We start from the raw sequence: 72,089 nt of genomic DNA on the forward strand, positions 1-72,089 counted from the left end.
TGGAACCTTCTTGAGAGGGACATTAGCCTTGTCAGCATAATTCATATAATGCTAGTCCGACGGATGTTGTCGTGCAAACGCCGGCCTCTCTGGATGAGGGAGTTCAATCCAGAAGGTCCGCGGACTATTCTGCACTTCTTCGGCATGACGCTCGAAGGGATGTGTAAGTTATTCTTCGGACCGCAAGTAAAGTGTCCGGACACCACCAAGGATGCGGGTCTGAGCTGCAACCGCCCAGATACCCGAGTAAGTAATCCAGAAACCAAACACTTTGCTTATATTGATCATAACATTATTCTGAAAACCCTCCACGGCCAGGAATGGCTTAGCAACGCGGAGAGAATCAGGTGTCTGGCGCCACTTCCTGAAGGCTTAACGAGGCACAAAGTATGTGCTCTGCTTTCCTTATTTTTTTATAGGGAATATTAAGAGGAGCATAATCTTAATGTGATATGCTTGGACCGTAGGTGGAGCTGCTGTCGTGGAGGCCCTGAGGGCGGAACTTGCCTTAGCCAAGGAACAAGCCCGAGATAGCAATGCGGCTGCCCTAAAGGCGCCCAAAGAGTTGAGAGCCGAACAGGCTGCTCATCGCCGAAGCGAAGATAAAATAGTCGAGATGGCCGTGGAGCTGAAAAACGCCGCCAACCGGTATGAGCTCCTTGAAAAAGAGAATCGGGCTAATTCGGCTGACCTGAAGAAGGCCCTTGATGCAACCAAGGAGACACGTTCTGAAATTAGGGATGCGCGGGAGGAGCTTCGACGGGCCAGAGAAATTGCGGCTGGAAACCCCTATTTGTTGCGGATGAAGTTCTTAGATCCCAAGTACGCTCCTCTGGATCGACGTTGGAGCCCTGCGGATGTGTATGCGGATCTGGCGAAGAGTACGACTGATGCGGCCAAGGTTTTCGAGGATCAAAAAGATAATGAAGTGGAAAAGTTGTCCTGGTCGCAATTTAGTGCTCCAACGCGCCCGTTGCCATTGAGTGAGAGGATGGCTGCTGTGGCCGAGCTCCATAGGTTGTCCGTTCTTGCAATGAGGTCTGTAATAGACCACCTATCGCCAAAGGGACCGAAGCCGGACAGTTATTTTGGTTTAGTGCAACAATTCCTTGGTGCCGTATCGCGAATCGATGCCATGAAGAGGTTGGCGTGTGTAGAGGGTGCACAGATGGCCCTTTCCCGTGTCAAAGCATATTGGACAGATATGGAGGCCACCATCATTTCGACCCAGAATCCAGCGGGAAGCCAGGATCCAGCCGAGCACTACTTGGAGCAAGTAACAGAAGGTGCTCGTTTAATAGAGGCTCAGTGCTCAAAGAATGTCATGTTCGAGTGACAAATTGTTTATTTGTAAAAACAATTTCATTTTAATTATGGAGGCTATGTTTATACTTTTCGCCCGAAAGTGTTATTGTGCCTCCTATGCGGCCGTTTGATGTATGTATGTAATCTGAAAGTTAGCAGTCGTTGGCTTCAGCCCCCACGCATGTAATGCAGGGGTGTTCACAAGAATATGCGTAATCACACTTGATCCAATGTCTTGGTCCATTAGGAGGTTATCTCACGTCGAACTAGGCAACCGGACTATATAGCTTTAACACTTTCACTAGCCATAGGAGTTTGACGGTGGGGCTACTATGTAGCCCCTGGTACCTTTGTGTGCATCCGAATACGGTCGCTTGTGTACATGACCAGGAAACGGTCCTTCGTTAATGCGGAGGAACCCTAAAGATTCCGATGAGTCCTCGAGTGGTTGACCAGTCTCTCGCTGTATCATGACAGTCAGTTTTCGGCTATCTCTACTGAGGTGCTCGTCCGGAATAACCAGGGCACAATCGCAGTAGTTCTCCTTTGGCCGCCTTAGCTGATAAGAACGGAATGTAAGGCGGCAAACCCAGGAGCCGGGCAAACCCAACTTTTGACCAAAGACATGATTCGGAGCTGATGCATATAAGGCCAAACTCGCGACGCCGAACACTCCCGAAGGTATTCAGACTTTAGAACTTATACCGGGCTGAATAACGCCCTTTATTATGAACCCTGTATTTCCAGGTACATGCATTAGTCTGTCATGGCGAAATGCCAATGACGGCAGTATCCTCTGTGGGTGTAGTACCCACGGGATGTGTAAGCAACAAGAGACAATAAAGAAGGTTTACACAGGGGCTTAATCTAAAGAGAAACCTTTGAGCGGGGCTCTGCTGCACGTCTGCGCCTTTGTCTCCATTGTGCCATGTCCTGGGAGGGTATCACACGAATGGCGTCTGTAAAAATAAAACTCATGTAGACGTAAGCGTGCGAAGAGTTGGGTATTATCAATGGATAGTAGAAGTGTAAGACATTGGCCTGTTAATAAGGTCAAGCCAAAATGTGGGATTTATTGAATATCTGGAGCCCCTGGTGTCCTCTATGGGATTACATGTGTAGCACCCAGCTCAGGTTTATCTGGGCTGCCGGACCCGTCTAACCATGTCGGTGGTCTTAACGACCGATCATGTGTTCTGATATTAGAGGCCGCTTAGTGTCCGGCTGCTAGAGCCATCGCGTACTCTTCCGCGCGTAAGGAACGCTCTGCATTTCCGCTAACGGTGATGGCGCCACATGGACCGGGCATCTTGAGTTTAAGGTAGGCATAGTGCGGTACTGCCTTGAAGCGGGCGAAGGCCGTTCTATCGAGCAATGCATGATAACCACTTTGGAGGGGGGCGATGGTGAAGAGTAGTTCTTCACTTCTGAAGTTGTCTAGGGAACCGAATGTCACCTCTAGTATGAGGGAGCCCCTGCAGCAGGCTTCAACGCCTGGTATCACCCCTTCAAAGGTGGTGTTGCTTTGGCTGATTCTGGATGGGTCTATCCCCATCCTATGGACAGTTTCCTGGTATATTAGATTCAGACTACTACCGCCGTCCATGAGGACGCAAGTGAGATGGTATCCGTCGATTATTGGGGGCAGCTGATCCTCCGTGTCGCATACTAGTCGGGTAATCCCTGTGATCAAAGGTGATCGGGCAGGCCGACCAGTGGTTTTTTTGGGGCGACGGGATCTACAGCGTATGCGTCTCTAGGCGCACGTTTGTGCCTTCTCTTTGGTATGTGAGCCGCGTGGATCATGTTTACTGTTTTTACCTCTGGTGGGAATTTTTTCTGTCCCCCAGTGTTCGGCTGGGGTGGCTCATCCTTGTCTTCACTTGGTGTTTTCCTTCCCTTATGTTCGACATTTAACTTGCCGTCCTGCTTAAAGACCCAGCATTCTCTGTGAGTGTGGTTCGCAGGTTTTTCAGGGGTGCCATGAATTTGGCACAGTCTGTCCAGGACTTTGTTCAGGCCGGACGGTCCCTCTTTGCTGCCTTTAAATGGCTTCTTTTGTTGACTGGGTCGAGAGCCCCTGAATCCGGCGTTGACTGTTGTGTTGTCCGAACTTTCTTCCTTGTTTCGACATTTTTTTTTATTGCGTCGTGGCTTCCCGTTGCCATCCCTGATTTCGGATGTACTTGGGTCGCTAGTGCCTCTACGGGCCAACCAGATGTCTTCACCCGCACAAAAGCGGGTCATAAGGCTTGTTAAGGCTGCCATTGTCCTCGGCTTTTCTTGGCTGAGGTGTGTGGCGAGCAACTCATCCCGGATACTGTGCTTGAAGGCCGCTAGGGCTTCGGCATTGGGACAATCGACAATTTGATTCTTCTTAGTGAGTAATCTGTTCCAAAGCTTGCGGGCGGATTCTCTGGGCTGTTGAATTGTGTGACTTAAATCATCAACGTCTGGAGGTCGGACATAGGTCCCTTGAAAATTGGCCCTGAAAGCATCCTCGAGTTCCTCCCAACTTCTGATTGAATTTTTGGGGAGGCTTTTCAACCAGTGCCGAGATGGTCCCTTCAACTTGAGGGGAAGGTATTTGATGGCGTGGAGGTCGTCCCCACGAGCCATGTGGATATGCAGAATAAAATCCTCAATCCAGACCCTGGGGTCTATCGTTCCGTCATATGTCTCTATGTTGACAGGTTTAAAACCCTGTGGAAATTCGTGGTTGGTGAAGCACAGACGGTGAGCAGACCCTCTGTATCTGGACGTGTTGTGGCATGTTGTTGGCTGTTGTTGTGTCCAGTGCTGATTCTGAACTGGTACTCGATCAGTCTGATCATTTTGGTGACCATAATCCTGCACCGTAGCGTGTCCTCTAGATCCATAGATGGACCTGGTCGCGCTGTCCTTTTTATCCAGGAGCTCACGTAAATCGTGTGCGGCGTCAGCAGCTGCTCTATTGCGGTCATGAAGTTGCTAGTCCGGCCTACTGGCCATATTGTTCTTTGGCGGAATGGCCTCACCGTCGAATTCTGGCAGCAGCTTGCGCTTTGGGTAGCTCTTTGTGTGGCGGTTGTCGCCGTATTTTTCTTCAGTGTCTAGCACTTTATTCCATCTGCGGTTGAGCATTTCTTGCGCAGCCTTGATCCTTTGCTTCTACTTCTTTAAACTTCTTGCAGTGGCCATAAGCCTTTTGTGGAGGTTATCTCGTTCCAAACGTTTTTCTGGGATGATGAATGCATTGTCGTCCAGACTGTGTTCCTCTCCCTGGGCGGGTTGATGAATTCGTCCCTCGGGATCGCTGTGACCGGGTGTCTGCTCCAGGCTGTGTTCGGTGTGACCTGGCTCATCCTTCTCCATCGTTGGGTCCATATGGTCGTCGCTGCCTTTGGAGTTGACCGGGGTGTCGGTCTTTCTAGCGTTGTTATCGTTGTTTTTGCTGTGGCTGGACTTAGAGCGGCGTCTGCGCCGTCGTTTTGGCTTTTGTACGGGGGTTTTATCCTCCATTTTGTCGCCATCGTCCTCCTTAGGCGTGCCCACCATGTATATATCATATGATGAGGTGGCAGTCCGACGCCCCGTGGGTGGTGGTTCTGAATCGTCTCCTGCGCCGACGTCCATGCCGTCGGTGTCATCGGAGTCGAAGTCAAGCATGTCTGTTACGTCGTTGACAATGGCTATGAAGTGGGTGGTGGGTGGGCAATGAATTTCTTCGTCGCCTTCTTCCCCCTTGAGTCGGACATACTTCGTCCAAGAGTCTCCTAACAAAGAGAGAGACTTTAATGAGTTCAGCATGTCGCCAAAGGGCGAGTGCTGGAAGATATCCGCAATGGCAAATTCCATTACTGGAGCCCAACCAGAATCGGCGAGCTCGGGGGCGCGGTCTAGAACCTACAACCGAACACAAGTCCAGGGGTCCGGAGACACAGGCTTCCTTGGGGGTGAAGTCTGTGTTCGGCTCTACCATCGATGAGTGTGCGGCCTCCGGGGCGGGGTCCATCCACCCGTCCTTGGACAACGCAATCTGCCCCGGATTTAAGTCCGGAGCTCCTGCAGGTGCGATATCCCGAGTATTGTCCGACAGCCGGTCTAAGCCGTGCTCATCGCGACTGTTCGACGCTCCTGGCGTAGGCCCGAATCCGTCGAAGATCAAGTCTCCGTGGATATCGGCCGTGTAGTTCAAGTTTCCGAACCTGACCTGATGGTCAGGGGCATAGCTGTCGATCTGCTCCAGATGGCCAAGAGAATTGGATCGCAGTGCGAAGCCGCCGAACACGAAGATCTGTCCGGGAGAAAAGTCTCACCCTAGACCGCATTGTTGTTGATGATTGAAGGAGCCATCGAGCCTTGCAGCAACGACACAGAGGAACTCTCAATGAAAGCGCCAATGTCGGTGTCAAAACCGGCGGATCTCGGGTAGGGTGTACCGATCTGTGCGTCTAAGGCTAATGGTAACAGGAAACAAGGGACACGATGTTTTACCCAGGTTCGGGCCCTCTCGATGGAGGTAAAACCCTACTTCCTGCTTGATTGATCTTGATGATATGAGTATTACAAGAGTTGATCTACCATGAGATTGTAGAGGCTAAACCCTAGAAGCTAGCCTATGATGATTATGATTGTGTCTCTATGGACTAAACCCTCCGGTTTATATAGACACCGGAGGGGGCTAGGGTTTACATAGAGTCGGTTACAAAGAAGGAGATCTAATATCCGGATCGCCAAGCTTGTCTTCCACGCAAAGGAGAGTCCCATCCGGACACGGGACGAAGTCTTGAGTCTTGTAGCTTCATAGTCCAACATCCCGGCCAAAGTATATAGTCCGGCAGTCCGGATACCCCCTAATCTAGGACTCCCTCAATGAGCATCTGGGATTGCTATTTAGTTTGAATGCTAAAATCCATTCCGGTAAAATCCATATCGGTGTGCTTCAGGCACGCATACAACGTATCCCGAAGGGGAAGGGTGTTCAGGCATCATCTGTCTCTGCTAATAGCGAGCCTCCTCGCACTCCTTGTAGGTCGAGACCAAGTAAACCTAGTGGTTCTGAAAGCCACAACATGTCAGTTGCCGCTAATTCTGCCACTTCTCCTCTCCCTTCTGTACCTGATGTAGAAGTAGATGCATAGCCTGACGAGGAAGTGCATCGACATGATGATGAGGATGAGATTCTATTCGCTGTACTGGTAGATAGAGTCAGTCAATAGGCAGTGGAAGATGAATATCCAGAGGAGCCTAGCAGTCGTGCTACATTTGATGACACTCACGATGAAGAGAGGGAGAACAACATCGAATCCTTAGTTTTACAAGAATATGATGGTGAGGACATGCCAACAATTGAGTGGAACAGGGAGAATCCTGAGCTTACTCCAGGAACCGTATTCGAATCGATGGTTCACTGTCGTAATGAGTGACTACATATTGCATTCTCACTGAAAACTCTTATGAGGTTGATAGGAGTGAGCCAGGAAGATTCACTGTTCATTTCCCTTATGATAGGTGTAGGTGGAGGTTGCATGCATCCACTATGCTAAAGAGCAAATTGATTCAGGTATTACAACTGAATCTTTTTATTAGATTATCTATCCATTCTATATTCAGATCATGTGTACTGTTTCTTAATTGTATTTGACATCAGTTTTCATTTTGTTTCAGATAAAAAGCAACCCACACGGGCACACTTGCCTACCTGGAGGGGGAGGGGGAAAGTACAAATCAAAGCTTGCAAAGAGTAGGTGGGTGGCAAATGCAATCTTGGATTGGGTGAGGGAAACACCAACAATTGGTCCAACATCACTCCATGGGAAGCTATTTGAGAAGTACAAGATTAATATACCTTACATGAGGATTTTCTATGTTATGGAAAGGGCTCTTGATAGGATTAATGGTCCATGGAATGAGAGTTTTCAGTTGTGTTACACCTTCAAAGCTGAAGTGGAGACGGCTAGTCCAGGGAGTGTTGTAGAGGTTGACAAGCATACAGTTAAGTACAAATTAAAAGGGAAGGCACTGGAGAAGGAGTGCTTCAGGAGGGCTTTTGTTTGTTTCAAGGCTTTCTTGCAGGGGTTTCTGAATGGTTGTAGGCCCTATTTGGCTGTCGATGCAACTACTTTGAATGGAAGATGGAGAGACTAGCTAGCAGGAGCTTCTGTAGTTGATGGACACAACTGGCTATTCCCAGTTGCATTTGGTGTGTTGGAGGTAGAGTTCGAGGAGAGTTGGGTCTAGTTTCTGCAGTAGTTGTGCAACATTATATGTACACCCTCAGGTTTAGTTATACACACAGATGCTTGCAAGGGTTTAGAAACTGCAGTAGAAATTGTATTCCCTGGAGTGGAACATAGGGAATGTATGCGACACCTAGCGCAGAATTTTAAAAAGAAATTCAAAGGCAAAGTTTATGATGAGAATCTATGTCCAGCATCATACACATGCAGCTTGAGGAAGCATGAGCACCATTTTAGAGTGTTGTATGCTCATAATCCTTTGGTGAAGGAGTACATGGATGAACATCATGGAAAGTTGTGGTCAAGAAGCAAATTCAATGAAATCTGCAAAGTAGACTATGTGACCAATAACATCGCTGAGTATTTCAATGCAAAGTTCAAGTTGGTGAAAGGGATTTTGTTGTGGCAAGCATTTGATAAGATCAGTCAGATGATCATGATAAAGATGGCTCTTCGTAAAAGAATTGCAGAAACACAATATGTTGGCCATCTTATGCTCCCATCTCTGATTAAGGCATTGCGTGCCAAGGCAAGAGGACTAAGGATGAAATGCATTCGACCGTCGACATACGAGGCTGAGGTGACATACACTGATAGTAAAAATAGGGAATGAAGATATCCAGTGAACCTTGCAACTAAGGAATGCAGTTGTAGGCAATGGAAGGTCCGCGGGAAACCGTGCATACATGCCCTACATCTCATGAGTATTATTGGAGGTGAAGATGGTGAAGTTGATCAGTATTGCTCTGAATATTTCGTTGTTGCCAAATTTAGGGTTGCTTATACTGAAAATGTGTTTGCACTCTTGGGAAAAGACCAATGGAACATAGAAGACCCAGGGTTCAAACTCTACTCTCCTGTACTGACTAGACCACTAGGAAGACCAAGGAAAAACAGGAGAAGAGTTGGTGAAGAGGGTCGTGTAAAAAACAACGTAAGTGCAAAAGATGTGGTATTCTAGGGCATATTGCTAGAATTTGTACCAATCCAGTTGATGCATAATTTGGAGAAGAGGAACAATGGACAGTAGCAAATGTAGAGGAGAATGCAGCAGTAGAGGAGACTGCAGCAAGTTTAGAGAATGAAGCAACTGAAGTAGCAGCTTGGTAAGTGTGTAATCTTTCCATTTTTTGCATTTGTTCTCTTTTTTATCGATGGCTAAGCTTATTTCTGTTTGACCAAACTCTAGGATAATTAGAGGCACAAGACAGAAAAGACCTAGAGACAAAAGAAACTTTGGTTGAACCATCATCTGATGCAGAATTTGAAACCATGGCTTATGAAGGTTTTGAAGCTATAAGAGAGGAGGAAGTTATTTTGTCTGAAGTTCCTTTAAGGATTAGTGAACCCACAGATGGCCGTCAACTGGTCATCACTTGCTCGATCAATCAAAGCTCAACAAAACCGCCACCACCAGAAGTGAAGATCAGAAGCAACAAGACAAAGCTTTCAAAAGCACAAAATATCCCAGCCAGGGAAACCAGAAGCAAGACGGTTAACCCATCCCGGAACACAAGGATCAAGGCAAAGATTTGAATTTGAACTTGAATGCAAGTCATAAACTTTGAACTTTAAGGATTTGTAATAAGGATTCTGTCGTCAATTTGAACTAGTGTGAAAACTTGTAAGGTGTAAGAATTCTATTTATAATTTGATGTGAAATTTGAGGTAGAATACAAAACTAAGGCAAAATTTGAATTTTAGGCAAACATTGACTTTTAACCAACACTTGAAGTCCATTCCCCTGTGGTGTGAGTTGCAAAGTTTGCTGAACTATTATAAACGTTAGGTGATCAATCCGATCTCTTTTGCGTGGTAAAACTTGTAGTCATGAGAAATGTGCTCCAAATGAGCTCCCAAGCTAGGGTAAACAGCCCCATTTGTAATCAAGTTTTTTTGGACCTACTCCAAATGAGCCAAATATTTTTTTTATTAACACCTATTCAATCTATATAGTGTAGATTCGAAGAATCACTATTTATTGAATTAATCTTTATGTTTTTACATTTTTTTAAAGAATATATACTTTAATAGAAAACCATTAAAAACACGTTTATAATATGAAAATGGAAAAATAAGTTCAGATCCTTCTTATTCACTTTGAAATCAAGCTTTGGTGACTTTTTTTTGATTTTTTTTAATTTTCAAACACCGAAGGGAAACCCTACCTCCTCTCCTTGGTCTCTATGAAACGTTGTACGTGATAGCTCATATGTGTGAAGGTTTTTTATGAAAATGTCCATAGGCAAAGTTTATGGTTTTTGGTTGGTAACATGTCACACAAGACAACATTGTGCGCGGGTTTTATATTTTTTAATTTTTTTAATTAATGGTGATCATTTGACCTCGATCGTGCTAGCTAGATTTTTTTTGTAAATGTACGTATACCAAGTTTAGTATTTTTCCTAGTTGGTGTGTCCTATAAAACGACAAATGGCGAAGGTTTCATATTTTTTGATTTTTTTTAAACTGGTTATGCTCAGTCAAAGCCTTTGAAACCCCGTTGACCAGCTCAAAACCCCTCAAACCCCCGCAGGGTTTCGCCTAACCCTAGCTCCAAACGTCAGCCATCTGATCATACCCTAGTGCCAAGTGACAGCCCTCAGATGTGGTATTCTAGAAGGAATTCCGAGGGCAAGCTGCATGCAGGCTCCGCGCCATTGGATCACATGAACGGCTCCGCATCATTGGATCGTGGGGCGATCCGCGAGACTTGTTGGTTGTGCCTCCCCTTTCTTTTGGTGCCTCTTCTGCGGCGACAAGAGGAGCCACTCCTCCTCCGCTTCTTCTTCTCCGGCGACGAGAGGAGCCACTCCTCTGCTTCTTCTTCTCCGGCGACTTTGGGCGATATGTCGAGCTCCACTTCAGCCTCCCGCCCCTTGTGGACCCAGTATGGTCCACTTCCCATGGAGCGATGTCCTGACTGCCCACGCAGCGCACCACTGATAAAGTTGACTTCAAAGGATGTCAAGAATGGCAACTATGGGCGCGAGTTCGTGAAATGCGAGAGCAAGCTAGAGGGGCAGGTTAGATCTCATGACTTTTCTCTGATTTGTTTTTCTATTTGCTTTTATTTCTTTTTCAATCTGGGATTTAGGGTTCATGTTTTCATTTCAGATCGTGAAGAAATGCACACATTTTTAATGGCTGGATGACTATGTTAGGCGGATTCAATTCAATGGGCCCCAACCCGGGAGCTCAATCTGCCGTCAGCACCAACGAATATGGTCTCTGAAAGTGCTGCTCTAACAGTTGGGGATGCAGATCAGAAGGGGGGAATAAAGAAGATGAACAAGAACTTGAAGCAGATGATTCAATTGAACAAGCAGGCGAATCTGATAGCTTTAGGATTTTATCCCTTTTATTTTTGTGTAGTTGCTCTAGGATTTGATTACTTGCTAGTCATCACTCGTTAGAGATGTTATTAGTGTGGTGTCATGTGCTCTGGGATTTGGTTAAATTTGTGGATCATGTGCTCTATGATTTGCTAAAATTTGTGGATCATGTGCTCTATGCTCTGTGTTGCTTAATTTGTGGATCATGTGCTTTATGCTCTGTGTTGCTTAATTTGTGGATCATGTCAGTTTTGTCAGTTTTGTACACTTTCAGTTTCGTCAGACAACACCGACCGCAGAAGAAGAAAAACGTAGTTCTAGGGCCCAAATTTAAACTAAGCTCTGGTTGGGCCGTCTCATTGTGTTGAGTGTCGAAGGCCCACAAAGATAAAAGAGGCCTAGAAAATAGTGCTCGCGCTGGCTCTGTTTTTTCCTTGATTATTGCCATGGTAAATCCTTTTATTGCCATGCCAAACAAAAATAGTGCATGATGGTAAATTGATTTATTGTTGGACTTGCCCATGTCAAATTTATGTGTACATATAGTGGCAATTTCCTTCTGTATATAGCCTACGGCACAACACTTTGACTTTTTGACATGCGGGTATTATAAACATGTTTTTGTTGCAACAAAAATATTGTATACACGATTTTTTTTGTTCTTGTTATTAAGAGCATGTCAGACTTAATTACGTAGATCATGATATCCATTTGAAACCATGTCTAAAATAAAGTCCTTTGGCACCATATCCACCATATCCATCTAGAGAGCATGTCTAGGGCTCGGCTATGGCACCATATCCATCTACCGATATCTCACGTAGCAAGCATACATCCATAACATAGGAAGTAGCAACCATAGCATACTTCTTACATAAAACATAGGGTACCCTAAACCATAGCATAGGCCACAAACTATTCAAAACTTAGCTTGTTTTTGTTCATACAATATATGGAATAGGGCCACCAACAATTCAAAAAAAATAGCTTTTCTTCTTCTTCTTTTCAACATCAACATGCCTCATTTTTCTAGCTTTAGTTTCCAATTTGACACTTCAACTAGTCCATTATCCGTGCATGCGAAAACTCGACCCTACTCTAAATGGGCCATTTAAACTTGACCTACACAAGTACACACCATGAATATAACAAGACGAATGGGCTACCCTCCAACCATTTTACAAGGCTAACCCCAAAACATGCTAGTTTTCATTGAGGGATACCCTTTCATTGATTGATTTAGCAGAAGGGCTCGTGTACGGCACCATATCCATCTAGCGATATCTCACGTCAAATAAGATAGAAATAGCAAGCAAAACACAGATAACCAACGACATATAAAATAAGGGTAGCAAGCATAACATAGTTCTTAGGGGATAACACGACAGAGATAAAAAGTTCACGGTACAACCAATGACATAATTAAGATAGAAATATATAAAAGATAAAAAGCCCTAACACCCTAGGGCAAGACAAGCTCACAAGACCAGGCCTTCACCACCATCTTCACTGTTCCTCCTCTTCACTGCTCCTCCTCTCCATGTCGTCCTTGCCAATGTAGTAGGGGAGGTTGTGCATACCATCATGGGTGGGGAAGATGCAGTCGAAGTTTGTGAAGATGTTGTGGGTTGTGAATGCAATGAATTTGTATCCACACCAAAAAACCTTGTCGAGGAGATAGTACACATCAAATATGTTGGTGAACGTGATGGTGAGCCCTATCGAAGGAGACCTGGAGTTTGGACGCACTTCCTCCAGTCAAAACATCACCGACGAGCCCGCCAGGAGGTGGGCGAAGCCCGCTCCAGGAACCACCGGGCAAAATGATACGTCTCCAACGTATCTATAATTTTTGTTTGTTCCATGTTGTTTTATTATCAATCTTGGATGTTTTATAATCATTTTATATCATTTTTTGGTACTAACCTATTAACATAGTGCCAAGTGCCAGTTGCTATTTTTCCATGTTTTTTACATCACAGGAAATCAATATCAAACGGAGTCCAAATGCGACGAAACTTCACGATGATTTTTTATGGGCCAGAAGGAAGGCAATGGGCCCTAGTTGCACCTGGGGGGTGCCCCGAGGGGGGCACAACCCACCAGGGCGTGTTAGGAGGCTCAAGCGCGCCCTGGTGGGTTGTGCCCACCTCGGGTGCCCCCGGACCGCCTCTTTGCTCTATAAATACTACAATATTCCAGAAATCCTAGGGGAGTCGATGAAATATTCATCTAGCCACCGCAGAGTCCAGAACCAGCAGATCCAATCTAGACACCATCATGAAGGGGTTCACCACTTCCATTGGTGCCTCTTTGATGGTGCGTGAGTAGTTCTTTGTAGACCTTTGGGTCCATAGTTAGTAGCTATATGGCTTTCTCTCTCTCGCTGGATTCTCAATACAATGGTCTCTTGGAGATCCATATGATGTAACTCTTTTGCGGTGTGTTTGTTGGGATCTGATGAACTTCGAGTTTATGATCAGTCATCTCTTTTTATATCCATGAAAGTTATTCGAGTTTCTTTGATCTCTTATATGCATGATCTCTTATAGCCTCGTATTTCTTCTCCGATATTTGGGTTTTGTTTGGCCAACTTGATCTACTTATCTTGTAATGGGAAGAGGTGCCCAGTAGTGGGTTTGATCTTACGGTGCTCGATCCCAGTGACAGAAAGGGAAATGACACGTGATATCGTTGCTACTAAGGATAAAAGTACAAGATCTATATCTACTGCCATATAGATAAACGGATATTGTCTACATCATGTCATCGTTCTTATTGCATTACTCCGTTTTTCCATGAACTTAATACACTAGATGCATGCTGGATAGCGGTCGATGTGTGGAGTAATAGTAGTAGATGCAGGCAGGAGTTGGTCTACTAATCTTGGACGTGATGCCTATGTAATGATCATTGCTTACATATCGTCATAATTATTTGAGGTTCTATCAATTGCCCAACAGTAATTTGTTTACCCACCGTTTGCTATTTTTCTCGAGAGAAGCCACTAGTGAAACCTACGGCCCCCGGGTCTTCTTTCTCATATATTTGCCTTGCAATCTACTTTTCCTTTGCATTTTTATTCAGATCTATTAAACCAAAAAATACAAATATACCTTGCTGTGTTTTATCTTTATTTATTTTATTTGGCATTCGATCTATCAATCTACTACAATTTACCTCACGTCCGCTTGCCTATCTTGAGGCGTCGTACCCCGGAAGGGATTGACAACCCCTTTAACTCGTCGGGTTGCGAGGTGTTGTTGTTTGTGTGCAGGTGATGTTTATGTTGTGTTGCTTGGTTCTCCTACTGGTTCGATGCCTTGGTTTCATAACTGAGGGAAATACCTACCATCACTGTGCTACATCATCCCTCCCTCTCCGGGGAAACACCAACATAGTTCCAGCTGCCATCACAAATCCCCTTGCACCCCTCCAGCGTGAGAACGCCCACACGCGGAGCGTCCTCTCCATGTAGACGTCAGCGGATACCGTCTCTCCGGCATGGTCGGTGGGAGCTAGAAGGTGGGGCCATTGTACTGCATCCTCGCCTCGCTTTGAGAGTGCTCTGGGTTTGGGTGAAGAAGAGAAGGGCGGCGCAAATGGATGTGTGGAGAATAGGTGGAGGGGTGGTGGTTTAAATATGGAAGGGGGAAGGGAAGGGGAGTGGCACCGGCCACGCTTACGTTCAAATGAGCCGCGTTGATCGATCGATATGCCACTTTAATTGCCAACTGGTTTTAATTGCCACGTTGAATAGATGTGAGTGGATCGAGAAGTGTGCAATAATGATCTACATCGAGGAGACACGCGTGGGAGATGAGATGAACCAGCGGCAGCAACCGTCCCTGCGTTCGTGGCGGCTCGCGTGAAAAAGAAGCTGGTAGCGCATCGTGGCAGCGGGCAGCGGCGCATGCAGGTAGGCTAGCTACGTGCATGCATAGTAGGCTAGCTGGACATGTCGTGCATGCATAACAGGCTTCTGGCGTTGCGGCGCGTGCACGGCCCAACAGTCTAATGATACATCTCCAACGTATCTATAATTTATGAAGCATTCATGCTATTTTATTATCTATTTTGAATGATTACGGGCTTTATTATACACTTCTATATTACTTTTGGGACTAACCTATTAGCCGGAGGCCCAGCCCATATTGTTGTTTTATTGCCTGTTTCAGTATTTCGAAGAAAAGGAATATCAAACGGAGTCCAAACGGAATGAAACCTTCGGGAGCGTGATTTTTGGAACGAACATGATCCGGGAGACTTGGAGTATAAGCCAGGGAAGCTTCGAGGAGGCCAGGAGATAGGAGGGCGTGCCCCCTGTCTCATGGGCCCCTCGTGGCTCCCCCGACCGACTTCTTTCGCTTATATATTCCCATATACCCTAGAACCATCGAAGACGAAGATAGATCGGGAATTCCGCCGCTGCAAGCCTCTGTAGCCACCAAAAACCTCTTGGGAGCCCGTTCCGGCACCCTGCCGGAGGGGGAATCCCTCACTGATGGCCATCTTCATCATCCCGATGCTCTCCATGACGAGGAGGGAATATTTCACCCTCTGGGCTAAGGGTATGTACCAGTAGCTTTGTGTTTGATCTCTCTCTCTCTCTCTCTCTCTCTCGTGTTCTCTCTATGGCACGATCTTGATGTATCGCGAGCTTTGCTATTATAGTTGGATCTTATGATGTTTCTCCCCCTCTACTCTCTTGTGATGAATTGAGTTTTCCCTTTGAAGTTATCTTGTCGGATTGAGTCTTTAAGGATTTGAGAACACTTGATGTATGTCTTGTCGTGCTTATCTTTGGTGACAATGGGATATCACGTGATCCACTTGATGTATGTTTTGGTGATCAACTTGCGGGTTCCGCCCATGAACCTATGCATAAGGGTTGGCACACGTTTTCGTCTTGACTCTCCGGTAGAAACTTTGGGGCACTCTTTGAAGTACTTTGTGTTGGTTGAATAGATGAATCTGAGATTGTGTGATGCATATCGTATGATCATGCCCACGGATACTTGAGGTGACAATGGAGTATCTAGGTGACATTAGGGTTTTGGTTGATTTGTGTCTTAAGGTGTTATTCTAGTACGAACTCTTGAATAGATCGATCCGAAAGAATAACTTTGAGGTGGTTTCGTACCCTACCATAATCTCTTGGTTTGTTCTCCGCTATTAGTGGCTTTGGAGTGACTCTTTGTTGCATGTTGAGGGATAGTTATATGATCCAATTATGTTATTATTGTTGAGAGAACTTGCACTAGTGAAAGTATGAACCCTATGCCTTGTTTCCTACCGTTGCAATACCGTTTACGCTCACTTTTATCATTAGTTACCTTGCTGTTTTTATATTTTCAGATTACGAAAACCTATATCTACTATCCATATTGCACTTGTATCACCATCTCTTTGCCGAACTAGTGCACCTATACAATTTTCCATTGTATTGGGTGTGTTCGGGACACAAGAGACTCTTTGTTATTTGGTTGTAGGGTTGTTTGAGAGAGACCATCTTCATCCTACGCCTCCCACGGATTGATAAACCTTAGGTCATCAACTTGAGGGAAATTTGCTACTGTCCTACAAACCTCTGCACTTGGAGGACCAACAACGTCTACAAGGAGAAGGTTGCATAGTAGACATCATCTAACCACGACCCAACGGGTGAACAGCGGCACCATCCAACATGACCCCACTCATCCGGTCCAATGGGCGACACAGTCGGTGTGGCCCCACTCGTCGGAGTTAACGGTCAAAGCACTGACCTGATGGTATCCATCATTTGTGACCAGTTCTGAGGGTTTCGGACAAGGGAGTGGGGAAAAGTGAGCAAAAGTTAAGAGCGTGGGGATGAATGAGTATGGCTAAGGAACCAGGGGCACAAATGTAAAAATCCCCTTAAACTAAGGGTAAGATGCATACACATCACCAATGTTAGAAGTTCACACTTTTAAAAAGGGGCAGTACAACAAGACAACCGAGTGAAGATATGGGCAGACATATAAAAGAAAACCGCTATTTAAAATACAAGATGCATATACGTTAAAATACCTGAAGAAGGTTTTGAAGCCATGACAACACAACCCCCTTGATGAATGGTACTCCAAACCCTACATCAACCTACAAAAAACTGGGGAGAAATTACATATAATTAGCAATTAGAAAATCATGCAACAATACAAAAAGCAACTAAATCAAACCCTAGGATGAAACAACTAAAACACATCAACAATCATGAAAGATGTACAGTAGCACATCTAGGCAACCAGAGCAAAAACAGTATTCATAAACTAATTAGCATGTGACAGACACAATCTAGACTACGATATCAACAATATTAATGCATTTAGATACATCAGATCCAGCAGCAACCACCACACCACACCCTTCTTACATGCATCTCACTCGTGAAATTACCAAAAGGGGAAATGAAATCCACACAAGTATGACGGGTGAAATAGCACACACAAGCATCTCACGGCTAAAAATTGACCACGGGGGAATCGAATCCACCCACCACACGCACAAGAACCCTACCAAATCTCCCATCCAACCATCATAAGAAAATGTAGGAGGCGGATGCGAGAGCACACAGAAGGAACAAATAGAGCTCGTCAGATCTGGCGAAAACTAAGAGCAAGCATTGGGGGGAGGCAGCATTTGTAGCTCTCCAAACGACCCCGATGCACGAATCCGCGGTGGTTCTTCCACCCCCATGATGCCACGCGCACCTTGGAACCGATTTTCTTCAGAGGAGAGGAGGGCGGAATGGGTGAGGGAGAGCGGGGAGTGGGGCAGAAATAGGAGTGGGGCGTGCACCGGTTACTCCACACCGAAGTGCAGGAGACAGCGGCGGAGAAGTCGGGGGAGGTTGGAGGCGACGAAGGGAGCGGAACGTTAGAGAGGGAGAAGAGAGCGATCGACAGTGGGGGAGATTTCTGACACGTGGTCACAAGCGAGATAGTCAGTTAATGACTCTCTGTAGTGGGTGTTCAGCGCCGGGGTAATTACGGCTTTACCCCCCAACAACTAAGAAATTAAATGCATCTATTGAAAAATGAATGCACCATTTGAATGCAATAGTTTTAAAAAGCTAAGATCAAATAAAAAATCTGCTGATATCCCTTAAAACCAAAAAATGATGGCAAACAGAAGGTCAAGTACACTACCAAGCGAAGAAAAATACATACAGAAAATAAGCACTTACAAACAAAGAAGAAGTTCAAAAAAATGAAGAACAGAAGTTCAAGTACACTAATTAGCAAACTAAGGCATATGAATAAATAAACACTAAGAAACAAAAAGAAGAAGTTCAAATACAAAAACATATGAAGTCCATATTTAACTAAAACACACAACTTAGAGAACAATATAGAAGTTCAAAATTCACCTACACACAAAGTACACATGCGGCTCGGCCTCACGCTACCACATTGGTGCTCGCTAGGTTGACAGGCACAACGCGGTTATTCTGTTTCCACCCCCACCGCACGCAGCCTAGAGCAACACCCCTAAGATAGATAGTGGGGTCATGGATGTGACGGACTCGCCTCCGCATGCGACGATGCGCCACGCCGCATCGTCGCCTGCTCTGGCTCATTCCTGTCTCGGCCTCGTAGGGGAGGGGGTCCCGACCCCCCTCCTCCCCGGCTCGGCCTCGAGCTACCGCATTGGTGCGCGCTAGGTTGATAGGCGCAATACAGTTATTCTGTCTCCACCCCCACCGCACGCACCTGAGAGCCACACCACTAAGATAGATAGTGGGGTCACGGATGTGACGGACTCGCCTCCGCATGCGAGTCTCGGCCTCGCAGGGGGAGGGGAGGGGGTCCCTACCCCCCCCCCCCCTCCTTCCCCAGCTCGGCCTCGCGCTACCACATTGGTGCGCGCTAGGTAGTTAGGTGTAATGTAGTTATTCTGTTTCCACCCCCACCGCACGCACCCCAGATTCACACCCCTAAGATAGATAGTGGGGTCATGGATGTGACGGACTCGCCTCCGCATGTGATGACGTGGCATGCTGCATTGTTGCCTGCTCCAGCTCGTTCCTGTCTCGGCCTTGCAGTGGGAGGGGAGGGTGAGGGAGTCCTGGACTAAGGGGTCCTCGGGCGTCCGGCTTGTTAGCCATGGGCCGGACTGATGGGCTATGAAGATACGAAGACCGAAGACTGCACCCGTGTCCGGATGGGACTCTCCTTGGCGTGGAAGGCAAGCTTGGCGACCGGATACGTAGATTCCTTTCCTTGTAACTGACCTTGTGTAACCCTAAATCCTCCCAGTGCCTATATAAACCGGGGGGCTTAGTCCGGAAAGGATATATTCATTACCATAGTCATACGGGCTAGACTTCTAGGGTTCAGCCATCACGATCTCGAGGTAGATCAACTCTTGTAGTACTCGTATTCATCAAGATCAATCAAGCAGGAACTGGGGTATTACCTCCATAGCGAGGGCCCGAACCTGGGTAAACATCGTGTCCCCTGTCTCCTGTTACCATCGACCTTAGACGCATAGGTCGGGACCCTCTACCCGAGAACCGCCGGTTTGACACCGACAGAGGGGTCCTCCCCCCCCCCCCCCGCTCGGTGTCGCGCTACCGCATTGGTGCGCGCTAGGTTGATAGGCGCAATGCGGTTATTTTGTTTCCACCCCACCACACACACCCCAAAGCCACACCCTAAGAAGATAGTGGGGTCACGGATGTGACAGACTCGCCTCAGCATGTGACGACGTGGCACACCGCGTCGTCGCCTGCTCCGGCTCTTTCTTGTCTTGACCTCGCAGGGGGAGGGGGTCCCGACCCCCCTCCTCCTCGGCTCGGCCTCGCGATACCACATTGGTGTGCGCTAGGTTGACAGGTGCAATGCAGTTTTCAATGATTAAATATTTAAATCCAAAAACAAATTATCAAAAATTATTGATGAAGTTCAAATTGTAAAGACACAAAAATTCAGGGGTTTGAAAAAATATCAGATGAACATGTAAAAAAAGCAAATTATACAGGAGCAAAAATTTAGTAAGTTAAGGTTAAATACGTACTGAAGTGCTACCATTGTTCGAAGTATGTAAACATGTTACCAAAAAATAAAAAGTATGCGTGCATACTTGGGACTAATCCCATGGTTGCCCAGGGAAAAACTCATAACCAATTCAAAATTGAAAATTACAAAAAAAAAGCAAACAAAGAAATATAGAGCACAATGCTGCACTGCCATGCAATGTGGAAACCCAGAAGTTCAATCACTAGTACCACAGAAGTCCAACTTCTACTACAAACCATGGATGATCCAAAAAACTATCCCCTAAGATAGTTTAAAGATAAAGAGGATGGCGTGTGTCTATGTACCAGCTCCACATTTACACATATGAGTACTGTGAAAAAAACATACACAAAATTTTTATAACAACAGCAACCAAATAGATCGTATTGCAGCATCACCTAAAAAACATGCATAAAAATGACAGAAGTTCTAACACAAAAGATATAGAAGTCCAACTTGTAAACCAGACTGTAGAATGATTGAAAAAATACACACTATCGATTTTGGTTTCCAGATTTAATCACTTGGGTGACTACAACTTGTCAGTCCGCGACCATGAAAGATATGCTACTCCCCCTAACATCAAAATGATGCGCCACCATGCTGTCTCATCGAAGAACCAAACACGGCGGGCGAAATGAGATCCAACCACCCAATTTCAGAGTGTATGGTCCTACCCGACCAAATTGACAACGTGTGAAGGATTCAATCTCACTACTGCAAGCAAATCCGCCGCCTATCTTCACACGAAAACGAAAAAATCGACAGAAGTGGCGGAAACCACTCCCGCGGACGAAGAACACAACCCGAAATCAAATTCGTTGAAAATAACAACAAATTGTCCATGAAACTCATACTTATACCCAATTCCCATCATGTTAGAGGTTCAAGAAAATCCAGTGCATGCATTAAACTTGTAACACACACAAGTTCATCCCGTCCCGAGAGCAAATCCGCCAACGAGCAAAATTCCAAATCAAAACGAACATTTAGATGCTAGCAAGGGTATTTGGATTACACTTACATCACAAAGAACACGACTGACCAGAAAAATTCACGGGGGAAGGCACGATTGCAAAGATAGCCCGAAGGTCGGGTTCCTATAGAGGGAAGTTCACATTGTGTAACTCGGGAAATTCAGGTTGTGATCAGAATATTATTCTCATCCCGTGATCAGAATAGTGTAGGAACCCGACGTTAAACCCTAAACCCTATACATATATATAGGGAAAATCCATCCTACCACCCAGTGGTAGTTACTCCATATGTCTCATATACTACCATGTGGTAATATATATATATATATATATATATATATATATATATATATATATATCCTGCCTTCGTGGCCTAAGGGTTGTGTTCATTGTGAAAAGCCGGATATAATTCTCTTACATAGGAAAGTCGGTGTGTATTCTCTAAGGAACCCGCCTTGCAATGCCTAAGACAATCTGGATGCCGAATATATATATAAACACTATTCTGATCACGGGATCAGAATAATATTCTGATCACTACCTGAACTGCCTGAGTAATGCGCCTGGCCTTCTCTGTGAACTAGGTTGAACTTCCGCCAACATTGTCCAAATGGGGCTTGCGATATACCGTTGGAAAGCTATGGACACCAATATCATGACCCAACTTAAATTTTTGGCAAAATATAAGCGGTTTAAGAGCAGTTTTGAAAACCTTTTTTTCTTCACACAAAAAACGTGAATCGTATTTTCGATCGCATTTCTAAACCGTTTATCGGAATGAGGCATATAATATGGTGTTGGAAATCTGCTGCAAAACCGCTCCTACCACATGTTGAAAGTTTTCTCTAATTCCCTATGGTTAAAGAGTAATTTGAAAAAACATAAAATTTCGTAAACCGAACATCTGAGTTCGTTTTTTCGATGTCATTTCTAAACGGCTAATCCAATGGAGGCATATGATATGGTGTTGGAAAGCTTATGAAAATGCGCTACTTTTTAATCTAGAAAGTTTTTTTCTTATTTTGAATGGTTTAAGAGTAATTTAGAAAACGGTCCAAGTCCTACCGAGTTTGTATTTTCAAGCTAATTTTTTAACCGTGAGTCCGAATGCAGCAAATGATATGGCGTTGGAAAGCTTGAACAAATGCTAAACTTTTTGGTATGTATTATTTCTCCCAATTATTTATGATTTTAAGTCAGTTTCGAAAATGGCGAAAAAGGTATTTTTGTCGTATTTTCTACGAACTTTATCGGAATGGCGCAAATAATATACCACTAAAAAGCTACGAAAAATGCAAAAAAATTCATGTTGACATTTTTCTCTCATTCCTAGCCGTTTTCAAGTAATTTCAAAAACGGCGAGATCATTCGTTCTGCCTTTATCGCGGAACAGATTCACCAAAAAGGCATCGCGTGAAGTACCTGAACTTCTCGGTATGAAACCTTGAACTTCACTCTATTTTTCACGTGCTTTTTTCTCGTATATCTCTAACCACTGCTCCTAGCTCTCCATCCACTCACCAGACTGGAGCAAGTGATATACCGATGGAAAGCTGTTGTAAACACGCAACTTTCCCGTGTTGATCATTTTTTCATACTCGCATCGATTTTAAAAGTTTTTCATCTGAAATTCATTCAGCATAGTAGTTGAACTTCATGTTGTTTTCACATTGAACTTCTGTGAGGTATTTTTGTTTGTACACGCGCCTGAACTTCCCTCTGTACGAACCTGACCTTCGGGATATCTTTGCAACCGTGGCTTCCCCCGTGAATTATTCTGGTTAGTAGTGTTCTATATAATGTTAGTATAATCTAGAAAGGTTTTTTAGCAACTAAATACCGGTTTCAAATAGAAATCTCACTTGCTGGCGGATTTTGCACTCGGGTCGTGAAGAACTCGCGTTTTTTGCGATTTTACTGCCTGAGTTGTTCGACCTGAACTTTCCCCTGTGCTAGGTTGAACTTCCCGTAACATTGCCCAAATAAGGCTTGCTATATATCGTTGGGAAGCTATGGACACGAGTATCATGACCCAAGTTAAAATTTTCGCAAACTGTAAGCGGTTGAAGAGCAGTTTTGAAAATCGTTTTTTCTTCACACAAAAAACGTGAATCGTAATTTCGATCGCATTTCTAAACCGTTTATTGGAATGAGGCACATAATATGGTGTTGGAAAGCTGATGGCAAACCGCTCCGTCCACATGTTGAAAGTTTTCTCTAATTCTCTACGGTTAAAGAGTAATTCGGAAAATAGTAGAATTTTGGAAACGGAACACCCGAGTTCGTATTTTCGATACCATTTCTAAACGGCTAATCCAACTGAGGCAAATAATATGGCGTTGGAAAGCTTATGAAAATGCGCTACTTTTTCATGTTAAAAGTGTTTTCTAATTTTGAAGGGTTTAAAAGTAATTTAGAAAATGGTACAAGTTCCAACGAGTTCGTATTTTCGAGCTAATTTTTTAACTGTACGTCTAAATGCAGCAAATGATATGGCGTTCGAAAGCTTGAAGAAATGCGAAACTTTTTTGTATATATTGTTTCTCCTAATTCATTACTGTTTTATGTCAGTTTTGAAAATGGCTAAAGACGTATTTTTGCTGTAATTTCTACAAACTTTATCGGAATGGGGCAAATAATATACCACTGAAAAGCTACGGAAAATGCAAAACTTTTTCATGTTGATGGTTTTCTCTGATTCCTAGTTGTTTTTATATAATTTCAAAAACAGCGAGATCATGCGTTCTGCCTTTATCGTGAAACAAATTCTTCGAAAATGCACCGCTTGAAGAACCTGAACTTCTCGGTGCGTTTACCTGAACTTCACTCTATTTTTCGCGTGATTTTTTGCCCGCAGCTCTCCATCCACTTGCCGAAACACTCACCGGAATTGAGCAAGTAATATACCGGTGGAAAGCTGATGTAAACACGCAACTTTCCCGTGTTGATCGTTTTTTTCATACTCGCGACGATTTTAAAAGTTTTTCATCTCAAATTCATTCACTATAGTAGTTGAACTTCCTGCTGTTTTCATGTTAAACTTCTATGACGTATTTTCGTTTGTAATTTTCCTATTCATTTCGTCCATGTTATACAAATGATATTCCTTTTGTACAAACCTCTCTCAGAATAATTTTTTCAACTTTATCCGATGGAAGACTTGAACTTATAACAACAAAACTTTTAGCATTTCCTTTATCATTCTATTTTCTAATACAGAATGCACACCGTGTAGTACGTGAACTTCTCATACTTATCAATCTGAACTTCTCTCGGTTACGTGAATATATCTGAGGTTTTTTTAATGATTTTCTTAATCTTTTTTATGAATTTTTGAAGCGCTCTATTTTTGAAAGTTGAACTTCTTATTATTTTATTTTTGAACTTCTTGTTTCCATTCTTTAATAACGAGGAAAAGTTTTCTATAATCAAACTTCTCTATCTTTTTAATATGGACTTCCTGGTTTATTTCTTAATACTTTTAATGAAATTTTGAAGCGCTCTATTTTTAAAAGTTGAACTTCTTGTTTTTTTATTTTTGAACCTCTTGTTTCCATTTCTTTAATAATGTGGAAAATATGAGTTTTCTATAATCATCGAACGTCTCCATCTTTTTAATGTGGACTTCTTGGTTTTATTTCTTTTAATCCTTTTTATGAAATTTTGAAGCGCTCTATTTTTAAAAGTTGAACTTCTTGTTATTTTATTTTTGAACTTATTGTTTCCATTTCTTTAATAACGAGGAAATATCTGAGTTTTCTATAATCATTGAAATTCCCGTTGTTTTCACTTTGAACTTCTACCACGTATTTTTGTTCATAATTTCTCACTCGTTACTCGGAGTTCCACAAATTATAAACCATTAGAAACATGTTGAAAAGACGCAACTTTTTTTATACGATCAAACTTCTTTTTGGGATAATATACACCAATTTGTTTTTAACCATTTATGTTTGAATAAGAATATGACATACGCTTGGAAATTTGTTGAATAGAAGAACATTTCTGTGCCGAGCATTATGTTTCAAATTTATGATGGATTGAGAAAATTGTTTTAAAACACTAGAAACAATTGTTTTGTGTGTTTTTGCACAACTAAATACAAAGTGAACCTCCTTTACAAGAATTTTTGAACTTCGTGGGCCAAAACACGTGAACTTCTAGCTAAATTCTTTTTAGACTTTGTCTTTTTATTCTTTTTTTCTTATATGAAACGCACTCCATGTAGTAGTTGAACCGCTGGTTGTTTCCACTTTGAACTTCTCTTTTGCTTTTTTACCCATAATTTCTAAAACATTAATAGTTTTGTTCTCTGGAGAAAAAAATATGGTTTTAGAATCATACAATTTTATTAAAATTGAACTTCTGACTTTCCTTTTTCCTACAAACAGAAAGAATTTTAGTTTTCCATATACATCAAAGTACTCCTTTATTCCTTAGTAACAAGGAAAGCTAAGATTTTTTAAATATCGAACTTCTCTATTTTCATAATTTGGACTTCTTGGTTTATTTCTTTGTAGTAAAGGAAAAATCCTAGTTTTTTAATAAATATTGAACTGGCCCGTTATTTAAATATGAACTTCTAGGGTATTTTTGTAAGAAACGGTGAAAATCCTTTTTTATGAATTTCATACTGCTCTATTTTTTAAAGTTGAACTTCTTGTTTTCATTCTTTAATAAAGAGTAAAATCTGAATTTTGTATAACCATCGAGCTGCTCCGTTTTTTAATTTGAACTTCTTGGGTATTTTAATGGATAAAATCTTTTTTATATAAATTTGTGTTGAGATGCTTTGTTTTTTTCGTTTGACCTTCTTGGGGTTTGTAATAAGCATTGGACTTCTTTGTCTTTTAAATTTGAAACTCTAGGTTTTTCTAGAAACAGGGAAATCCATTTTTTCTTTATAATTTTTGAAATGATCAATTTTTTAAATTTGAACTTCTTGGTTATTTTAGAAATTAAGAAACTCCATTTTCCAAAGACAAGAAATCCATGAGCTTTATTTTGTACAAATTTATGTGTCTCTGTTTTGTTTTCTCATTTTTGTCGAACTCTTCAATTTTATTAAATATGGACTTCGAGAGTTAACTTTATTCTAGGTGAGCGTTTTTTCGTTCTTCCTATAAAAGTATCGTGGTGCTTTGGTTTTTTAATTTGAACTTCTTGATTATATTTCTAGAAAAAAAATCCAATTTTTTATTAAGATCGAACTACTCTATTAGTTTAATTTAAACTTCTCGGTTTAACAACAAAAATGAAATGCGTTGTTATTCTAATTTGAGCTTCTAGGTTTTTATTTATTTCTAAAAATGATTTTTTTTAATATCAATTTTTTATGAACGTTAAATTACTTTGTTTTTTTATAAAAAAGAACTTCTTTCTTTTCTTAAACTTCGAGAGTAAACAATTTCTGGGTGAGGCTTTTTTTTATTTTTCTTGTTTTTCATGTCGTGTATGTTGTGTGTTCTTTTTCTTCTTTTTTGGACTTCCTTTTCTTCTAGTATTTGAACTTACTTGGTGTTTTGTAGTTTTTGAATTGAAACTAACATATCAAAAAAAATATTTTTTTGCATCCATACATACCGTTGAACTTCAGGAAATAATACGGAACAAGAAACTGTACAACATGATGTTTTAGACCAATGTTTTTCTGTTGTGTGTGGGTCAACTAAGTCCTCTCTTTTTTGTACACCACATACTTTAAAATATAGAGAACAAAATCACCCAATGCTTTTTGCTATTGCTTACGCACGTGGGTACTAGCTTGACAAATTCTATCAACTAACCGATGTATGTTCAGACCTCGGAGTGAGCTAGCTTTTGCTAGCTACTACGTGCTCGCCCTGCCTCGATCAGAAATAACCGATCAATGAATCCATTTTGTTCAACTTGCGCGCCCTGCCTCAGACCTCGCGGTGAGCTAGCTAGCATTTTGTCTGAACTTTGACGACTGTACACATGTATCTGAAAATCTGCAAGATGTTTCAAACTCAGGTTTCTAAACCATTACATATTCTTGAACTTATTTGTTTATTATATTTGAACTTCTTTCTTTTTATACATAAATATAAAATAAACCACCTATTTTTCCATGAACACACACAGAACACAAGCACACATGGAGAGGAACGCATGTGATTTATTATCTTTGAACTTATTTGTTAAAGAGCATGGAAGCTCGACCTCCTCACGCCCGTTGTGGTCGGCGACGAGCAGTGGGATGGGCGGCCGCCGACGAGAGAGCACCTGAGCTCGCCAGTGCGAGGGGCGGCCAGTTTTTCTGAGCTCGCCACGTGCTCCCGAAGTGCTCTCTGTACTGCCGCTGAAGTCCAAATCCACCTCGCCCTGAAGAAGGGGCGGCCTCGCGCTGAATGGGGTGGGGGCGATAACGCGCAAGGAGGAAGCGGAGGCGGCCTCGCGCCGGAAGTTGGCATGGGTGGCGGCGTGCCCGGAGGTTGCGGGGGCAGCGGCGAGCTGGAAGGAGGCATTGGAGGGCACATAGGCATCTCTGCGGCAGGGAGCTGGGCATCGGGGGTAGGGCTGTGTACATGAACTTCTCCAGTGTAAAATCTTCAAATATTTTTTACTTTTTTTTTCTTTTGTTTGAGGCACAAACACAAAGTAATAAGAGCCAGAGAGCAAGCGAGCTTAATAAGTTACGACGTAATTATCAAACTACACTTTTTGATTGACCTTTCCTCCACACGTACAGCACACTGCTGCAAAGTAGGGATCATCTATTGACCCATCTTTTGCCTTCTAAACTCCTTGTACAGCTGGTAGCGCTCAGGTAGTCCTTCCCTTCACCTGCACAAAACAACATACTAGACTAAACAAACTACATACCGAGAGGAAGTATGGCTGATCCATTACCAATCTCCATTAGTTCTATAATGGCTCAAATTAAACTATAAAGCAGAAGTAGACAGACAACAACAGCAAAACAGAGGACGGCTTGCAACTGAACCAGACGCAGCATTCACCCAAGCCAACTTACTGAATTTCAGAAGGGAAAAGCTCTGAACCTGAAGCTCTACAGAATCTGAAGCACAACGGGGTGGGAAGTAGCCACGCAGCCTAGGTTGTAGCTGATGGTGCACAAGGGAATCTTGGCGCTGGAAGCTCCATGCGGTGGCAGCGCACTGGTGATGGAGGGCGGAGGCTTGCGGCAAGTCAGGCACAGCGCGGGAGTGGAGTGGCGGCAGCGGCCGCTCCGTGCTTGTCTGGTGGTCAGGGACGGCGACGGCCAGCGGCGGCGTCTGGGGATGCACCGCCATGGTTGAGGCTATCAACCATGGACGAATGCCTGCGCGCGGGTTCCATGGTGACCGGTTGCGCGTTGCCGGCGCACGGTTGACTGCGTCGGTCCAGGCGTTGGAGAGCAGCAGGCCTCTGGCTAGGTGTAGCCTCGTTGGGGAGGGAAGCCTGGGAAGGTCCTGGCGATGGCGGCCATGGGTGCCAGGAGGTGGGCGCGGGTGGCGAGGCAGCAACTGCGACTGGGCACAGGGGCGCGCCGGCGGTGGTATGCAGGCGGAGCCGCCGGGAAGGTAGTGGGTAGAGGGGTGCCGGCGATGGGCTAGCCGGCGGGTGGATCTGGATGTGACGGATGCTTCGGACGAAGGTCCGGGATGGTGTCGGGGATGAAGGCAGGGGAGACGGGGCGGGGGCGGGGCCGGGGGATGGCATACTCCCGGCGGGACAGTGTTATTCTATATATATATATATATATATATATATATATATATATATATATATATATATATATATATATATATATATATATATATATATATATATCTTATCTTATCTTACCTACTAATAAACCAGCGATGGCTTCTGGTCGTACGTCGTCAGCAATTTGCAAAAAGCCCTTAAAGGTTTTAGTAATCAACCCACAGTGTGACCGTAAGTGAAAAAACGTTTCGTACGCAGCCCAGACTCCGTCGTTAAAATTGCTGCCCACAGGAGAACGAGGGTTCCTCCGCCGCTGCGCCCCACCCCCTGCTCTGCGAGAACGACGGTCCCTCCGCCGCCGCGCCTCCATCCCTTGCTCCGCGGTGCCCGTCCTCGCTCCCCGGCCCCCGAATGCACACAAGATCGACAGGATCCGCCGCATCCCTCACAATTTTTTTCCAGATCGAGATCGATGGGGATCGACAGGGGCGACAGCGATGGGGAGTTGGATCTGTGTGGCGGCGTGGTGGGAGCGCGGGGAGGGGCGCTGTGGTGGTGGAGGCGACCGGCGCCGTAGATAAGCGTTGGGGAGTTGCCGATGCAATGGCCGAGCGAAGGGGAGAGCCGTCGTGGTGGACGAGAATGACCACCATGGATTCCTCGCCCCAAGTCATGATCCAGTTGCTGCCGCTCTTCGAAGTCATCTGCTCCATCACATCGGCAACCTCACAGGTCACAGCCTCCCATCTGGAACCCTGATGTCGTTTTAGTTGCCGACACTATGCAACGGTCCTTTTTAGTGCAATGCTTGCTTAGCACTAATAGGTAGAACATTCATCAATCAAGCGCATGTACCAACATGATGGTAGATTTTTTATTGGCTCTTCTCTAATCTGCAAGTCATATATTGTGGCAGCGCTGGGTAGATTCTTATTGGCCCGTGTTGTGGTGAAAACATGCTGTGGCTGATCGCTTCATTTGCTAACATTGATATATGTATGCTGCTGATGGGTCCTGAACTCCTGATATACACTGCCTATTGCTGCTAAAATTAGTATTGCTACTCAATTTGATAGGTAAAGTGGTAATGGATGGCGAGATTTTGTAGTGCTCATATGCCAGTTAGTCAATTGTCCTTTCTGTGCTGAATTAGAGAATATTGCCCATATGTTAATCAGCTGCTCCTTTGTATAGTTGTCAGTTTATGGCTCTAGGTGTAGCTTCATTTATGCATATTGGTAATGTTGTGTTGATTTCTTTTGGGCGGAGGTTACTTCATCAATGAGGGGCCGGAGGGAGAGCTTGGCAGGGCGGCATGACGGGCTGGTCTGCACCAGCAGAACGGAGGGAGAGATTGAAAAAGAGTGTCCGCCTGCAGTGGCACGGAAGAAGAGTTCGAAAGCAGCACGGGCGGCTGCTCTGCGGCTGGTATTGAAGGTAGAGCTTGGCAAGAGAGAATGGGAGAGCTCTACTGCCTCGAGCATCGCATCCAGCCCCAATGGCATCATGCCCACTTGCCCGGGTAAGCTTCTTCTCTGTTCCAATTCTTGCACTTGTTGGTTTTTTACTTTCAGAGCTCTGGGAAATATCAGATGGTGTGTGTCTTCTTTGATGGTACAAGTATTTTAAACTGGCACCGTCTGATAATATATGATTGCTATAATGAACAAAGGTTGTATTTTTTAATTGATTGGTACGCAATTGTTGTCTTAGCTGATCACTTGCTCATTTCCATTCTTGAAAATGCAAGATTATTAATTTCCTTATAAGGATATATAAAGATAGAGGCAATCTTTTTAAAACTTTTCTGAAATCTGATATAAATGAAAATGTCTGATATTCAAATTAGTTAGATTAGTTTCTGTACTCCTAGCAGTGCACCTAAATTTGAGTACCAATGTTTCAGGGTACTATTTTGTTTTTTGAGAACCAAGTAAAAGACACAGTTCCAGTGTGATCAGCTAAGAGTTTTTGTACACAACATCGATTCTATTTTTCTCAAACCATTTATTTTAGCTTGGATAAGTGGTGTTTTGTTGTTCTACGGACTGAATTTGTTGACGAACATGGCTCGTGTGTATTAATTCATCAATGTCTCTGGCTATCCTGCAGGACAAGGCAGATCATAGATTCCTCCCGATGAAGATTGATGTGGCGCGATGGAGAGCTTGGTGTGTGCGGCCTGCTGATGGCGCTCGGGCCGATGGTGGCTTAACAACGCATGTTCTCTTATCGTCCTCATGCTCTCTGCCCTTAATTTTATCTCTCCGATTCTTCTTTGGTTACATGCACATGTGATTGAGGCAGGACAACAGGAGCAGCAAGAAGCATCGACAACTATGAGCTAGCTGCTAGCAGTGCCCCCCCCCCCCCCCCTCATGTACATGGATTTGTAATGGCCAAGGAACACTTTCGATTCTTTCTTTAGTGTTTTCACTATCAATCCATATTTAGTGAACTTGTTCTACTGTTCATGAGCCTCCGCCCAGAACCTGTCTGATGTCATGCGTACGACGGACTAAGACACGTTCTAAGTTTCTGGTGAAACTCTTACCTCTATTTAGAAAATCCAAATGATGAAACAAGTGTATTCAAGGTTGGATCTGCACCTTAAACATGTGTACCTGATGTTCCAAGCTGCCGGTGTTCACAGCTAAGGAGTAGGCAAGGGTCCATGGTTCATTTGATTTCGTGGGGATTATCCAGTACAATGCGATCTACACTGAAGCCGATCTGAGCCAGGTGGAACAGAAGTTGATAGATTATTCTGGCGACAGGGCTTCAATATATATATCAGTCAGAAGTCTTGCAATTTAACCAGTTTATGCCTGATATTTTTGTCTCTACATTTATGTAGTAAGCTCAAGGCATCAGGTACGCTTTACATACAAGGTCTCGTTCAGTTTAGTTTCCCATGTAGTGTTAAATTCTGATGAACTATATTCAGTACAAATTGTAAGCTAAAGCAGATTAAAAAGATAATAAATATGCTCAATCCATGTTCAGTTGCTAAACTGATCAGGAACTACACTTCAAAGAGCTAACTGTTCACAATAAAATAGCCATAAATTTGTCAGTGTTTAGGGTATTCATCCACTCAGTGTCATGTTTCTGAATTTTGTGATCCGGAAAACATTACTGGTCATTTCATAGTAAGATTATAGAGTTGTTCTCCCTTTATTTTGCATATCTACTCACTTGCTTATAGTAAATAAATAATTAAACAGTCGGAACTGGTAATTTCAAGGAAAGAAATAAGAATCTCATGGTCTTTGCTATCGCACCTGTACTGGAGATTGGTCTTTCAGTCTCCATGCCAATCCATGTCTAGCCTGACTGGACTCTTCCAACTTTTGTCAAGCTACGTTCCAAGTTTCATATTTGAAATAGCTTATGTTTTATAGGTAAAGGCACACAAGTTTGCTGTTCAATATGACCATCAACTTATTAACAATCTGTAGAACATCAGAATACTTATATGTTTCAGTTTTTGTAAATGATGAACAACAATATAATTTCATGCCTAAAATCACAGCTTGGGTTAAAGGCGTGTGATTTGTTTTCCTCCCGTTGCAACACACGTGCATTTTTGCTACATACTCTCTCTGTAAAGTAGTGATCTGAACGCACTTATATTTCTTTACAGAGGGAGTACTTTCATCAGAAAAAAAGGAACGCACAGATATTTTAATTAGTTTTCTTTCATGTTGGCCTTAACTAACAAACATGTTCTCAGCAATTTCTCCACCTTTGCCATGGGATGGGAACCAAGCTTACACAATAGAGGCTATTGAGTTGTATTGTCAGGTCTGTTTACGTATTTTGTATTTTACTTGAGAGTGAACCTCTAAGGCTGTACCTTCTTTTAAGTGCTAGCACCTAGAGATGATTTGAATTTTCCTCTTGTAAATGTCATGAGGCATGAGCCACAACCTCTCCGTAGAACATTAAAACAAACATTGATCTCCCTGTCATGAGGCATGAGCCACAACCTCTCCGTAGAACTTTAAAACAAAACATTGATCTCCCTGTGGGTAAACAAACATTGACCTTTTGATTTATTTTTCCACTAGACGATTGTGGACCATGTGCAGAAGGAGCGTCCATTCAAGCACATTCTAGCAGGATGGTGTGCAAGTTCCTCTTTTTCTTAAGCTCAGGTTCCTCTTTCTTGCATGAGTTATTCTTAATTATTGAGTTGATTTGCAGGATTTACATCAGATTGGCACAAATTGATGAACTTGAATTGTTTTATTTGGCCATTATATATTTTTTGAGTTTTTTTGTTTGCCCGTTGCAACGCACGGGCACTTTTACTAGTATATATATGTATATATATATATATATATATATATATATATATATATATATATATATATATATATAGGAAAATTGGTCAGTACTCCTAGGAGTACATACTCCCGGGTCTGATTCATCTCCTGTGCGACCCACGGCGTCTTATCTGGCCAGCAAAAATCTAAACCGGCTGTTAGCCTCCCGATAAGATAATTGTTTTTCCCTAAAAAAAGATAATTATTTAAATTGTTGGAACAGAATCCTTTTTAATAGGGATACCAAACGTCATTCTTGGAACTAATCTGTATCGATCTATTATTCTCGCACATACCTCGCTGCTACGGTAGGCTGACCTATTTCTTGTAGCTTCGTCGCCGCCGTCGACGGCTCGCGCCATGCATCGGCACGGAACAAGACGACGCCCCGTTTCTGCCCAGCAAGTCTCCGACGTCGAGCGCCCTTCACCGCGCACGCCCCCAGTCAGAGTCAGCCACAACTCACACACGGAGTATGTTGCTTATCAGCGATCTTCTCTCCTGTGTAAACACATCCATGTCCATTAACCTCATGCATGCATGCATCTGCACTAAGAAAGTTGGAGGTGCTCAGACTAGTGATGGCATCGGTACGTACAGCCATGGGCAATTGGGCATGCATCACATGGCCGTTGATGGTGAGTCTCGCATGCATGTGTTTTCCAATCGGCATTCGGTATGGCAAGCTACATCTTCTCTTTCATCTAGTATGATCGCATTGCTTGTACATCTCTCATATGAATAAACTTACCATCTATACGGGCCTGATTTAGATGACAACACACGACTGTTTTTTCAGAGAAAACTACACGCATGAACGGCTCCACAACTATGAAGCAAGAGAACATGAGGACGGATATATTCCAAGGACGCGACACTGTGAACTAGATCGATCGATCCATCATTCAAGATGTGATACCCAGAAAACGCTATACAAATGCTCCCATGATGCACATATACAATTTAAGTCATCAAATTTGAGTGGGCAAATACCGGTATTCAAAATGGATTATACTTTTTTTAAGTTTATACATCTCTGTGGGTAAACTATACTAGCTCTATGAGTAGTATTTATAGTCCATTGCAAAAATGTGGTTTATACTTTGTGACAAAAATTGTGGTGTACACTCCAACGTGAAAAAGTGGTCTATAATTTATTGAAAAAGATGTATATACTCCATCGAAAAAATATTGTATATGCCCCCATCATCAGAAACTGGTATATGTATATGCTTCATATACTTAAGTGAAACGTGGCCTATACTTCATAAAAAAAGGGGGTATATACTCTCGTCTCAAACAAATTGCGGCATATACTTCACTGAAAAAATGTGGCATATACTTCATAAAAAAAGGTTATATACTCTATGGCAAAAAATGCGTCACCGCAACAGTATGGTATATACTACCTTACGAAAGTAGTATATATATGACCTATAAAATTAAATGCATGTAAGCTCACAGAATTAGCAGATATACCTCACGTGTGTGTACTAATTCCCTTGAAAGTATATACTTGTACACACTACATGGAGCATGCGTCATGTGGTCTAAAATAGTTTAAAATAGGTACGATGCGGTGGACTAAAAGATTACCTAATTTCTAGGATTAACCACCTACACGCCACACTTTTGGGAAAGTTGTTACATGCTTCGTTTTTTCTCCTGCGTATTAGTTTGTTAGTGGGTTTATCCAAGTCAAAGGATCCGTTAAAGGGTGGGAGTATGTACTCCCGGGAGTACGGAAGAGGAGTCCTTATATATATATATATATATATATATATATATATATATATATATATATATATATATATATATATATTGTTACTGTTCATCACCCAGGGTGCAGAACAAGTTATTCTTCACCCGAGATAATCTTATCATCGTTTCATAATTAAATTACATTTTGGAATTCAAATAGTTACATTCTTATTAATTCACTACGTAAATTTTGGCATAAAAAATAAAAATATAGGACATAAGACAAGAAAATTTGCAGTTTATGTGTATTTTATACTATGTTTTTACGTTTGTAATTTTACATAACATAAAATATTTTTTACGACGATTATATATTTTCTTATGGTCTCTTTTTACGTCAGAAATAAGATAAAACTTACGAAACGTAAAATTACGGTGCATTGATGGTAAAATAGAGGGGGTGAAGAATAACTATTTCTCACTCAGGGTGCAAAATAAGTTATTCTTCATCTGAGTAATCTTACGATCACTTCATAAATAAATTATGTTTGGAATACAAATAGTTACATTCATATTGATTCACTACGTAAAATTTGGTATAAGAAAATTAAAAAATAGGTTATAAGACCAGAAATATCGCATTTTATGTATGTTTTTACGTTTGCAACTTTATGTAACATAAAATATTTTTTACGACGAGTATATATTTTCTTACGTTTTCTTTTTATGTATGAAATAAGACAAAATTTACGAAACCTAAAAATACGGTGTATTGACGTCAAAATAGAAAGGGGGTGAAGAATAACTATTCCTCACCCAGGGTGACGAATAGCATGACCCTATAATGTTACTATATATATACAACAAGAGAATACATACCGCCCGAGCGAAGTTTCATAGGTTTGCTTATATATATACACACACAGAGCTTGCGTAAAAATCCCAAAAAAATTGAAATATATTGCAAAACATTCACAATCATGTGTGGGATATGGTCTTAGTTACAAACTTACAACAAGAGAATAAACTCCTGATTATAACAACTTATGTGCCCCTGGGAAGCCCGAAATTTTACGTAGCTTGGTGACCGAGTAATGCTAGAAACACGCAAGATTTTTCTGAGGATTTGTCGGGTGGTTAGGATTTGATTGGCTGAGGCTTAATTATGAGGCGGGCGGACTGATGACCGTCAAAGTCGGTCGTTCGTTGCCAGTGAGTCTACATTTACTGTTAGATATTTTTTAAGGATATCACATTTAAGCTCCTACAAATATAATGCAGCAGCAAGAAATAAAAAAATAAAATCAAAAAATAAACCACAAACAGAGTGGACATCACCTTAGATGTGACATGAGTATGTCACATCTAGATGTGTCCTAGAGAGACCCGTCTAGTATTATCGCTTGGGGACGTGATCCACGTAAGCGGGCAGTCAATCTCGTACGGGCAAGCCCTCCACCATATATAAGCATTCCTCGCACAGAACTCCGATTTGCAGCGCAGGACCTCCCCGACCGCCTCGGCGCGCCCGGTCTTGAGATCCAGCGCGAAGCTGCCCAGGGCAACCGTGTTGAACACCAGCACGTTGCTCTTCTCGCAGTACCACAGCAGCTTCACGCCGCCAATGTCGTCGACAGCGTCCCCGCCGCAGCAGCAGCTTGAGATCGCCCGGCGCAGATCGACGTCGCCGCCGCGGTGCCAGGTGCACCCCGTGGGAATGGAGCGATCGACACTTCTCTTCACGGTCCACCATCTCTTGAGCACGGGGCCGTCGTACTCGGCCAGCCCGAAGGCGAGGAGCGCGCCGTCGCTGCTGCGGCAGCCGAGCACGACGCCGAAGTCCCAGTACGCGCCGGAGCAGCGGCTTTCGCCCGGGAGGTCCAGCAGCTCGACGTGCCCTCGCCATCGCATGTCCAGCGCCAGCGCGACCCGGGCGGCGCCGGCGCCGTGGTCGCGGGAGCACTGCCAGTAGATGACGCCGTCCTCGTCGACCACCGGGAGGTTCTTTGGGTGCATCTCCAGGCTCGTCCAGGATTGGCGAAGCGGGGACCGGGACCGGGGCCGGGACGTGAAGTCCCACTCCCGCCATTCGTCAACCATAGCGATGGGGACGTACGGGATCTCGAGGCGACACGTCGGGCTCCAGCTCATCGTGGAGGAGGAGAAGCTGTCTACCCAGAGCACATGCTCTTCCATGTGGATCGCTGCCAAGACGAGCTCGAATGATGAGATCGGCGGCGGTGATGCGCGGCTGCGCAGGTCTCTCCCGGTGAGCAACGCGCAGCCGTACTCCCAGAACCCGATGTCGTCGTGGACCCGGTACGGCGGCAGAAAGTGGCAGAGGCCGGTGGAGGGGTTGCACACGCAGTAGTTGATGGTGGTCGGGGTGCCGGCGAGGACGGCGGCGCGGCTGAGCACGAGATAGCCGTTGCGGGACAGGACGGGGTCCAGGTCGCGGCAGCGAGGGTCGAGCCGCGGGACGCACGGGCACCGCCAGCCGGCCGGGCCGCCCGGACACTCCACGAAGCGCGGCGGGAGCATCGCCTGCTCGTCGTCCTCCGCGTGGTCGAACGCGAAGAAGCCTAGCAGGAGCGCGCGCCGCGGACGGGCCGCGCGGCGGGCGAAGGAGCGACGCGACACCAGGCGGAGCCACGGCCGGCAGGTGACGGCGCAGCGGGCAACAGTGGATGGCGAGGCGCGCTTGAGGATCTCGAGGACTAGCTCGGTCGGCAGGATGACCCCAGCGTCCCCGCGTTTGCGACAGCGCCGGCGCCGGCGCCGGCGACGTTGTTTCATGTCGGAAACTTTCGGCGTCGAATCGGATGCTCGGAGGCGCACCATCATAGCACAACTGTACGCGCGTGGGAGCAGCGAACGCGCGTCCAATGTACTGTTGCTTGTTCGGTTCCCGTACATATATATCGACCTCCGTGACGGAGTTGAGTCGGTTACATGTCCGATGGGCCGCGTCACCTGTGTTTGTAATCGAGTCGGAATACATGTCCTAAGCATTGATGGAATAACAATTCTCAACGAAAACAATTAATTCCCGTAAAAAACACAATTCTCAACGAAAACAACGACCAATTTGCACTTTTTTTAGGTGAATCCGGTGGAGACCGTAAGCAGGGATGAGATTTGCGTATGATCTCAATGAGTTTTTTCTGTAAAAAGCGATAAGGTGTTCTTTGGGTTTGTCAAATGGGGGGAACCACGGCGTCGGCGCTGTTTGGAGGCATAGGCGCGAACCCACGAACAGGTTGCTGGTGGCGGCGTGGCTCGGCCAAGATGGAGCGAGCAGCGAGTGGCCGGTCTCTTTTGTGTGGCGTGGTGAGCAGCAGTGCTCTCCCGGTGGTGCAGCTTGGTGCTTCGTGGAGGTGCGGGTCTGACCGTCGCAAGGCCGTCCTTTGGAGTTGGCGACGGTTGTTGCGTGCAGTCCTGGACCTTGCTGGAGGTGCAGGGTGGTTGTGGTTCCTTGTTTAGGTTGGGAGTTTGGTGTTGTGGCCGGGTTCCTCTTTGCCGTGTAGCCGACCGTCGGTCCTCGGCTTTGCGACTACATCGGCTAAGAGTTGCGGTGGTGGCGGTGCGAGGCTAATTGGACGGTGTTGCCCAATTCTAGGAAACGTCCGTCATGTGCGACGTGCGGATGAAAATATTGCTTGGCTTGCGTCGGGCCGGCAGCGATGGCACCCGTGGTTGTCATCCCCTCCTTGGAGTTGTCGCCTTGGCGTGTGCGCCATGCCCCTCGCTCACTTGGAGTTGGTGGTTGTCTCCGGACGAAAGCCTCGATTAGGTGTTGGATAAGCACAGTGGCGGCGTCCTCGACATCATATCTCTGTTGGGAGCATTATGTGTGGAGACATGGTTGGGTCCTTATTGCTCTCCTTCGGTGTTCGCCGTTGTCCTCTTTTGGTCCTCTGCGGCGCTATGTACTCTCGTTGCCGCTGTCTCCAAGACGACATCTCCCTCGGATTGGATCGAGTCATGTCATCCACTTGCCACTTCCTCTTAGGTACTCAGAGTGGATGGTGTGTCGACAAGCGTAGTTCTGCAGAAGTTGATGGTCTGTGGAGGTGTCCGCCGTCGGTCGAGACGCGGTGTTGCGTGTCAGCTAAGGATATGCTCTTTTGTGTTGTAGCTTTCTCTTAGTGGTGTTGCCCGTATGTGGACTTGATCGGGAGTGGTTTGGTCTGTGTGTTACGTTCGTTGTTCGCAGCGAGTGATAGTTTCTTATAATTTTAATTCTGTTTTCTATAAAGCTATGGCACGTCTAGGGCTCTAGGCGTACTATCAAAATAAAAAGGGGGCAATCCAATTTGGCGCGCGGGTCGCCGGATAGCAACCGCGGACGTGCCCCCCTCATGCGCGCGTTTTGTATAGGCCAGCCCATTTTCGGGTTTCAAACGGTTTTTTTTTTGTTTTTCCTTTGTCTTTTATGTTTATTTTTCCTTTTTCCTTTTCATTTTCCTTTTCTATTCTGTTTTTAGTTTTTATATTTTTTTCCCAATTTGCAAAAAATGCTTTTAAATTTGCGAATATTTTTTGAAACCATGAGTATTTTATAAATTTGTGATTTTAACAATTTTTTGAAATCATGATATTTTTAAAAAATTTGAACATTTTTTAAAACTTCGTGACATTCTCGTAAATCATTAACAAAAATCAATTTCTCAAGGATTTTATGAAACTGTGAACATCGTTTAAATTCAGAATATTGTTAAAATTTTCCAAAATCATGAACATTTTTTTAATTCATGATTTTTTTTACAAATTCTTATACATTCCCTTAAATCGTGAACATTTTTTAATCATCAACATTTTTTAAATTCATGAACAATTTTTAAATTCCTGAAAAGTTTCTACATTTTTTTAATATTCTCTTAAACCGTGAACATTTATTGAGTTCATGAATTTTTTTCAAAAAAGTTAGTTTTTTGAAATTTGTAACCTTTTGATATCCCTAATTATAAAAAGAAAAGAAAAATATAAAACACAGGGGGCATCCTGGCCCGCACATGGCCCGGTCCGGAGGGGCGCGCGGGGGGGAGGGGGGTGCTCGATCTTTTATATTTGAATAACATGTTCTTTCTCATGCGAACATGTCATGTCATCATTCAACATGCATGGACAAACCCTCTCAACATATAACCATGCATAGAAACAAAACGCATCTCAACATGCAAACATGCATGATAGTTTTCATTCTATTATGCTATGTATGTTTAATAAATATTTTACAACTATAAAACACAATAAATCATATTTATTTTTAGTTTTAATTCCCATATTACTACTTCTAATATTCATGTTCCATACAACCACAACCACATCCTTATTGAAATATATTGCAAAAAAATCGCAACAACATGCAAGGTAGCAACTAGTTAATTCAATGCCTAGTGTCAGTTTTTATTTTCTGTTTTTTTGTATTTCAACAAAAAAATCACATACCCCCAAAAATATGAAAAATTTCTTAGGATGTTAGGAGGCCAAAGGAGCACTATAGCAAGAGGATAGGGACAGAGGGAGTCCCTAGCCCCTAGGCACCCTCCGGCCCAAGGCACCTAGGAGGGGCGCTTGCACACCCTCTAACCTCCATCATATTTATCGCCTTTTTTCTTCCGCCGCACTTCCTGTTCCAAGATGATATTCGTTTTCAGTGATGCCCTGTCCCGAAGCCAACCAACTCATACTCCCTCCGGTCCTTTTTACTATTATGCTATGTATGTTTAATAAATACTTTACAACTATAAAACACAATAAATCATATTTATTTTTAGTTTTAATTCCCATATTACTACTTCTAATATTCATGTTCCATACAACCACAACCACATCTTTATTGAAATATATTGCAAAAAAATCGCAACAACATGCAAGGTAGCAACTAGTTAATTCAATGCCTAGTGTCAGTGTTTATTTTCTTTTTTTTGTATTTCAAAAAAAAATTCACATACCCCAAAAAAATATGAAAAAAAATTTAGGATGTTAGGAGGCCAACGGAGCACTATAGCAAGAGGATAGGGACAGAGGGAGTCCCTAGCCCCTAGGCACCCTCCGGCCCAGGGCACCTAGGAGGGGCGCTTGCACACCTTCTAACATCCATCATATTTATCGCCTTTTTTCCTCCGCCGCACTTCCTGTTCCAAGATGATATTCGTTTTCAGTGATGCCCTGTCCCGAAGCCAACCAACTCATACTCCCTCCGATCCTTTTTACTCTGCATATAAGAATTGTCTCAAGTCAAACTTCATAAAGTTTGACCATATTTATATGAAAAAATACCAACATATACCATGCTAAAGTTATACAATATAAAAATTTAAGCCATGACGCATATATTGATACTGATTTCACATTGTGAATGTTGGTATTTTGTTCCATAAAATTGGTCAAACTTTACGAGGCTTGAATTCCGAGAAATTTTATATGCGAACTAAAAAGAACCGGAGGGAGTACATATTTTAAAGGTGCTACAGCAAACTACCTACTGATAACTGAAGCTAGGAGATCAAATGAGAGTGGCAGAGTTAGCAAGCCAAAGACAAATGATATAATATAATATATATTTTCCATGTAAGCCCTCCCAAAATAAATCCTCCACAAAATGGTCCAAGGCTGGGGTAGTGGTCCCCCGAATTCAAAGTAGCAAGGACATGACAAATCTGAACAAGGTCAAGATATAAATTTTTTGAACAATGTAGACAAGACATAAAAATCACCATGCCCATGCATGCAAGGTATGCTTGTCGTCTTACTGTAGCAGCGAGAAACCAGACTAGCTAAATCCGCAAACCGGGCACAAGCACAGCGGCGCTAAAGGCCGCCTCTCCTCCGGTATAATTATTATGTTTGAGATATTTTATACTTTCGGTGAACTTTTATAGTAGATATGCTCTTTTCCGCAAAAAAGAGGCCTCCTCTCCTCCGTCGTCCGGTCTCTACACAGGCCAGACCTCCCACCCATCCATTCACCCGGTGGAGCAGCCCATGAAGAACCTGCCCGGCATCTACCAGTTCACCAAAGGACATGCCAAGAATCATGTTTGATAGTTCCGAGAAAATCTTTAAAAAAAATCAAAGAAATAGATGATAGACGGTGTTTGAGAATATCACAGGAAACCAAGTTTCAAAGAAAACTTTATGGAAACCACGTCTGAAAGTTCCGAAATAATCTTTAGAAAATTGGGGATGCTAAGAATGTGATGTTCTATTGCCATGCAAAATTCCAAGTTCAAACACATTACCATTTACGAGCTATGAAAAGAACAAATTCAGCAATGAATAGTGATGTTTATTGTTCGGCACTATTCAATGTCGATTTTGCTTTTCCGTGCCCCTAAAATATATTTGAACTTGAGAATTTCACGTGTTAATAGAACATCACACTTTTAACATTCGATCTTTCTTGAGATTTTTTCGAAACTTCAAAACATCGTTTCCACGTGGTTTTCACCAGTTTTATTAAAACTTGGTTTCCATGTGATATTCTCTCTTCTTTTGCACTCTACTACTCACATTTTACCAGTACAAGTTCATGTAAAGAATCAGAAACTGCAGGGGCACACTTGTACTGCTGCTGACTTATTTCAACAGTCCAACAAATAGAACAAGAATAGCTACAATAACCGAATATCATCTATCATTCAGACATTTAAGTTTCAAAACAACCGATTAGCCCTGTCTTTTGCAGGCACTACGTGTATAATACTCCTTCTGTCCCATAATATAAGAGTGTTTTCTACACTGGTATATAGAGTCAAAAACACTCTTCAATTATGGGACGGAGGGAGTAAAAGATAAATAATACTCGTAGATCACACGGGCCTGGCGACGCAGATTCAATCATGGCCCTTGCCACAGAAATCATCAGCACAAGGTGACTTTGTATCTTTATAAAACAGATCAGTTGGTCTGATGGTTAGATAATCCAAGTATTGGAGGGTTTCGGCAAGTAAAATTCTCCCCCGACCGTCTGGTGTCTCCTCTCACACAAGGTTTTGGCGAGTAATTCTGGGGTTGGGCCTGTCCAATACCCGGGTACCAAACGGGCCTGTGGGGAGTTCAGGGGATTTCTGTACCTAAAGTGTTTAAAATAACAGTTCAGCACCACGAACAAATTCGTGTAATGAATCAAAGATAACAAAATAAAAACACACTTATACTGCTGACTTATTTCAACAATCCAATGAATAGAACAAATATAGCTACAATCACCGAGTATCACTCGCCTATCATCCAGACAATTGAAGTTCTAAACAGCTGACTAGCCCTGTCTATGCTGAATTACATGTAGAAATGAACCAAATCAGACAAGGCCTTGCAGAGCAGATCCAGTCCCGTCCTTTGTCACGGGAACCAGCACAATGTGACTTTCTATCTTTTGATCTGTTCCCTCGACTGCGGATTTGGGGTAACACAACAGCTGTGATGAGAGCAAGACAAGACCAAAACTTTTCATATAATTTACACATTTACTAATGAATCAACAGGGATGCAGTCCGCTAGCACAGCAACCAGGCAATATTGGACATCAGCTGCCTCTTTTGGCTCCGAGGTAGTATCTGACACTGCCCTGCACTGTCCCTCTGGTTGAGTGCGGAAGGGCCTGGCCTTTTGAGGGGGGCAATGCGGCAAACCAAGAACGATAAATTTCCTCTAGAGAACTTTCTATGCATAATACATATACAGGCTATTTGCAGCAGCGCATGCAATGGAATTCTCAGTGGGGTGCCATGCGAGGTGGAGTAACTTCGTCGAGAAGTCTAATGAGTTTCCATTGGCATCAACACCTAGATTTTCCCCACCTGTAGACAAATTGTCTCAGCAATTAAACTAGGTAAAAAAAAGAACTGCAGAAAAATACTGAGTCAATGCTCAAACAAAGACACTCACCTCTTCGCACACCACGGGTCATAGAGGTCAGCGTCCCCCGAGTGGGTCTGGTCGGGTTTGCAATCTGACGTCTACATGGTAGCCAAATCCAACAATGAAACAAAAATTCAGACAAATTATAAAACAGTAATTGCATGACTAGGCATGACAATGAAAAGTGAAGCAATCTGTAAGAGTTGCTTCCAAACAAAGATCATACACCGAGTATTATTAGCTCCAGAACGGAGAAGGTAAAGTTCCTCCTGCCAGGAGTTTTGTTTGATCCAATCCAGGTTCAATTCCCGATAAGGAAAAAAAGGATATATGATAAAAGGTTATTTCAAGCTCAACGAGCATACCTCATCGGGTTCCTGCTAGCTTCCAAAGTGGTCACCTCCATGCTACCAGGAGTAGAAGCAAAAACACGGAATAGATTACTGCATTTAAAGACACAAGCATTTTAAATATATAAGCATTAACAAACAGGACTGTAATAACATTGTACATGTAGTCAATAACAAGAACAAGGGGTTACCCATAAGAGCCAGTTGCAACATGAAGTCCATCCCCACTAAGACAACACTCAAACTTGTCAAATATTGAGTCGTTCTCATACAGATCACAAAGCTGAAAATAGTGATATCATGTGACTAGATTATATATCGGTCATCACATCACATGGCTGCTTTGCAAATCATTCAGTTGACAAAATCTCACCCTTGGTCTTAGATGTTCATGGACCTGGAAGGTTGAAACAGGGCCTGAATCCATGTTTAGATCCCATAGCTGACAGAAAAAAGGACGAGATTAAACATGAAGTTTTAATGTTTGAAGTAAATTTACAAAATCAAGAAGTTGAAACATGATCCTGAAAGAAAGATCTAATCTTCAACTACAAAAAAATAATGATACATCATAAATTTCAATGCATAGAAAGGACAATGACTAAAAGCAGACCCTTAGGCTTTAAAACATTTTAGCAAAAAGAAGCAGCACCATATTTTTTACGTTGCTAAACATTCACTAGTTTTAGCGAACATTTATTTGTATATCAAGCAACCAACTAGCAGGCATCAGCAGTTAACTCTCGTAATGGGGCTAGAGTGAAAGAAACAAACAGTAGTCTGAAAATCTATTTCCTGTTAGTTACTTATTAAGATAATCCATTAGGGTAACTAATAGTTCCTACTCCATGCTGGTGCTACAGACAAGCTGGTGCCACTGAACTACTTCCATAACCATTAACCACAGCTGAGTTTGTTTCATTTTTCAATACAAGCATTCAATCTTGATTCTTGAACTATATTCCTAATACGAAACAAATGCGTGTACGAGAAAAAGGGAATACTGAACCATATTCTATTTTATCAAGTTACTCAGTACCATCAGTCGATCACAAAGATGCATCTGGAAAATACTATATTGGTGAGGCTAACATGTAGGGCCTAGGTCCACATATCAGTGCACATTGCTTGTATTTCCCAACTCAGCTGATCTTGCAATGGTATTGAACGGAAAAGTACTCTGACTTGGAACAGTGACAAAACATTAGAATGTGTAAAAACTGAACTAGCACATGGATTTGAACCAAACTGTGAGTACAAAACAGCTACATAAGAACACTGAGATAAAGGTATGTGAAGGCAGTAACATACTTTGAGAGTCATATAATCACGACTAAGAAGATATCTTCCGTCCCTTGAAAACTTTACATCTGAAATTGATGCTATTATCTCCGTAAAGAACGATCTTGCTCCGGGTGCTTCATGTTCCTCAAATCTGTTTACAAGTTCTTATTAACTCATAAAGTATGCTGTGAGATTTTAGCAATATAACTGAACACATTCCAATCCTCCAGTCACGTCTGGTTTTTGTCCAGCAAAGATGGACAAAATGTTGCAGGGAAAGGTATAGGAGAAATTACTAACATCTTGGAATGGTTGTCACACAATGCAGATTGTCGCAGATCGATTAGCCGGATAGAACCCTTTGAGCTACTATATGCCAGTGTATTACAATGAGTGGGGTGGAACTCCGCACAAGTAATCACCTCTGAAATTTCAACAAATTACATCATGCAGTGCATATTGATTGCAAAGACATGAAGAACAATACTTGCAGTAATTTTGAAGAAAAATATATCCATGAGGTTCAAATGATTACTAATTTCCTGTCTAATATAAACAGCAAAATATCAATTAACAGATTAACAAAAATGGCATGTGATGATATGGATAGTGCTGACTTCACTCACTTGACTAAATTCTCTAATGAACAACTATCACTAGATTCCCCATAGGAAGATTTCTACTGCATAATTTCAAAATACAGCTTCCACTCTACTGGAAATTAGCCAATCAGATCAATAAAACTGATGTCCAACAAAGAATAACTTTTATCAGCTCAGCATCCATGGCACTATAAGCAAATCTAAATGAACAAAGATTGATAATATTCAAACCCTACCAACTTAAGCTGCCACACTATACGGATAGATTTTGCAAACCAATGAGCTAAAAACAATGAATTACCAAATAAAATACTATTATACAATGGCCTTCATCTGCTATGTCATATGATATCCATAGCTTTTGGCGGCAATGATATGTTTCATCAGCCCACCAATTACTTTATTTAAGACTTAGTCAGGCTGGGTAACCATGACATGGCCACGAGGGACAATATTCTGATGCTAATTCTTACTCAAGTACTGAATACAGAGGCACAGGTTACTATCATGGATTCATGGTACAACAAGAAACCCACTTAATAATGAAGGAATATTCAGTTATTCACTGTAACACCTGTGTGGAGTCAGTATTTCATCGTGTGAGATCAGAAACATGGCAAGACTTCACAATAAACAAAGGCAAAGAAACTATAGAAGTCTTACGCCAAGTCAATTTACCATGTTGCACTACAGAAAGAAATTAGGAGACTAAGTTGATTTACCTGTTAGATCTTCCATGTTTGTAGGCTTCACATCAACAATGTTAAAGCTCTGGCTGTTTATTTCCATATTCCATAGATTTATTCGCAGATCATCTGCTGATATAAAAGTTTCACCATCACTGGAATTAAAAGGCAGAAAATGTATGAGCACAATATCCACAGATGACAGATCACAGCACTGGCAGAGCATTCAAAATTTACGAGGACACAAGCTTCAGAAAATTATGTTATAACACTGTAGCGATACAAAAATCATAAAGAATGCTAGGGTATACTTCTCTGGTTCACAAATCAGAATTGAGTTTGCCTACTCTAGCACGTGTCATATTATATAGCTACACAAGAGACCTCCGAGTTCCGTACAAAGCAGATCCTTGCATAACATGTAAAAAGGAAAAGGAAGAACAAGACCATACTGGGTGGTCTCCATCCAGCCCACTGGGACCACTTCCAAGTGAGCCCTACGCTGAATTGGGAGCAAACCCGGACAGTTCCAAACCACAATGTAAATTGGTATTCAAAGAGGTTTTGAGCAAATCCTGTAATTATGTGTAAGATATGCATACATGTTGAGTGGTCCAGATTGGGTAACGTCTCTCCCATGATTCTTATTAGGTAAGTACTACTGTGCTGATGCATGATACATTACAAAGGCACTACATGAGTGACACAAACAGTACTTTTGTTAAAAGCACAAAACTTATATCTGATTTGCCTATCTAAATGTTCATTTGGTAGAAGATGCAAATGATTGCACAGTACCTGCTGAGACCTACAAACTTGGAAGTGGTACTGTGGTAGCAAGTAGCAACACCAACAAATGAATTAATCCACTTTAATCAATAAATGATACTTGCTTAGAAACTCATTTAAATTTTACAAGAATTGGTTAGTAAATTAGATATTAAGTTTTGAGAAGATAAATGTAACTAGCTATGGTGTATTCTTATCTTGTTTCTGCGAGAAAAAGACCAACATAAAGGGGAGAAATATGAAAACTCATAGAAAAATAATGCAGATGGGATCAGTTGACAAGACTAAAACTCAATGCCATGGCAAGACAAACCTATTATTCGAAATAGAATTAATATGGTAATCATGAGCATGGGCATATACACGTCGACATCTAGCAACAAGGTTCACATCTTGACTAGTAACCTGCATGTGGTTGGAAGCGAAGTCAGTTGTACTCGATAATAGCTTGATAAACAATTATAGTGTCAGCTTCATGCACTAGAGCTGATAAGACTTTTGGTACAATTACCACAGGTAAACGCAGCGATGGGTAACCTCCAGGTGGAAATAGGAGATCACTGTTGAGGCTATCAGACTTCTTTGAACATCCACCATTTGGAAGAGGAGGCTCGGAAGTACTGGTAGTTGCACGACTAGTGGTACCATCCCCTACAGTTCGGGAAGTGTCCAAAGCCATAACTGAAACTTGTTTTACTTTTTTCTCTTGCACCTGCAAGGACAGTAAAGCAATAGGTCAATACAGATGAAACTTGATAACAGACCACAATATAAAAATGCAAATTCAAGGTTCTCATTAGTTAATCGGATAGAAGAATGTCAGAATGTCTACTTCATTTGTGGCTGCAAAGGCCCAGCGATAATAGTAAAACAGAAGGCCTGAACATATGGGCCTACCAGTATCAATAATTTCATGAATTTCAGCCATTGTTGATGTAAATGTTATGTTTTCTCATCCCCACAAATGAAAAATTACAGATCAACACAAACACATATAAGCCTACAAGGAGAAAAAAAAATCATTGACATTACTGCAACAAATATACAGTTCATCTACGGTAGGGCTAGACTGCCAACATATCTATACCACTATATAGTGTCACAATAAATTTGAATCAGCCATTGGATATGCTCCATCCAACGGTTGAGAGACAGCAAATCCGAACAATATCACCCGTTGGATAAAGTTTTCATCTCACAAGATTCTACCACGTGGCCTTTATATTGAATCCCCACTATCGTCTCATGTTATTCTAGAAGTATCTTTTTCCCATGCCAAGAATCTGATTAAAAAAAAGCAATAGAACAATATAGATTCTATAGAGTTGGGCCCTATCTAATATGATTCGTGATAAGAAATACCTCCCCTCCCCTCCCGCGACGCTCCCGCGGGCGTCCGGGGGCAACCCTAGCGCCGCCGCCGCCACCCTCCCCTTCTCTCTCTCCTCCCTCGCCGCCGCCAAGGGGCACGAGCGGGCGAAGCCCGGTCGTCGCCGGCGGCGGCGGGGCCATCTCGTCTCCTTGCGCGGGGGGGTGCGGCGCGGGCCGGATCTCGCCGGTGGGGATGCTGCGCTCGTGCCGGGCGTAGCGGTGCGGCGGCGCTCTGGAGTAGGCCAGCGACGGCGGCGTGGCGTCGGGCGACAGGCGGCATGGTGGTGGTGCAGACCGGCGGGTGGTGGCGGCGGCGGCTGCTTCGCAGCAGCGCCCCGGCGCCTCGTCTGGCGCTGCGGGTCGCGGGCGACCGGGTCGCGGGCGGCCCTTCTCGCCGTGGATCTCTGGTGGAGGGGCGGCGCGGCAGCGGTGGAGGTGGGCGGCCCTTGTCCAGCCGGGCCCCTGCGGCTGGACGGCGGCGCTCGGCGCGGGAAGGCCTCCCCGGTGGCCTCTCATGGTTGCAGCTCGGCGGTTCCGTGCGCCCTCCTCCTCGGCAGCGGGCGGTGGCCGGCGCTCTCTTGCGGATCTGGGCATTCGGCCTCGGGGGCTCCTCCTCCTCCCCCTTCCCCCGGCCATCTGGGCTCGGTTCCCCTTGAGGCTGTGGTCGCCGGCGGTTCTGAGGTGGTTGGGCTCATGGATCTTGTCCAAGACGTGACCTTTGGGGCTTCTCGGGGTGGTCCGGTGGCGGGGCGGTGGCCCTGGCGGTGGGAGTCGCTTCGGTCGTAGGCGGACTGCGCGACTCGGATGCGGGCGTGCAACCACGGCCGCTTGGGTGGCATGGTTGCAGGTGGTTGGCCGACCGGGGATGCAGCGGAAGGGTGGAGCACCGGGGTTCATCACTTACCTGTTCGTACACGGGTCGACGGTGGCGGCGTCCGCGGATGTCGTGTTCCTCCCTGTAGGCTCCGTCGTGGTGCTCTCACTCCTCCCGTCGTGTTCCGGGTGAAAACCTGATCTTTGGATCGGACGATGGCGACGGTCCGTGGTCGTGCCCTTCTTGGAGGCATCGTCTTGGAACCCTCGGTCCGGCGTGGTCCGTTGCACTTCTTCCCGGACGATCTCTCATCTTGTTGGTGGTCTCCGTCGGCTACAAGCGGTTCTTTTTGCTCATTTCTGTTGATTCTTGGTAGTCGTTGAAGTTGTGTGTCGGTGCCCGGCATTCTTGTTTCTTGCCTTGGGTTGTGTGGCGTGCGTTTGTATCGGTTCTTGGATGTAAGTGTTGGTGCTTTATTCATAAAGCGGGGGGAAACCCTTTTTCGGAATAATATGATTCGTACGGAAGGAAATAAAATGTCGAGAATGCATTTCTCCCTGCTATTATATAAATCCTGATGTGCAAAGCACGTATAATTTAATATATATAGTATGAAACAGTAAGGAAAAGATTGACATGCGCAAGAGATCTTAAAAGGCACCCTGGCATACCTTCCAGTATTTGATCGTCTTATCATTTGTGGACAGTAGAAAGAGTGCATTGTTGGCTGTCTGGCACCACTTGATCTTGTTGATCTTCTCCTCTATTTCCAAACTTTTGAGGTAGTCAAACTACAATAATTTCATACAAATGAAACAGCACGGATATTAGCTTCCATCTTCCTTGCCATGACTAAGTAAGGAAACCTTTTCCATGCACCAGCTTCCTAAATGGCGATAGAAAACTATGGACTACAAAAACCAGTCCAGATTGATATATACCTCAGGTTCATGACTCTGAAACTCTGTTTTATAGCGGAACTCGGGATGTCTAGTAATTGGAACATCCTGTCTCTCCAGTTCTCTTCGATTAGCATGCTCCTGTTAGATTAACTTCATGAGGGCAAAATATTTAAACTGAAAGCATTATAAGTTCAACTACATGGTGCTTACATCCCGAACATCTGTTCTCTCAAATAAAACAACACGTCCTCCTCTGTCTCCGGTGGCAAGATGATCACCAGATTTATCAAACTCGATTGCAGAGATGATGTCAACTGAGACAGAACAGCATACCAATCAACACGCAAGCAAGTATTCAATTGAAATGCAAATGGATAAACCAAGAAAGTAGCCTTAGATTGTAATACAAGGCTATGAGTGTTTAGCATGTATCCTACGAATCCCAAATAAGATAAGCTAATAATCAAATGAACAAGCTTTCTTCAGAAAATTAAATCAAAGGTTCCCATCATAAGGATTAAAATCTTTAATTGCGTCAAAGTGGATGATCAAATCAAGACAGACGGACCAATGCAGCATCTCTATCTCTATCTCTACATCTACAACTCAAAAAAGTAGCGAGTTCCAATTCTTCTAAATCTAAAGCCAACAAAAATTAGTGTACCCAGAACAACCCACACCCTACGATCTAATCCATCTAATTAAATATAAGAGTTGATATTGCTTCAGTGGTCTGCCATCCAATCCAAGGGCTCATATTCCATGTTCTGCCACAGTCCCACACACGTTCTGCCCAGTCACGTAGCCACGACCTCCCTCACACACTCCTCCCTAATTAATAGCATACCCAATATCCACGCTAGCACTAACCAATTAATTATATCCTGCCTCATATTAACATGCAATTAAATCTTGTCAAATATTATTGTGCAATGCAATTAATACATGGCCTAATATTAACATGCATTGCACGTACACGATTACTAGTGGACATAAAATATTAACAGTGGACAGTTTCTCCCATGCACAGATGGAAAGCATGTATGTCCTGTCAAATACTACATCCAAATCCAACAAAAGATCAAAGGCACTATGAGCCAATGCAAAATCATGCTAGAATCATCCTAAATAATCATAAGACTCCACCCCTTACGTGATCAACACACTAACGTAATCCAGTTCAGGTTGCCGCCAAATCATCATAACCCTCAAGAAAAGCATTAACCAACACATCTCCTACAACTGTGAATCTAGTGCAAGTGCTCACAAGCTCTGCAACCTCTTGGACCTTCCTACATTCCTCAAATCACACGATCAAAAACCTGTCTTTGTGACCGAATTCTTCAAAGTCCAGCTGAAGCCTTGTGTGACAAGGCCCTAACCTAAGACCGACAAAAGATTCGCCTTTTAACAAATGAAAAAAGAAGTGTTCCCAGCAGGAAGCATATTAACGAGCAATACTGAATGCGGCTCCAAAACCTTCTGGCAAGGCGGAACCTGCTAGTATAGAAGCACGCTAGCCACCATATCCATCCATCGACTCTACAAATACTGCAGAACATATCTGGTGCGCGCATTTTCCTACGAGCCAACGGACCAAACGCTCCGGTCCCCTAGTAAGCACAAATAACACCAATCCCACGACCACCGATCCTTGACCTATCCTCCCGATCCCCACAGTCCACCAGCACAGCTCTACGGCGCGACCCTGCCTCAGAGGCCCCACGAATCGAGCGGATCTCGGGGGCGGGAAGCGCGAGCCCGTTGTTGCGCGCACGCAGACGTACCTTCCTGCACGTCCTCGCCCGCCGCGCGCTCGCCGAAGACCTGCGCGAACCTCCACTCCAGCGATTGCTGCTGCTGCTGCTGCTCCGGGGCCGCCGAAGACGAACCCGCCGCCGCCCCGGGGCGGTCGTCGTCGGAATCTCTGGGATTCATTGTGCCGTGCTCACGCGATCACGCCGCGAGGGCATCGCATCGGGGATCGGGATGGGGGTGAGAAGGTCCTCCCCGGGGGGGAGGGCGGCTGGGCGGGCGGTGATGCCGCGGCGGTCGACGGAGATCGAGTCGGGGAGGGGCGGGGTGGGCTCTGCGAGGAGGGAGAGGGGGAAGTGATGTGGGGGAGGGGGAGGTCGAGGTCTCTCTCTTCTCTGTCTCTGTCTCTGGCCCTCGCGTTCGTGTGTGAGCTTAGCTCTTTTTTTCCTTATTATATTTCTCTATCTGACATGGTAAAAAGCGAAATTGTTCCATGGTAGGAAAATTAGCAAGAGTGGCGCTCACGTAGTGTAATTATCAGAGTTGTTTATGTTAGAAGCTCATTAAAACTTTCTCTGAAAATGAGATTAGGGAGTGAATAGATCCTAATGTTACGGGGGCACTCGACCCAATGGTTTTGCTTTCTTATTTATCAGAAGTTCTAGGATCTTGTAAAACATGGTTTTATAACCTTGTTCAGAGATTTTGAAAATGAAACTCTTTAGACTCTTTTATTATTCTTTTGTCGGACAACTTTTTTTTCCTTATTATTTCTCTATCTGACATGGTAAAAACCAAACTTGTTTCATGGTATGAAAATTAGCAAAAATGGCGCTCACATGGTGTAATTCTCGTAGGTGTTTATGTTAGATGTGTCCGTGGAAGAAAATGTGAAGCTCATTTGGTCTTTATCTGATGATGAGATTAGCGAGTCAGTGTTTGGGTAGATCCTACTGCTGCAGGAGCCACTCGACCTAACAGTTTTTACTTTTCCTGTTTATCAAAAGTTAATCTTGCAAAACATGATTTTATAGCCTTATTCGAATAATTTGAAAATGGAACTCCTTAGTCTCTTTTATTACTCCATCTATTAACAATGTAAGACGCCTTACATTTGTTTAGGGAGTATTATTTTGCCAGGAGGACTATTTTGACTTAGTTTTGCCATGTTGACTTTAATTCCCAAAGAGCCCAATGCCTCTTAATAAGTACACGGTAATTATCTTGAGTGGACACTCTTTTAAGATTTTTGTTGAAGTTTGTATACTAACATGTTGAGTTGATGCATTGGTAGCCTTATTGGATCTATTTGTACTAGATTTATTAATGGAAGGTTCGTTTTAAAGAGTGTGGTCGGTGTTCTGTTCATATGGTGCGCCAGAAATAAGAGGAGAACACGTGTGAAAAGCCTGGGGCAAAGTGTATTGATCCTTTTTAGAGAAAATGCTTCGACTGAGAGGTTTTAGTCATATGTGAAGGAAGAGGGTGAGAGTGTTGATTCATAAGGAATTTGTTGGTATCAATCTGTGAAAGATAGTAGCTATTTTAAAACTGGCGAGGGGCTTAGGCTTAGGAACCAATGACCCTTTCAACTTTAATTCAGTTATTGATTTTCTTTTCCTAAAAATACTCAATTGATACTAGGCAAAGTATGACCACTTGTCTTTTGTGGGGCTTTTAGCCCTAGGGCTTCAGTTTGAAGTCTGCATATGATACACTCCTATTCAGCACAAATATATATGCACTCCGTCCCAAATTACATGTCTTAGTTTATTCTAGAAAGTTTTTTTAGAAAAACCTAAGACAAGTAATTTGGCGCGAAGGTAATAGAAAACTAGATAATATCCCGCACGTTGCTACGAGACAGCATGCATAACATATACTTAAGAGAGACGTGCATATTCAATAGGAAAGGGAAGAGAAGAACGAACTCAAATTCTTTGTAGTTTCATGAGAAAAAAGCTTGTGTAAATACAGATTTATAGAAAGGAAGCAACCAAGATTAAATGATCAATTCATACAACTAAAAGAGGAAGTTTCATTGTTACTTCTAGGTGCATACCTAATTGGTTATGTTGAAGCCCTCATGCATACCCTTTCATCCTAAGTAGCTCATATGTTTTGCGAGAAAAATAGAAAGAGGGCATTAGTGTTGCCATGACCAGACCATTTTTCTTGAATTGCAATTTACAACATGCAGAAAGCACATATATCACATGATGTGGATCCGAAACATAGAACATATATACTCAGAGCTCTATCACCGATAGGATCTCATTCCTCTCCACTGGCATAAATCTGCACAGTTGGAACATATACAAGTCTTAACAACGATCATTCCAAAGGAAACAAATAGATAGGGGCTCGGGATCAGAGTCAAACATTGCTCTTGCCTCCAGTCGGCGGCCTCGTACACTTTTGCCCTTCTTCTTCCTTCGTATTGTAGCCTACACTTGTTTTCTTGGGTGATTTTTGTGGATGATAAAATTAGGTGTCCAAAGGAGCAACGGAAGGTGGATTTTTAGTGGCCTTTCTTTGTTGTCATTGCCAAGGAGGAGGTAGCCAGGAGGGGAGAAGACATGTGTGAGTTTGTGGCACACAGATGTGATGGCGATGTAAAATATGTAGATGACTCCTCTCATTACTCCATCAGTTTCATCTGTATTATTGACTCCACACTTAATATTTTGTGCGTTTGTGGTGGAGGACGTGAACATTGAAAAAACGCAGAAGGTGAACAGGTAAACACCGACATCAATACATTCTTGTATGGTAAGCTTTTTGGTAGTGACATAGGTACATGACCTAGCAGTGAAGGTCACGAGATGCCAGTCCATTTGTTTGGCCCAGGTTAACACAAGAAATCGAAGGGGGCAAACAAACTGTGATGGAAATTAGTGGGTTTTTAACTGCGGGTAGATATCACTGGTAAGGATTCATGTGGCACATGTGAAAGAAATCATGTAGATGGGGAAGGCAACGAGTTCTCCTTCTCCAACACAGAGGCAACTGCAGCAAGAAATCACAATGATAGGATAAAAGGAAGACATGGCGCGCGATTAGTTTCCCTTCTGCCGAGTTGGCAACTTGCTGATGTGTATGGGCTGCATGTCAAGAGAAATCAGGTACTGCGAGTCTCCTATTTAGATATAGTAGATTCTATTAATATTGAAGTATGTATAGTTTTTTTACTGGCTCCCGAGGGAGCGCATTAATTTTAGTAAGTGTGACAACTCCTATTATTGTTGATCTCAATGAGATGTTGGGAATTTCGCAAATTAGCAGGTGTGGGTTGGGAGATTTTCCTATTAAGCATTTTGGCATTCCCCCTCACTATAACAAGCTGAGAAAAGAGCATATTGTCGGTGTTAAAACCGGTGGATCTTGGGCAGGGGGTACTGAGCTGTGGATCTTGGGTCGATGGGTAATAGTGAACGCGGAGATGATATTTACCCAGGTTCGGGCCCTCTCGAAGAGGTAAAACCCTACATCCTGCTTGATTATATTGATGTGTGTATACGATGGTTACCAAGTTGATCTACCTCGAGATTGGATGAACTAAACCCTAGATGAGTAGGATGATGATTCTAGCCTCTACGGACTAAACCCTCTAGTTTATATAGACACCAGGGGTACCTAGGGTTACACGTGATCAAGTGACGTCAGGGGATAAACATGCCATCTTCATTATCTTGACTTGGAGGATACATCAAGGCTTCAGAGGTTTCCTTCACTGGTAGAAAAAGAGGCTTCCATCCAGCCCCATTAGTCGCGAAACTGTAGGAACCGCGACTAATGAAGTCTTTAGTCGCGGTTCGGCAGACGAACCGCGACCAAAGGCTTGGGCCAGGGCGCTCGGTGGCCAGCTGGTGCACGTGAGGGGCTTTAGTCGCGGTTGGCCAGGCCAACCGCGACTAAAGGTGCCCAAAGGCCTTTAGTCGCGGTTGGCCTGGCCAACCGCGACTAAAGCTCCTCCCCTATATATACCAGTTCAGTGCACTCACCTAGCCATTTGGTGCCACTTCTCTTCACAAGGGGGTGTAGGTTTGCTTTTGGTTCCTCTTATGCACACAAGGTGTTTGATGAAATGCCCAACAACGTGAAACAAACATGATATGAAGTGTTGGAGCCACACTTGAGGTTCCTCCTCGATCGCGGTTAGCAACTTGAACCTTTCATGCATGTGTGTCATTGATAAAATATGCATGTGTGTTGTTCATTGTTTAATTTCTATTGTTTATAGCTAGTTACTTTAACAAATGCATGATGGTTAATTATATATTTTATATTATAATAATGCAGATGAATCGGCAATGGATGTACGGTAACCGACTCTCCCGCGAGTTCACTATGGGTTTGAAAGATTTCCTCGTAGTGGCTAATGCGAACAAGCAGAAGGGTTTTGTTATCTGTCCATGTGTTGACTATAAGAATCAGAAGGGTTACTCTTCCTCAAGAGAAGTTCACCTGCACCTGCTTCGGCACGGTTTCATGCCAAGCTATAATTGTTGGACCAAGCATGGAGAAAGAGGGGTTATAATGGAAGAAGACGAAGAAGGGGATGATTTCATCGATGAAAGCTATCTTGCTCATTTCGGTGATACTTTCATGGAGGATGCTGAAGGTGAAGGGGAAGGTGAAGGGGCAGGTGAAGGGGAAGGTGAAGGGGAAGGTGAAGGTGAAGGTGAAGAAGAGGCACGTGATGAGACCGTTGATGATCTTGGTCGGACCATTGCTGATGCACGGAGACGCTGCGAAACTGAAAAGGAGAGGGAGAATTTGGATCGCATGTTAGAGGATCACAGAAAGTCGTTGTACCCTGGATGCGATGATGGTCTGAAAAAGCTGGGCTGCACACTGGATTTGCTGAAATGGAAGGCACAGGCAGGTGTAGCTGACTCGGCATTTGAAAACTTGCTGAAAATGTTGAAGAATATGTTTCCAAAGAATAACAAGTTGCCCGCCAGTACGTACGAAGCAAAGAAGGTTGTCTGCCCTCTAGGTTTAGAGGTTCTGAAGATACATGCATGCATCAACGACTGCATCCTCTACCGCGGTGAATACGAGAATTTGAATGAATGCCCGGTATGCACTGCATTGCGTTATAAGATCAGAGGCGATGACCCTGGTGACGATGTTGAGGGCGGGAAACCCAGGAAGAGGGTTCCCGCCAAGGTGATGTGGTATGCTCCTATAATACCACGGTTGAAACGTCTGTTCAGGAACAAAGAGCATGCCAAGTTGTTGCGATGGCACAAAGAGGACCGTAAGTCGGACGGGGAGTTGAGACACACCGCAGATGGAACGCAATGGAGAAAGATCGACAGAGAGTTCAAAGATTTTGCAGTTGACGCAAGGAACATAAGATTTGGTCTAAGTACAGATGGCATGAATCCTTTTGGCGAGCAGAGCTCCAGCCATAGCACCTGGCCCGTGACTCTATGCATCTACAACCTTCCTCCTTGGTTGTGCATGAAGCGGAAGTTCATTATGATGCCAGTGCTCATACAAGGTCCGAAGCAACCCGGCAACGACATCGATGTGTACCTAAGGCCATTAGTTGATGAACTTTTACAGCTGTGGGGCAGACCTGGTGTCCGTGTGTGGGATGAGCACAAAAAAGAGGAATTTAACCTACGAGCGTTGCTTTTCATAACCATCAACGATTGGCCTGCTCTTAGTAACCTTTCGGGACTGTCAAATAAGGGATACAATGCATGCACGCACTGCTTACATGAGACTGAAAGTGTACATTTGCCAAATTGTAAGAAGAACGTGTACCTTGGGCATCGTCGATTTCTTCCGAAAATTCATCCAGTAAGAAAGAAAGGCAAGCATTACAACGGCAATGCAGATCACCGGCCGAAGCCTGCGGAACACACTGGTGCTGAGGTATTTGATATGGTCAAGGATTTGAAAGTCATCTTTGGAAAGGGTCCTGGCGGACAATCAGTTCCGAAGGGAGCTGACGGGCACGCAGCCATGTGGAAGAAGAAATCTATATTCTGGGAGCTAGAATATTGGAAAGTCCTAGAAGTCCGCTCTACAATCGACGTGATGCACGTTACGAAGAATATTTGCGTGAACCTCCTAAGCTTCTTGGGCGTGTATGGGAAGACAAATGATACAAAGGAAGCACGGCAGGACCAGCAACGTTTGAAAGACCCTGATGACCGGCATCCGGAATGGTTTCAAGGTCGTGCCAGCTACGCTCTGACCAAAGAAGAGAAGGTCATCTTTTTTGAATGCCTGGGCAGTATGAAGGTCCCGTCTGGATTCTCGTCCAATATAAAGGGAATAATAAACATGGCGGAGAAAAAGTTCCAAAACCTGAAGTCTCACGACTGCCACGTGATTATGACGCAATTGCTTCCGATTGCTTTGAGGGGGCTCCTGCCGGAAAATGTTCGAGTAGCCATTGTGAAGCTATGTGCATTCCTCAATGCAATCTCTCAGAAGGTAATCAATCCAGAAGATCTACCACGGTTACAGAACGATGTGATCCAATGTCTTGTCAGTTTCGAGTTGGTGTTCCCGCCATCCTTCTTCAATATTATGACGCACCTCTTGGTTCACCTAGTCGAAGAGATTTTCATTCTCGGTCATGTATTTCTACACAATATGTTCCCCTTCGAGAGGTTCATGGGAGTATTAAAGAAATATGTTCGTAACCGTGCTAGGCCAGAAGGAAGCATCGCCAAGGGCTATGGAAATGAGGAGGTAATTGAGTTTTGTGTTGACTTTGTTCCTGACCTTAAGCCGATTGGTCTTCCTCAATCGCAGCACGAGGGGAGACTAAGTGGAAAAGGCATGATCGGAAGGAAATCAACGACATGTATGGACGGCCATTCTCTGACTGAAGCACACCACACTGTACTGACCAATTCCAGCTTGGTGGCCCCGTACTTTGAGAAACACAAGAATATTTTACGCTCGGACAACCCGGGGAAGCCTGAATCCTGGATTAGGAAGGCCCACATGGAGACTTTCGGCAGTTGGTTGAGAAAACATTTAATGAATGACAATGATGTTGTAGATCAGCTGTACATGTTGGCCAAGACACCATCTTTGACTATAACGACTTTCCAAGGGTACGAGATAAATGGGAATACATTTTACACGATCGCCCAAGATAAAAAGAGCACCAACCAAAACAGTGGTGTCCGCTTTGATGCAGCAACCGAGAATGGGCAAAAGGTCACATATTATGGTTACATAGAGGAGATATGGGAACTTGACTATGGACCCTCCTTTAAGATCCCTTTGTTCCGGTGCAAATGGTTCAAGCTAACAGGAGGTGGGGTAAAGGTGGACCAGCAATACGGAATGACAATGGTGGATTTCAACAATCTTGGTTACCTTGACGAACCATTCGTCCTAGCGAAAGATGTCGCTCAGGTTTTCTATGTGAAGGACATGAGTAGCAAACCGAGGAAACGGAAAGATAAGAAAACGATCAGTACATCATGCGATGATCCAAAGCGCCACATTGTTCTTTCAGGGAAAAGAAACATCGTGGGAGTGGAGGACAAGACAGACATGTCAGAAGATTATAATATGTTTGCTGAAATTCCGCCCTTCAAAGTGAACACCGACCCAAGCATTAAGTTAAATAATGAGGATGCTCCATGGATACGGCACAATCGTAAGCAAGCAGGGACACAAGGGAAGAAATGATGTGTAATAATTTATTGTACCAAACTTTGTTGAATGGATCATGTGAATTATACTACCCGTGATGTGTTTGGTGTCCATTTTCGAATGATTCGAGATACCACTGATGATACATGAAATTTGGAGTGATTTAGTCATACTCCTGCCTAGGCGTATAAAATTTTGAATTGAATTAGTTTTATTTTTCTGAATTTTTTGATATATTATTTGTATTTTTAACATTTTGAATTGAATTAGTTTTCTTTTTCTTAATTTTTTGATATATTATTTGTATTTTTAGAATTTTGAATTGAATTAGTTTTATTTTTCTGAATTTTTTGATATATTATTTGTATTTTTAACATTTTGAATTGAATTAGTTTTATTTTTCTTAATTTTTTGATATATTATTTGTATTTTTAGAATTTTGAATTGAATTAGTTTTATTTTTCTGAATTTTTTGATATAATATTTGTGTTTTTAACATATTGAATTGAATTAGTTTTATTTTTCTGAATTTTTCGATATATTATTTGTATTTTTAACATTTTGAAAAAGAAAAAGTATTTTAAGAATACCTTTAGTCGCGGTTGGCCTGCCCAACCGCGACTAAAGGTCGTTGCGCGCGGGAACAAAAACCCACCAAAAAAGCCCTTTAGTCGCGGGTCTCCTCCCCAAACGCGACTAAAGGTTACCCTTTAGTCGCGGGTCGCCTCCCCAACCGCGACTAAAGGTACCCTTTAGTCGCGGGTCGCCTCCCCAACCGCGACTAATGGGGGCGGCTATAAATACAAGGGCCCGTCGCCTCCATTTCTCGTCTTCTCCGATTCTCTGCCGCGCCGAAGGCCTGCCGCCGTCGCCCTCGCCCTCGACGCCTCCCGCCGTCGCCCTCGCCCTCGACGCCGCCCGCCGTCGCCCTCGCCCTCGACGCCGCCCGCCGTCGCCCGCCGCCCCCTCTCGCCCACGTACGGCGCCAGCGGCCGGGTGCGGGAGGCTGTGCGGTAGCAGCAGCAACGCAACGGCAACAGCAAGCAGAGCCGGACGGTAGGGCGCGCATCCGACGTGGCGAGCGCATGCAGGGGAGTGGTGAACGTGAGGGACGAGGATAGAGCAGGGACGCATGCTCACATGCGATGCAGGGAACTGGCAGCGGTGCTCGGGGTAGCGTTCGGGGAGGCCTGCGGCGCCATGGCTCTCCTACGAGCAGAGGACGGCACGGGGCTGCCGCGGTGCAGGAGAGGTCCGAGACGGAGGGAACGGGTGCCGAAGGACGTGTAGGCGCGAGACCCAGCCAGTCCTAGGGTGATGACGATGGCACAAGGACGGTGGCGACGGTCCGTGCCGGCGGCGTTAGGGGCGGGGCGCCGCTAGATCGGGAGAGGGAGGAAGGGTTTGGGGGTCATGGGGGAAAGTGGGGCTTGTTTTTTTTCATGGTATGGAAAGTCGGGCTCGTGGGTTAGGGTTCCAGGGGTGGGGGATAAGCAGGGGCGAGGTGGGCCAGCCAGGGTGGGCTGTCCGGTTGGGTGGGATGGGCCGAGGCCCATGGGGAGCCGGGGGGGGTTCTTTTGTTTTGTCTTTACTTTTTATTTTAGTAATTTTGCTTTAGTGTTTTATCTTTATGCCCATTTATTTTTGTTTTACAAAATTCATACAAAAGCACCTAAATTAATGTGACTAGTTTTACCACTGCCACAAAAGGTTTCATGCCTAATTAAAAAAGTTTAAGATTTTATAAATTATAAAATGCATTTAATTTATTGTTTAAGGCACGGTTTTATTCACCAAAGCGCATTTAAATACTTTACAAATGTGGTTTTCAACGTGACAATTATCAAGGGATTATTTGCCACGCTTTGAACATTTTAGTTTTTATGTTTGAAATTTTTAATTTTTTAACTTGATTTTGAATTTTTAAATTCGAACGGGACTTGAATCATCACGAGATTAACCACAGTAATCATGGTGATGTGGTACCATTAGCAGAGGTTAATGTATCCGGGCGTCACACTCAAGTTCTCTAGCAAATGACTCAAGTTCTCTAGCAAATGACTGCAGCTCATGGTCTGAAACCATAAGACTGCTCTCGCGCTCTACCGCGACACCCTCTCCCACCCCTTCCTCGCCCCCTCCTTTTGCCACCGCCCTTTCGCCACCGCCACCGCCACCGCCCCCCTTCTTCACTTAATTAATTTGTTTTTACTACATGTTTTCAGGACTGACATAATGGCGGACGATAGAGCTGACCCGATTATGGACAACTATGATCCGGACGGTGAAGCACATATGTTCGGCATCATAAACGGCGATATTCTATATGTGCCGACCGGACAAGAAGAAGATGATATCTCTTCTTATCTGAACCTTGACGATGAAGATGAAGGGCGCCGTCAGCAAGATGATGCCGAACAAACGTCGATAAACGACGATCTTCAAATGGAAGTAGCAACCACCTCCGGCGCCGAGGTATATATATATACATTGAGCCTCTGGTGATACAAACTAACTGATTTGAGTAAATATGTGTGGACTAACGCGCGCGACTCTCTTTCTTATTTTAGCCCTCGGCCGGATCGTCGAAACAATCGAGTACGTCGTCAAAGCGTGGCGCAACCAAGACGATGAAACAAGGAGAAACATGCACCATCGAGGTTGTCGACAGTGCAACCGACAGGCCGCTGGAGCCCCGCAAGAACGCCACCAAGTTTGTCAACCAATGCGGAGCCATTGTTAGAGACAACGTCTCGATCACCGTCCAGGAGTGGAATAAGCCAAAGAAGGCACGAATTGCTGGTTTCACTTTTGTCGATAAGAGAACAAAAAAAGATTGCTTCAAAAAGCTTATGGAACATTTCGTTCTACCTCCGGAATACAACAAATTCGATGAGGAGGGTAACAAGATTGAGGAAAACAAGGAGAGGAGGAGGCTAGTCAAACAGTTCGCTCTTCATAAGATGGCCGACGCATTCCGGAAATTCAAGCAAAATCTAGCCCATGACTTTGTCAAGCAGAACAAGACTCCGGATTTCAAAGGACAATATGAGAAACTGAAACATGATTGGCCAGAATTTGTGAAGCAAAAGAAATCGGAGCAGTTCATTCAAATATCGAAAAAATAAGGAAAATGCGGCTAAGAAGGAGTACAATCATATTATGGGGCCAGGAGGGTATCGCCTTTGGGAGCCTAGGTGGGAGAAGATGGAGAACGAGCTGAGGGCGCGAGGAATCCGTCTAGGTACGGAGGTATGGGACCCAAGGGCCAAAAGCTGGTGGTACGGGCATGGGGGAACGCTGAACCCGGAGACAGGGGACTGTGTTTACCGGGGCAAAATAATTAAACCCACCCAAGCCCTTATTGACGCAATGAGGGATGCTCAAGAGGGGAAGATCAAGTTCAACAGAGAGAACGACGCGCTGACAAAAGCCCTCGGGAATCCTGAACATGGAGGACGTGTACGAGGCATGGGGCACATTCCGTGGAAAATAGGGTTCCCCCAGAACGATGACCCGTACGGTTACAGAAGCCGGAAGAGAAAGATGGATCGGGAAGCAGATGTTGTGGCGCGGTTGGCATCGGAAATGGATGTGATGAAGAAAACCTTGAGTGTACTAGTAGCCGAACGAGATGCAGCTCGGGCGCAGCATGAAGATCATCTAGTGGATCTCAGAAGCCAGCAGCGGAGAAGCAGTGTGGCTTCCACGGAGGCCCCACCAGCTGGTGCAGATGCACCGACGATCGAAATTACTGCACCGGAGCCTCTGGTGGTCGAAATTACTGCACCGGAGCCTCTGGTGGTCGAAATTACTGCACCGGAGCCTCCTCGCTACCCCGTGGACGATATAAAGGAGATGAAAGAATGTCATCTGTATTATCCTATCGGGAACATGTCCATGAAGGTAGCCATCGGCAGTGCTTTACCATGTTTACCTGGAGCACTCCACCACAACACCCCCATTCAAGATGGCTATGCTTGTGTCACGGTGGAGGACATAGTCCAAGGGTTTGAGGACCTGGAGATTGACATTGCTACACCTGAAGGGGAGAAAAGACTTGGAGATGTCAAGCGCCATTTCATTCTATGGCAAAAGAAGTTTATCAAGTTTCCAGGCGAGGCGCCAAGGACAACAAGTCCACCCCCCTACGGTGGTGGCGGTTCACCTACACCTCCGTCACGTCAGCCGACGCCCCCCAGTCCACAACGTCCGGCGGGTGATCAGACGCCGCCCCCCAGTCCTCGTCCGGCGGGTGATCAGACGTCGCCCCCCAATCCACCTCCGGCAAAGAAGCAGAAGCAGTCCTGGATTATTAACCCGGACCCTTATGTACCTAAGACCAAAAAGGTACCGGAGCCATCATTGAAGCCTCTCCCCACAAGGCCTTGGGAACGTAGTGCCGAGGAAACTGCCGCGGCCGCGACTGCTGATCATGAGAAATGGAAGGCGGACTGCAAGAAGAAAAGAGAGCCCGAGCCCAAGCCAGTATTTTCTGATGAGCAAAAGAAGTGGGCTAAGTCATTTTTGAGCACACCGTCCCAAGCCGCGAAGAATCTGCCTGACGACTATGCACGTGAACTTCGTAGGCAGGCACTCATGTTGAAGGAGAAGAAAGAGCGGGCGGAGAACCAGGAGAACAAAGCCTTGGAGGAGGCCGAGAAAACGGAATTAGAAAGTAAAAAAAGCGGGAAACGAGTTGCCCAACTCGGGGAACAAAGTAAACAATCGATTGCCCCGCTTATAGTGAAAGCCGCCGGTCCGGATGACCCCGATATCATAGCAGCTGCGGCAGCACATGGATTGACTGTAACGAGTGCCAGAGAACAAGCGGCCAACTTAGGTATTACTCTTCGTGAACTGTTAGGCCTTGATGAGGCGCCAGTGAAGGAGGTAGTAATTACATATGTGAAGAATGGGCCTCTCGTCGAGCCTGCGCAGGAACAGGATCTACCTCCACAAATGAAAGGTCTGCTGAAATGGTACAAGGGTTACATAAAAAATAAAAACGCCAAAGAATATATTTATGCGGAAGTTAGATATGAGCATCACTTCAAACATTACTATGTACAAATTCATCTGAGTGAATTGTTCCAGCTTTTCAATCTGCGCGAGCTCGACAAATCTATCATCAGTTGCTACGTTCTGTAAGTGATTTATTTCTACCCCATCTCGTTCATATTGCCTGCACTATATATATGTCCTAACTATATTGTTGTGTCCGCTATTATACATGCAGAATGAAGATTAAGGAATGCAGAGTAAGGAACATCCATGATGTTGGGTTCATTGACCCACACATCGTTAATGGATATGTGTTGGAGCATCACCCCGCCGACATGGAGGCAGACCTGTGGCAGTTTCTTACAAAGCAGGAACTCAAAAGTGATATTCTATTTCCTTACCATTTTGGGTGAGTGTTTCTGTCTTGAGCACATTCTCTTTTGTTTACTCCATGCATGGTATGTGGCCGGCTAATCGATGAGTTATGCATGACGTACTGTGCATGTATCGTGTCCGCAGGTTCCACTGGATTCTGCTAGTAATTAAAGTTGACACCTTAGAATGTCTCGTCCACGACTCTCTGAATAAGGATCCAAAGCTTTGGGTCGACATGAGAAGAATGCTGCAGAAGTAATTATTTTCATTCATTTGCGCTCTATATCGATCGGCCTATTTCGTTCATTTCCTAATATCAAGTAACTAATAACTCTCTTGTTCATTTAATTTTCTTTGCCTCGTAGGGTTTGGAGACGGTTCGTAGATACAAAGGTCGGTGAATTAAAAAGAGCTAGAATTCAAAAGGGCAAAGGCTAAGAATGGTGAGGATATTCAGCCAGCGGGGACCAATCTATGTGCATACTATGTCTGTGAGATGATCCGGAGATACACCTCTGAGCGGGTTCTGAGTGATACCAATGCTCAGAGGAATAACCTCCGGATGATGCTTAGTCCAGAAGCTCGCTTCCGACCACTTCAAGAGGAACTAGCTGGATGGTTCAGGAGGGAAGTCCTCCATCCTAAAGGAGAACACCATTACGAGGACGTAGAACTTTATATGCATTAAATTATGTATGGAAACTTGTTCAAAATTGTATATGGTCATCCGATGATATTGAATATATATTGTATATTCCTCTTGAATTCTTTTTGGTTCTAATTTCAAATTTGTTTGAAATTGTACATTCATATGCATGTATGTAGTACCGTAGAATATGTGAAACTCCTTCAAAATTAAAATAAAGCACAAAAGAAATAAAACAATACAAATTAAACAGAAAACAGGTTTAAGGGGGGGGGGCTAAAACCCTAAACCTGCGGCGGCCTTTAGTCGCGGTTGGCCAGAAGAACCGCGACTAAAGGTCCTCCGCCCCGACGGCCACCTGGCGCCCATGTGGACGGGCCTTTAGTCGCGGTTCTTAAGCAACCGCGACTAAAGGGTGGGGCCTTTAGTCGCGCCCGTTCGGTCGCGGTTGCGCAACCGCGACTAATGGCAGTTGCGAACCGCGACCAAAGGCCCTTTTTCCACCAGTGCTTCCTGAACACAGACTCTCTTATAGTTCGGCCCTTGATACGTCTCCAATGTATCTATAATTTATGAAGCATTCATGCTATTATATTATCTGTTTTGGATGTTTATGGGCTTTATTATACACTTTTATATTATTTTTGGGACTAACCTATTAACCGGAGGCCCAGCCCACATTGTTGTTTTCTTGCCTATTTCAGTGTTTCAAAGAAAAGGAATATCAAACGGAGTCCAAACGGAATGAAACCTTTGCGAGAGTTATTTTTGGAACGGAAGCAATCTAGGAGACTTGGAGTGCACATAAGGGAAGCAACGAGGTAGGGAGGCGCGCCCACCTCCCCTGGGCGCGCCCCCACCCTCGTGGGCCCCTCGTGGCTCCCCTGATCGACTTCTTTCGCCTACATATCTCCATATACCCTAAAACATCAAGGAGGACAATAGATCGGGAGTTCCACCGTCGCAAGCCTCTGTAGCCACCAAAAACCAATTGGGGCCCTGTTCCGGCACCCTACCGGAGGGGGGATCCCTCACCGGTGGCCATCTTCATCATCCCGGCGCTCTCCATGACGAGGAGGGAGTAGTTCACCCTCGGGGCTGAGGATATGTACCAGTAGCTATGTGTTTGATCTCTCTCTCTCTCTCTCTCTCTCTCGTGTTTTGAGGTGATACGATCTTGATGTATTGCGAGCTTTGCTATTATAGTTGGATCTTATGATGTTTCTCCCCCTCTACTCTCTTGTAATGGATTGAGTTTTCCCTTTGAAGTTATCTTATCGGATTGAGTCTTTAAGGATTTGAGAACACTTGATGTATGTCTTGTCGTGCTTATCTGTGGTGACAATGGGATATTCACGTGATCTACTTGATGTATGTTCTGGTGATCAACTTGTGGGTTCAATGACCTTGTGAATCTATGCATAGGGGTTGGCACACGTTTTTCGTCTTGACTCTCCGGTAGAAACTTTGGGGCACTCTTTGAAGTACTTTGTGTTGGTTGAATAGATGAATCTGAGATTGTGTGATGCATATTGTATAATCATGCCCACGGATACTTGAGGTGACAATGGAGTATATAGGTGACATTAGGGTTTTGGTTGATTTGTGTCTTAAGGTGTTATTCTAGTATGAACTCTATGATAGATCGAACGGAAAGAATAGCTTCATGTTATTTTACTACGGACTCTTGAATAGATAGATCAAAAAAGGATAACTTTGAGGTGGTTTCGTACCCTACCATAATCTCTTTGTTTATTCTCCACTATTAGTGACTTTGGAGTGACTCTTTATTGCATGTTGAGGGATAGTTATATGATCCGATTATGTTATTATTGTTGAGAGAACTTGCACTAGTGAAAGTATGAACCTTAGGCCTTGTTTCCTACCATTGCAATACCGTTTACGCTCACTTTTACCACTTGCTACCTTGCTGTTTTTATAATTTCAGATTACAAATACCTTTATCTACCATCCTTATTGCACTTGTATCACCATCTCTTCGCCGAACTAGTGCACATATACAATTTACCATTGTATTGGGTGTGTTGGGGACACAAGAGACTCTTTGTTATTTGGTTGCAGGGTTGCTTGAGAGAGACCATCTTCATCCTATGCCTCCCACGGATTGATAAACCTTAGGTCATCCACTTGAGGGAAATTTGCTACTGTCCAACAAACCTCTGCACTTGAAGGCCCAACAACGTCTACAAGAAGAAGGTTGTGTAGTAGACATCAAGCTCTTTTCTGGCGCCGTTGCCGGGGAGGTGAGTGCTTGAAGGTATATCTTTAGATCTTGCAATCGAATCTTTTAGTTTCTTGTTTTATCACTAATTTAGTCTATAAAAGAAAACTACAAAAAATGGAATTGAGTTTGTCTCATACGCTTCATCTTTTTAATATCTTTCGTGAGAATGATGGTAAGGAAAATTATGCTCAAGTGCTAGAAGAAGAAATCTATAAAATGTTTGGCACTAAATCTTTGAATGATGAGCATGAATGCAATGTTGTTAGTATGAATTCCTTGAATACCCATGATGCTAATGATATGCAAAGCCACAAGCTTGGGGATGCTATGTTTGATGAATATGATACGTTTAGTCCCCCAAGTTTTGATGAGAATATTTATTATGATGAAAGCACGCCTCCTATTTATGATGATTATATTGATGAAAGTGGTTTTGGAGAGGTCATGACTTTATTTAGTGATGAATCCACTATCTTGGAAGAGGTTTCAATCGATTATGATGAGAACAAAGTTGCTACTTATGATGATTATTGTGATGAACTTATGCTATAAAAAGTAGTGATGATTATATTTATAAAACTTGTCATGATTATGATTACCCTTTTTCTGAACATTACTCTTTTAATGTGAAAACAATTTATAGTATTCAAATCTCTTGTGATACTCCCACCATTCCGAATGAGAAGAATTTTGCTTATGTTGAGAGTAGTAAATTTTCTATGCAAGTAGATCATGAAAATAATGCTTTATGTGCTGGTTATATTGTTAAATTCATTAATGATGCTACTGAAAATTATTATGAGAGAGGAACATGTGCTCTTACATATCACAATAATATCAAGTTTCTTCCCTATGTGTTGAAAATCTTGAAGATTTGCTTGTTTTACCTTCCTGTGCTAGTTGATTATTGTTCCCATAAGTTGTTTGCTCACCAAATCGCTATGCATAGGAAGTGGGCTAGACTTAAATGTGATAGTCATATTCTTCATGATGCTCTCTTTATGTTTCAATTCTTATCCTTTCATGTGAGCATCATTGAAATCATCATGCCTAGCTAGGGGCATTAAACGATAGCGCTTGTTGGGAGGCAACCCAACTTTATTTTTGTTCCTTGATTTTTTCCCTGTTTAGTAATAAATAATTCATCTAGCCTCTAGTTAGATGTGGTTTTATGTTTTAATTAGTGTTTGTGCCAAGTAGAACCTTTGGGAAGACTTGGGTGAAGTCTTTATGATCTTGCTGTAAAAAAACAGAAACTTTAGCGCTCACGAGATTAGCTGCCATTTTTTATTGGAGAGTGATTTTAGGCTGATTCTTTTGAAGATGATTAATAGACAAATTACTCAGGTCCACCAATTTATTTCAGAACTTTTGGAGTTATAGAAGTATTCGAATAATACAGATTACTACAGACTGTTTTGTTTTTGACAGATTCTGTTTTCTATGTGTTGTTTGCTTATTTTGATGAATCTATGAGTAGTATCAGAGGGTATGAACCATATAGAAGTTGTAATACAGTAGATTTAACACCAATATAAATAAAGAATGAGTTCATTACAGTACCTTAAAGTGGTGGTTTGTTTTCTTATACTAACGGAGCTTACGAGTTTTGTTTTGAGTTTTGTGTTGTGAAGTTTTCAAGTTTTGAGTAAAGATTCGATGGACTATGGAATAAGGAGTGGAAAGAGCCTAAGCTTGGGGATTCCCAAGGCAACCCAAGGTAATATCCAAGGACAACCAAGAGCCTAAGCTTGGGGATGCCCCGGAAGGCATCCCATCTTTCGTCTTCGTTCATCGGTAACTTTACTTGGAGCTATATTTTTATTCACCACATGATATGTGTTTTGCTTGGAGCACCATTTTCTTTTGTTAGTATTTTCTTGCTGTTATTTAGAATAATATTTTGCATCCATATTTTCAATAAAAATGTAAAGGATAGCCTTTACCATGCTTATTTTGCAAGTATACATGTTGCTGTTTCAAAACAGAAAGTTTACCTCTGTTGCAAAAATTCCCTAGAAAAGTCACAGAGTGATATAATGTTGAATACTTTTGCATATTTAGCTCTGATAAATCTTATACGGCATAGTAGTTTTCTTATAATTTTTGTAGTTAGGGAAGTATGATGAATCTTGCATTCTTTACAGACTATACTGTTTTGGCATATTGCTATTATGTTCGCATTGTTTGCATATGCTTGCTTGTTTAATGATTCTATTTTAGGATAGGAGTATTAAATATGCAGATACATTTAGTATGCAATGTTGAATAATAATGTTAGTAATATGTTACAGTAGAAATTGATAAGGTTTTTGCATTGTTTTATACTAACTTATCTCACGAGTTCTTGTTGAGTTTTGTGTGGATGAAGTTTTTGAGATTTAGGAAAACCGTGATATGAGAGGAATTAAGGAGACATAAAAGCTCAAGCTTGGGGATTCCCAAGGCACCCCAAGATAACATTCCAAGAGGTCTCAAGCATCTAAGCTTGGGGATGCCCCGGTAGGCATCCCACCTTTCTTCTTCAACAATTATCGGTTAGCATCGGTTGAATCTAAGTTTTTGCTTCTTCACATGAGTTGTGCTATCCTTGCAATGTAATTTTGTTTTGTTTTGCTTTATGTTTGAATAATATACCAAGATTTGAAAATCTTAAATGTTAGAGAGTCTTCACATAGCTACATACTTATTTAACTACACATTGATCTTCACTTATATCTTTTTGGAGTAGTTTGTCATTTACTCGTGTGCTTCACTTATATCCTATGAGTAAATGGTTGAGTGATTTGAATGTCATAAATCTGAAATTATATATGTTTCATATGCTTATCCCATGGGGAGTAATGACTTCACATGTAAAAAGTAGAGGTTGTGAATTTATTGAAGGTTAGCAAACATTGTATTGGTCATTTGAACAATTCATGAAAGAATATTGAAGGAAGAGAGATTTCACATATAAATATACTATCATGGACATCTTTTGTAATTGTGAGCACTCATTAAAATATGACATGCTAAAAGGTTGATGTTGGACAAGGAAGACAACATAATGGGTTATGTTTTCCTATATCTGAAAAGTTATATTGTCTTGGATCATCCAACATGTTGAGATTGCCTTTCTCCCTCATGCTAGCCAAATTCTTTGCACTAAGTAGAGATACTACTTGTGCTTCCGAATATCCCTTAAACCAGTTTTGCCATGAGAGTCCACCATACATACCTATGGATTGAGTAAGATCCTTCAAGTAAGTTGTCATCGGTGCATGCAATAAAAATTGCTCTCTAAATATGTATGACTTATTAGTGTGAAGAAAATAAGCTTTATACGATCTTGTTATGGAAGCAATAAAAGCGACGGATTGCATAATAAAGGTACATATACAAGTGGCAATATAAAGTGATGGTTTTTGTGCATCCAACCATAAAAGTGCATGACAACCTCTGCTTCCCTCTGCGAAGGGCCTATCTTTTACTATTTATCTTCTACCCCTGTACAAGAGTCATGGTGATCAACACCTTTCCTTTTTACATTTTTTTCCTTTGGCAAGCACTTTGTGTTGGGGTGATCCATATATATATATCCACTTGGATGTAGGCGTTCATAAATTATTATTGTTGACATTACCCTTGAGGTAAAAGGTTGGGAGGCGAAACTATAAGCCCCTATCTTTCTCTGTGTTCGATTAAAACTTTGGACCCATAAATATCACGTGAGTGTTAGCAATTGTGAAAGACTAAATGATAGTTGAGTATGTGGAGTTTGCTAAATCAAAACTCTGACATAGACCCTTCCTGAAAATAAGATGAATTGCAATTGTTTGATGACTGAGAACATAGTTTGCTAGTTTTCAAGAAAGTTTATGGTCTATGCTTTAACATGTGAATAGCTTGTTACTTGATCATGAAAAGTTTTATGAGATGAGCTACTGTTATGACGTATAATGCTGCTAGAAAAGGTGATTGAAATTATCATTGAACAAACTTTTGCACCTGCTAGCATTCACACTTCATAAATTCTTTCTTTTATCATTTACCTACTCGAGGACGAGTAGGAATTAAGCTTGGGGATGCTGATATGTCTCCAACGTATCTATAATTTATGAAGCATTCATGCTATTATATTATCTGTTTTGGATGTTTATGGGCTTTATTATACACTTTTATATTATTTT

General features: G+C 43.4%; 2 protein-coding genes across 3 annotated transcripts; both read right to left on the minus strand.

Moving 5' to 3' along the window:
* Window positions 1-27,165: 27,165 nt before the first annotated feature.
* On the minus strand, window positions 27,166-28,557 carry LOC123160710 (uncharacterized). Of its 2 annotated transcripts, none has more exons than XM_044578554.1 (2): window positions 27,905-28,557; window positions 27,166-27,686 (listed from the first exon to the last, which is right to left on the minus strand). In XM_044578554.1, exons 1-2 carry the CDS (start codon window positions 28,154-28,156, stop codon window positions 27,666-27,668), a joined length of 273 nt encoding a protein of 90 aa, XP_044434489.1. In that variant the 5' UTR covers window positions 28,157-28,557; the 3' UTR covers window positions 27,166-27,665. The 2 variants fall into 2 exon arrangements, with proteins under 2 accessions (XP_044434489.1, XP_044434488.1); XM_044578553.1 differs by having other exon boundaries at window positions 27,877-28,557.
* Window positions 28,558-42,725: 14,168 nt separating this feature from the next.
* Window positions 42,726-52,380, minus strand: LOC123156267 (serine/threonine protein phosphatase 2A 55 kDa regulatory subunit B alpha isoform). The gene is made up of 14 exons (XM_044574411.1): window positions 52,039-52,380; window positions 50,462-50,565; window positions 50,291-50,389; window positions 50,021-50,140; window positions 47,676-47,876; window positions 47,478-47,569; window positions 46,412-46,530; window positions 45,388-45,511; window positions 45,115-45,238; window positions 44,177-44,245; window positions 43,995-44,086; window positions 43,819-43,896; window positions 43,481-43,551; window positions 42,726-43,392 (listed from the first exon to the last, which is right to left on the minus strand). Exons 1-14 carry the CDS (start codon window positions 52,187-52,189, stop codon window positions 43,256-43,258), a joined length of 1,581 nt encoding a protein of 526 aa, XP_044430346.1. The 5' UTR covers window positions 52,190-52,380; the 3' UTR covers window positions 42,726-43,255.
* Window positions 52,381-72,089: the final 19,709 nt, after the last annotated feature.

This window comes from Triticum aestivum, chromosome 7B (assembly GCF_018294505.1).
Source record: "Triticum aestivum cultivar Chinese Spring chromosome 7B, IWGSC CS RefSeq v2.1, whole genome shotgun sequence".
NCBI lineage: Eukaryota > Viridiplantae > Streptophyta > Magnoliopsida > Poales > Poaceae > Triticum > Triticum aestivum.

Bases quoted from the DNA above. Each gene is read 5' to 3' on its own strand.
- LOC123160710 (XM_044578553.1), bottom strand. From the start codon at position 28,156: ATGGCGGTGCATCCCCAGACGCCGCCGCTGGCCGTCGCCGTCCCTGAC. The intron at 27,687-27,876 runs GTAAGTTGGCTT...TGTTTTGTGCAG, and splicing joins CTTTTCCCTTCTGAAATTCA to GTGAAGGGAAGGACTACCTG.
- LOC123156267 (XM_044574411.1), bottom strand. From the start codon at position 52,189: ATGAATCCCAGAGATTCCGACGACGACCGCCCCGGGGCGGCGGCGGGT. The intron at 50,390-50,461 runs GTAAGCACCATG...TTAATCTAACAG, and splicing joins AGAGAACAGATGTTCGGGAT to GAGCATGCTAATCGAAGAGA. The intron at 47,570-47,675 runs GTAATTGTACCA...AACCACATGCAG, and splicing joins CATCGCTGCGTTTACCTGTG to GTTACTAGTCAAGATGTGAA.